This window comes from Mauremys mutica, chromosome 6, assembly GCF_020497125.1.
Source record: "Mauremys mutica isolate MM-2020 ecotype Southern chromosome 6, ASM2049712v1, whole genome shotgun sequence".
Taxonomy (NCBI): domain Eukaryota; kingdom Metazoa; phylum Chordata; order Testudines; family Geoemydidae; genus Mauremys; species Mauremys mutica.
In genome coordinates, this window is record NC_059077.1 from 94,423,298 (window position 1) to 94,481,503 (window position 58,206).

Genomic DNA, 58,206 nt, shown 5'->3' on the forward strand with positions numbered 1-58,206 from the left:
TGAAGAATTTTAAAAGGAGGGTGGTGACTTGAGCAAAGAGTACAGCCAAGCTTTGCATCTGGCCACACACAGTGCTCAAGTCTAGACTGATTGGCCCAGACATCGCTACAGCCACATGTTTTCAAATTAAATTAAACCTCCTGATCAAAGAACTAGGATCACTCAAAGCTTGCCATAACTTCTTAATTATACATCTTATTATTTGATTGGAGAAAGAAGTAAAGCAGTGATATTTAATAACTTCATCCCTGGGCTAAAAAAGAGCTACTTATGCTGGAGGAGCAATACAGAAAAGCAACATCCCAGTAAGTACACATTTTATACAAACTTCTGAACAAAAAGGTGAGTGACAGCTGAGTGTGCTGCACTAGGCAAAGAGGTAGAGGCACACACATGAGCCAGCGTCCAGTTTAAAAAACACTCTGGTGGCCCACAAAGGGGAAAAATCCATTGTTGCGTACAAATAAACACACACAGTAGTTGACCCATCATATGAAAAGTTTTGTTGTGACTCTGAGCAGTAATGTAGCCTTTCCCACCTACTGTGTTAATATCACTTGTTTCTGCTTTAATCAGGTCAGCAATGAACATTTCATTGTGAAAATATTTACAGTGTAGAAACTCGCATGTGAAGACTCCTAGACTAAGTCAGAAGGGACCATCAGGATCACCTAGTCTGACCTCCTGCACATCACATGCCACAGAACCTCACCCACCCGCTCCTGCAATAGGCCTGTAACCTCTGGCTGGGTTACTGAAGTCCGCAAATCATGATTTAAAGACTTCACGTTACAGAGAATCCACTGTTTACTCTAACCAGTCAGCAAGTGACCTGTGCCCGATGCTTGTTGAACTTGAATCCTGTTCCCTCATCAGAGTCCACTGCCTGGGAAGGCATGGTGATCATTTACTCCAGGCATTTCTGCACAATACCTATGTCCTTTCATCAATACAGGTACAGTAACAATCATTATATAATCCAATTCCCACTACAGCAAAACAGATTGTGGAACCCTGGGTCAGCAATATTATATTTCATGTAAATGAAGCTGTCCAGAGCTTGCTTTTCCCCTGTAGAGGCAGCAGAAAGTTCCCTTCTTTTAAGCCTTCTAGCTCTAGGGCTAACACAGATGGAAAGCAATAAGGAAAATTATTTCCCCATTCATCTCTGTTCTCTTTTTTGCTCTGTGCATGTATCTGCACAGGGGGTAAAGGGACATTAGACAAATTCAGATCTTTATTAACCATACAGATGTGCTTTGTAACTGTTTTACTGTTGTAGTGAAACCACAGAACTCAAAACACAATAAAAGTCAGTGCTAGCCTTTATTTAAACAATTCTCTGGGTTGCCAGAATTTGGTGACCTGTCCCTCCCCCACAAAACAATTGGAAACAAATATTCTCCTCCAACCCCAATGTCACCTCTAATTTTGTGGTCCCCTGGGCAGCTATTCACTTCATCCACTCTGCCATCCACCCTTGACAACCTCTAAAACAAGTGAACTTTTTAGTGTTTCATAAAATTACACATCAGGTCTTCATTTATGATGTGTGGCAGCTAAATTTTAAGGGATTGGCAAATTGACCGTATATGGGTTAATCATTACATTCACTCTGAGATTAAAGTCTGTTCAGCCATGTCAGAACAACATGACTTAAAAATTAAGAGCCTGTGATAGGAAACACCATTGTGACAGACAGATGGAGCTAATCACAAAACAGTAGTTTAATGAGGTGATACCACATGACCATCATGTTCAGCTTTTGTCCCAAACATTTTACCCCAGCTATGTTTATAACATAATTAAGTTCTGAGCTTTGTGTAAATGACAAACTGCACGGATATTATTTATCAGTATGCTAGCAACTAATACAGTGAGGCCTGGCTTCATAACTCTGTACATCTGGATATGCCAAAGGCCTAAAAACAGTATTGTAGCATGTACTGGGTGTACTTTTGACTTGCTTACTGAAAACCTAAACATCTTCTCGAGTTTAACCAGGATTTAGCACTGCAGAAATAAAAGCCCACTCTGAGTTGGGAAAAGACTTGGATGCAGTTTCTGGTTCTGTTGCCTCTGCAATAAAACTGGACCATTCTGCCTCAGGCATCAGAGTAGGAGTCAGGAGACTCGGGTTTTATTATCAGGTTTGCCACTGACGTGCTGGATGAATTAGAGCTGGGTGAATTTTTTTTTGCATTAATGCTTTATTTGCCAAAAAATGCAGGTTTTTGGTTTTTTTACTTTTTGATTTGCCAAACACTTTAGAAAAACATTTCCCCCCCTCGATTTTATGAAATTGCCAGAGAACCCAGTATTTACCCAGTGCTACTTGCAATGTGACCTTGCACTTATCCTCTCTGTGCTTCATTTTCTCCATCTGTATAATCAGGATGGAAGTACCCACATTTATAAAGCACCATACAGGTGCTAAATACTGTCGCCTCTCCTTCTGACACCTGTGCTCTATTTCTGACACTGCCATCACACTTCTGCTGAGCACTGGCAGATGTTTGGGGCTTTGCAGGTCAGCTTCCTAGTGGAGGAGAAATCTGTGACATTGGGCCTGGATATAGTCTATGTGCAAGTTGCTTTATTTCCACATGTACACTGGAAGAAAATCAGTCACAAACAGCATTTAGGCAATCTCCTCTTCTGGAACTCTCAGCTCACACACCAGGAAGCTACACTGTCCCAAGAATTGCTTCCAAGTATGTATAAAGCAGAGAGCAAAGTATTTGCTCAAAAGGACACCTGCATAACAAAAAATAACAATACTGTTTCTTCAAAGCCTAAAAACTTGATCACATACTAAGAAAAAAAAACCCAACTCAGTAAAGCTATGTGTAACAGCACCATCTGACGACTCCTGCCATAACAGTGCTTTGTTCATTCAGTTAAGATTTTTGGAGTGTCTTAATTATACACCTGTGACCCAATTCACCACTCGTGTAGATGTGAGCCACTCCATTTGACTTCTTTGGGAAATATTTGTATCCCATAAAGGGAGAACAGGATCCCAGAGTTTTAATATGGATATTAATATGGAAGGGAAGTTTTAAAGCACATTGAACATACTCCTACAAAGTTTATGGCTATAAGGTATTTCTTTAATTTTACGGCGTGGGTCTGGCTGAACAGGAAAATGAGACCGTCATGGAGTTCCTTTTTCCAGCTTGATTGAGAGACGTAATCAAACACATCTTTGGCATAAGAAGTCAGTGGGAATTATGACCACTTCTGCCAGAAGTGAATTTAGGCCATTGGATCTATTTTCATTTTCTTGATAAATCCCCAAAATATCCAATCTCCAAAGCCTTTCAAATAAAGACAATTCAGTGATCAGTAAAGCAAGCAATTCTCTGCAACAGGATATTTGATATAGCTCAATTCCTCCACTACCAGGGTAAAACACATCTACTAATTTACTGTAAGGTTCAGGCAGAATTGTGAAAGAAGAGCTACACCATTTGAAAAATCTGAGCTTCCTCACTGGAAGTTTTGAGCTGTCACTATTTAATGATATCACCATCTAGCAAAAGGAGGAGGTGATGCAGAGACCCTCCCTTTTTCAGCCTCAGGCAACACATTTTAAAATAAGATGATTTGAGTCTGGATATTACATTTTGGATGTTGGTCAAGTCTGCGTACTGCAACCTTTGCAGAGTATATAATCTTTACAGCCCTTGCTCAGATAATTGTCTGTTTGTGTCACTTGGAGCTCTAAGTTCAAAAACACAAGCCAATGTTCTGGTTTTGCTTTACAGCATGTTCTTCGCATCACGTCAAGTGATGTTTGTTTCCTTTCCACTGTGATCCCAATTTCTATAAAGTCATGTAATACACTGCAAAGAGGGGCAAATAAAACATTTTAAATATGCATTCCACTGTGAAGTGCAACATGTCAAGTCTTTGGAAGGCTGAAACCAGTTTTTAAATAAATAAATAAACAAACAAACAAACAAACAGGCATCGCAGTTTAGTTTGAGTGAGGTGGTTCTGTTAAATTAAGAAGTCAAGTACTCCCAAACTTAAGCCCATCTTTTACGCTGAACTGAGGTTCCAGGAATTTGCGATAAGGACTCCATCTTCCTCCCAATACAGCCCTTATATCTTCCAGTCCCACCTCTCCCCTTACTTGCTCAAAGAATATGATCCAGTAAGAAAGAGAGAGGGAGGGTGGAGGAGGGGGAAGCCCAGGTCTTACTAACCACTCTCTTACATTGGAGTTTCTTGTTTTGAGGCAGCTAGACAGACTGCTCTCCCACTATGACATTTGCTCTTAAGGGGAGAGTTTGGAGGTTTGCTTCCTTGGTCCATTCTAGTTTCATCCTGTTGGGATAACCAGGTTCCTAGCTTGTAGCCCAGAGCCAGGAAGCTTTCTGCTGGATCTCATTAATCTGAGTAGTGGTACTAGTCCCAGCGTCCAGACCAGATTTCAGTTTGGGTAACAAACTGTAGAGAGAATTTTGTCTGTGCAGAACATAGTTACATACAACACTGTTAACTCTTCTACCCGAGCAGCTAGTCAAAGTTCAGGGCTTACACGTTGTTTCTGGTAGAATGAGGAATTAATGATAGCATCGGGTCTCTTTGTACAGCTTTACAGAATTACATCAAAGTCTCATTTCCCTGAACACAGCAGGAATCAAGCTACAGGAAATAGTTGTTTTGCTCACAACTTCATGCCCCTTTCAGCCAGCATACAGCCAAAAAAGCTCTCTCTGAAGGCTGAGCTCTTGTTCAGGATGTGTCTGGAGCATCTCCCTCTCTCTCGCTTTCTTACACACACCCATGCCCCCCCCTCATACCCAGGGCCGGCTCCAGGCACCAGCGCAGCAAGCAGGTGTTGGGGCGGCCCATGGAAGGGGGTGGCCCATGGAAGAGGCGGCACATTTGGCTCTTCCGCGGCGGGTCCCTCAGTGCCTCTCAGAGGGAAGGACTTGCTGCCGAAGAATGAAGCCCCAAGCGGCTTTTTTTTTTTTCCCGCTTGGGGCAGCAAAAATGCTGGAGCCGGCCCTGCGCACACCTTTCCACCAAACAATACCCAGAGAACCCTCCCTCCCCCCACCACACAGTTCAGATTCCTGAGCAGACTCACATGTGCCTTTGTTTTGGGCAGTGACATTTGCCTTGATTTGGTTTGAGGTTCCTATTGTTTCTTACATTTTTTCCAAGTGAAGAGCAGTTTCTACACTCACCAGTTTTAATGAGGTTTAACCCAGCCTATAACAATATTCTTCTTTGCTTATTGGCCTATAGTGTAGTGTTGTTTCATGCTGTTAAATAGCTGTTGCACCTCACAACAGAGGTATTTCAGTAATGACAGAGTAGCTTGCTGTTCACAATTTATAAAGGGCTTTGGGATCTTTTCAGCCACATAATACTACATAATTGTAAGACTTAATTACATTTTAATATCAGGAATTATTTATTACAAATCAGAGCTGTGGTTAGAGAGTTAGGAGAAGCTCCTTTACTCTCCTGCAGTAATTGGGAAGAATAGATAATAGAATAATAACAAAAAACAGAAAAGAATAGAATCATAGGACTGGAAGGGACCTCCAGAGGTCATCTAGTCCAGTCCCCTGCATGCATGGCAGAACTAAGTATTACCTAGACCAGGGATTCTCAACCTTTTTCTTTCTGAGGCCCCCACAACATGCTATAAAAACTGCATGGCCCACCTGTCACAACTGTTCTACTGCATATAAAAACCAGGGCCAGCATTAGGGGGTAGCAAGCATGGCAGTTGCCTGGGGCCCTGTCCCACAGGGATCCCTGTGAAGCTACATTGCTCAGGCGTCGGCTTCAGCCCTGGGTGGCGGGGCTCAGGGCTCTGGGCTTCTGCCCCATGCAGTTGGGTTTTGGCTTTCTGCCCTGGGCCCCAGCTAGTCTAATGCTGGCCCTGCTTGGTGGTCCCCCTGAAACCTGTTCATGGCCCCGGGTCTCTGGTTGAGAACCACTCATCTAGACCAGCGGTTCTAGATATTAGTTCCTTTTTGTCGTTAGAAGGAACTAGGTGCACAACTTTAGTGAAGCACATTACAGTGGCACCGTCTTGCTTTAGAGAGATAGTATAAAGAAAAATAAGCACACAGAAGCCTGCCTCAGTTTCCCCTCTTGCAGGCAGAGTAGTTCAGCCCACTGATCTATCCGAAAACATTCCTCCCCTTTCAATGTAAAGGAGATTCCAGCAGAAGTTCCCCAGATTTCCATCTGTTGGTTTAGGGGCTCACAAGCAGTCTTTTCCAAGTAGACTTCTTTGGAGGAGAAGCACAAATAGTTGGTGTTCCTGCTGTCTCTTTCTCCCCCCAGTCCTTCCTTCAGTCTTTAGTTTTCTTATCTAAGGCCTGGTCTACACTAAAAAGGGGGTTCGAATTAGGGTACGCAAATTCAGCTACGTGAATAGCATAGCTGAATTCGAAGTACCCTAATTCGAACTACTCACCCGTCCAGACGCGGCGGGGTCGAACTCCGTGGCTCCCCCGTCGACTCCGCCACCGCCGTTTGCAGTGGTGGAGTACCGGAGTCGACCGCGGCGCTTCCGGAGTTAGAACTATCGCGTCCAGATTAGACGCGATAGTTCGAACTCCGAGAAGTCGAACTCACCGCATCGACCCGGACGGTAAGTGTAGACTAGCCCTAAAACACCACTCCTTCCTCCAGGTGCTTTCCCTAGCTGTCCTTCTAGGTCTGTTCCTGAGCTCTTTGTCTGGAGAGACCCAACAGCAATTCCTATTCCCTTCTAGTAGAGAGACTCACAACTAATTTTATCTCTTCCCTGGTTTCTATCTTACTGGGTGGAAGGGAGCTCTTATATATCACATCCTCTTTCCCTGGATGTATTACTTACTGACCAACCTATATTCTTCCTGCTCCTTAGGAGTTCAAGTGCCCAAATACCTTGGTTCTGGGTGGACTCTGAACAGGGTCAGAACTGGACTCAAAACTCCTTAAAGGGACAGAATGTTTATAACTGATATGTTATGAGACCCTATTGTTACATTGCAGTATTAGAATTTTGTTAGTGTAAGCAAACCTAGAATTGTGGTATCCTAGAATCTAGAGATGGAATGACTTATTAGCTCCTCCGATCTACGTCTCTGACAGTGCAGCATTGCTATCTACTGAATCCTCAAATGACCTGGAAGATTTTAGCACTCTGAATTAATGCTCACACTGGCTCTTTGCCAAATAATGAAACCGTTTATGGGCAAGACATTGCTTCCTCGCCATCCCCTTGGCCTCCCCGCCACCTCCCATGAACTATGTTAATCAGGTATATTCTGCTTACCAATCATTTTTAAACTGTATGATTCAAAAAACTGACAGTCTGGCCTGATCAAAACCAATGTCAGCCATAATCTAGAAAGAAGAAAGGCAACATTGATAGTGGTTGAACATGACATAACATTAATTATTATAACAAGGCATGGGGATAATGCGAGCAGGTTATTAAGTAGATTGTAATGTGATATGCGGTGCTGCATAACAAGGCAAAGATAAGTACAAATAAAAGTTACCAGAAAACTGCTTGGGTCATAGAAATAATGGGATTGGGGCATGTCAAAGCAAACCATAAAATCCACACAGCTTTAGAGAACCGAGATTTGCCATTGGTTGTGCTTTTTGAAATAGCCCCACCAGACTCAGCACTCTTAAATCAAAAGAAAGAGGGGCAGGGAGTGTTAAAATCATATTCAGACCTGGAGCAGGTGGGTGCAACTCCCATTAACAGTGTTTTCATAGAATAGAATATCAAGGTTGGAAGGGACCTCAGGAGATCATTTAGTCCAACTCCCCCTGCTCAAAGCAGGACAAATCCTCAGGTTTTTTTTGTTTTGTTTAACTCCAGTTCCCTAAGTGGCCCCCTCAAGGATTGAACTCACAACCCTGGGTTTAGCAGGCCAATGCTCAAACCACTGAGCTATCCCTCCCCCCCTGCCTGCTTAGTCCAAGGCTGAACTTGGGCCTTTATTTCCTGAGGAATTTTTTTCATATTTCTCCTTTGTGCAAGCAGAATCCTCAGTCAATGTAGCTTGAATAAGGATAGGGTAAAAATTGAGTAAAGATCTCTAGATCTAACCATTAATTATTTCTTTTCCCTGTATCTACATTCCATATAGATATCACAGCATGTTTTCTGGTGCATTAGTTACATTCCCTGAGAACTTAACATAAGAATGGACATACTTGGTCAGACCAAAGGTCCATCTAGCCCAGTATCCTGTCTTCTGATAGTGGCCAGGCCAGAGGGAATGAACAGAACAGGTAATCATCAAGTGATCCATCCCCTGTCACCCATTCCCAGCTTCTGGCAAACAGAGGCTAGGGACACCATCCCTGCCCATCTTGGCTAATAGCCATTGATGGGCCAATCCTCCATGAATTTTCGTACTATTTTTGTTCAGAATTTTCAGTGTTATTTTAATGCATGAATTTTTTACCAAAAACTGAAAAAAATTACTCAAAACAATTTTTGAAAACCAAAAAAGATTTTGTTTTTTTTTTTCATGGAAAAAGCAAAACATTCACAGGATTCCTTTTTTAAAATATTTTAAAAAAATTCTGCCAAAGAATAATTGCCATTTTCAACTGGCTCTAATAATACATGCTAGGTGAGAAGGAACACAGTGTTCAAGCAAATAGATGGTAGATAAAACAAGCACTGTTTCTTTATGGGTGAGGTGAGGAAGTAGGGAAGGAGGAGATTTAATATCCCACACAAAGAAATTATGCGTATTATCCCCATAATGCAGCATTTTGGCATCATAATAAATCTGAAATAAAACTGCGGAAAAAAGAAAAGACTCTGTTTACAGCAACATTATTATACACTGGCTGCCAGTCATGACTGAAATAACATTACTACTATGGGGAAAATCACAGAAAACCTCTCTCACACTCATATCACATCGTCTGAAAAGAAAATTCCCACCTTCTTGTCATGTCCCTCTCTCACCCCCACCCATGTGATTTTGGATTCCCCACTAGCTGAAATGTTTGTTTCCTACCACGATCTCATTCATTCCAACTTCTGTGAGCCTCATTCAAATGTGACTCAAAATCAAAACACCTCCTCAGAATTTCAAATGCTCATGATTTCCCCATCATTTATCCTATTGTGGCAATTTTAAGTCATTCTTTTCGACTCAGTGAGCTCAGAATCTGTTATGAATGGAGAATATTGGAGCATCATTAACATTTTAATACCATTTTATTAGCCTATGTACGGGTTTAGACTCAAGACTTAATGGAGTTCAGGAGTTGTGTGCAGACCTCTTCATGCAATGTACTGAAAAATCAGTCCCAGGTATGGTTTACTGAATGGCTAACAATTCTGAAGACTCCTCCAAGGAGTCATGTTTTTCTCTTCCCTAAGTGGATATTGTATATAAAAAAGCTCCTTGCCAAGTATCTTTTCTCAGCCCAATTAAGTGTGAAAAGCTAAATATATCATAGCAAAATGATTCCTTTTGGATCATAAATTCTACCAAGTGCTTATGAGCTCTTTCATTCTCAGAATATTGGTCAGTAAAACAACAAGAGCCAAGGATGCATATTAGTCACAGTGGATACACTTGATAATGTCTGGATTTGCAATTCACAAGCTAAATATAATGCATTATAGCGTGTATAGAGACTATAGATGGCATTTATGTGATTAATATGATTAAATGGAGAGGTATGTGATAAACTGCACAGGCATGTGATAATATAAATTTATCCTCACCTCTCTTAGGTCCTTATAACTATCTTAGGTACCCATTACCATAGATGCTGAGTGCTACACAATCTTTTTTAATCATAGAAATGTAGTCCTGGAAGGGACCTCAAGAAGTCATCAAGTCCAGCCTCCAGTGCTGCGGTAGGTCAAGTAAATCTAGACCATCCCTGATAATAGTTTTTCCAACCTGTTCTTAAAAACCTCCAATGATGGAGATTCCACAACCACCTTTGGAAGCCTATTCCAGAGCTTAATTGCCTTTATAGTTAAAAAGTTTTTCCTAAAATCTAACCTAGATCTCCCTTGCTGCAGATTAAGCCCAGTACTTCTTGTCCTATATTCAGTGAGACATGGAGAACAATTGATCACAGACCTTTCCACAGAAGCCCTTAACATATCTGAAGGTTATTATCAGGTCCCCCGCATTCTTTTCTCAAGAATAAAGATGACTGCTTTTTAAACCTTTCCTCATAGGTCAGGTTGTCTAAATCTTTTACCAGTTTAGTTCCTCTTCTCTGGACTCTCTCCAATTTGTACACATCTTTCCTGAAGTGTGGAGTCCAGAACTGGATGCAGCACTCCAGCTGAGGTCTCACCAGTGCCAAGCAGAGTAAGACAATTAGTTCCCATGCCTTACATACTACACTCCTCTTAGTAATATGTATATCCTCACAGAACCCTGTGAAGTAGGGTTATTCCCCCTTTTACAGATGGGGAATTGAGGCACAGATAGACTAAATGACTTGCCAAGCGTATGGCAGCACAAGGAATTGAACATAGGTATCCCAACCCCCTGACTAGGGCCTTAACCATTGGATGACCCTTCTTGTCACCTTGCCTCTCTACTAATCCATATTCCCAGGACATATGGTAGCATACCAGTACCTCATCAGCTCCAAACAGCCACTATCTGAGTCTATAAATCAACTTGCAGAGAAATTTCTTCCTGTTTTCCCCAAATATGGAATTTCCCTCAAAAACTATAATGGCCCAAAGTCCAGAACTGGTGACGAAGATGCAAACCATGGCCATTGATAGATTTTAAATCAATGACATCTTTACATATAGAAAAACTGATACCTCACAGCTCTTCAGGGGTCAAAATATGAGCTTTGATACCACTGGGACATACACCACACACTTCTAGCCCTGGAATTTAAATTAGTGACGTTCTTCTGTATTCAAAATTATTCTGGGTCATTTTCTGATGGGGTTTACATATGTGTGTTTTCATTTTTCTTTCCCTCTGAAAGCTGCATAACTGGACACATGGTAACTAAGGCACCTGGATCTATGGCCAAAGGATACAAGACAGAGGCTGAATAAATATTTTTAAACTCTCTAAAAACTCCTAAAATAGTTGTTCATGTGAATACAAAGGTTTGTATTATGCCTAATGAGAATATTTAGTAACTATTTTTTTCCATTGGTCCAATTAGTTCATCATTTTTTCATGTAACTGAGCATATTATTCACAAATGGCAAACCCACAAATAATGTATGCAGCACTTGTCTGCCCTGACTTGCATAAGTTGCATGTGTGTTTGCCATTTGTGGGTAATGCACTCTCTCAAACATTTGTGTCTGTAAATATATATTTAATGTGCAGCTTTGAGCTAATATTTTTATTTACATGTTAAAAATATAATGTCACATGGGAACATAAGATTTGCCATTTGGTCCTGTGACAAGATAAGTTCACTGTGGTCTGTTAAGGTTAACAGGTCCTGCCAGTTGCAGGCCATTCTGGCAGAGTCCAAAAGGAAGGGTCTCTTCTCCTTTGGAAATTATTGCCCAGTGTTTTTTGATTGATTTACTTATTCAAGTTCTTATTCAATTGTTCAATGCTGTGAACGGAATAAAAATATCCCTCCCTGACAACTGTGGCAAAGTCACAAAACATGAGATTTGATTACCCTCATGTAAGTGGACTAATGTGTATGTGTAATAAATGTTGGCTTGTCGACTCAGAACTCCTGTGGACTTCCGGGGGAATTCTGTGTGCACAAAAATACAGGGCTGGATCCTAAACATGTATGTATTACTTTCCAAAAGTTTTATTTTCCAGTTATGCCCCAGTTATTTCATCTCACTATTACTGTGTGCTTCCTCATCTGCATTTTGTATGCACCTCTCATCTCTCATCTGCTAGTAAGATTGCAAGAGCTTTAGGGGCCATCACTATTATGTTTGTACAGAGCCTAGCACAGTGGGGAAGAGCAAACAGATACTATTGCAGTACAAATAATTACAAATAATAATATAGAACACAATCTGTGTGAAAGATGGCAACACTTTGAATCAAAACCCTATGAATAATTTTAGCATATTGATCCTGGGATGGGTAGAACAATCTTCCTTAGAAGTACTGAGAACGTTCCAAGCACCCCTCTGGATCATGTCCATATTCTGCAATATGGGGAATGCAAATCCAAATGACATAGTTAACATACTCTATTTTGGCCAAGTTAATCTAGTGTAATTGAAATTAAATTTTTCACTCCATCTCCTGTAAATGCAGAAGAGAAGATTGCAACAAAATATTTGTAGGTTTTACCTAAATTGGCTGACTGATGAAAAAAATAGTTATTAAAGTCCTTAATTAGGTACGAGGAAAAAAACCCCAATTATTAGAAACAATTCACACAGGCATTAGTATCTATATACAAAGAAGTAGGCCAAAGGAAGAAGGGGGAAAGAAGGTTTATTTGAATGCATTTAGGGTTCCACTCTGTTACACCACTTTTATTCCACTGAAACTCTACTGAAGTCATTGGGGTTACACGTGTGTAAAACTGGAGAATGAGATTGAAAATGCCTGAAAGAGGGCTCACCACTGCAAGGGGCCATGGGCCATCTGTGCAGTTCTGAGCACCCTCAACTCCCACAGATTTCAGTGGGAGTTGTGTGCGCTCAGCATGTCACAATAGGCTCTCAGCAGCTTGCAGCATCGCGCTCAGAGACTGAAAAATGCTTTTCCTAAAGGTGTTCATTTAGGCAACTAATTTGCTAAAGAACTACACAGTTTGAGAATCTAGTGCTCAATAATCACTCATAGAAAAAAGAAGAGTTAGTAAAAAGTGGTCCTGTTAGTCCAAAATAAGAGCACCCACCCACTGACTTGCACTGAAATAACTGAAGGCAGGAGTTACAACTCCTCATTTAGCTGCTGTGGCTCCAGTTACTGTGTTTACAAGCTCTGAACTACTCGGTTTCCCCTACAAGCCGTCTGCCTACACCAGGGTTGAGGCACTTGAATGATACATTGTGGGGAAGCTTGAATTGCTGCTGCTCATCTATACTAAGCAGAATTAGAGGATGTTGGTCTCCAGTGCTGTGAGTCCAGCAGTTTATCAAACCATTAGAACTTGCTTTTTAAAGGAAAAAGGATAAGGACCTCTGAATCAGTTAGATAAAATACTAGGGCCAGCGACTTGGGTCTGGCTGAGCTGTTCTCAGTGCGGGGCCTGTGAGAAGATTGGGGTAAACCATCTTTTGTACTCTCCTTATCCTGGGGATACAGGAGGTCACTTTGGCCTTCAGGGCTATTAGTTGCACCAGCACTAACAGTTCCCCAGAAGCCATTCTGCTTGTTGGGAAATCTCCAGGGCTCAAGGCACTCTAGACTTGCTGCTTCTGACATGCCCCTTATGCTGAAAGATGGGAGGAGTAGGTTGCATAGAGCTGCCCATATTGGCTTTATTACACCCAGGGCTGCCAGGTGTATCCTCACTGCAGTGCAAAGCAGTCACGAAGGCAGGGGAGGCTGTAAAAGGCCCTGAATATACTTAAATAAACCTTCTCTTCTCCCCATCTTATTTTTTTCCTCTCTCATTCTTCTTTTGCCCTACTTCTTTGCATACAAATACCAATACCTGTGTGAAGTGGTTTTGTCTGTTGTTGACTTCAGAGGAGTTGCATCTGCTTATGCCAGGGCTGAACTTTCATGCTTTATGTATACATTAGTGAAGATTAGTTATATAAAACAGAACTGGACCCAACAGGTAATTAATATTATCAGTCCCACCAGAAGGAATAGGATGAGGATGTTTTTTAAAACAGAAAAGTGGCACTTGGGATTCACTATTGAAATACAAAGGGGAGGTCATCATACTGGCAAGTAGAGGAAGTTAGTGGGGTGTTCTACTTTGGGACTGTCTGGCTGGCTGCTTTTCAGTGCAAGTACCATGCCAGGCATGTGGGGCTAAGTGCCGAACATCTGTGAGAAATGCCAGCCAGAAAAATAAGAGACTTCTGGCTGTGGTTGCCTTCCACAACATTTCAGCAACTTGGAAACAGAAGACAAAACTTGCTGCTTAGGCTCTGTAGCTCTTTCATAAGTAATCAAAATCTTAATACTTCAAAAAAAAAAAACAAGGAGATATAGAGAGAGAAATGACAAAGAGTCCTGTGGCGCCTTATAGACTAACAGACTATTGGAGCATAAGCTTTCATGGGTGAATACTCACTTCGTCAGATGCATGTACTTTTGATTTCAATACATGCATCTGACAAAGTGGATATTCACCCACGAAAGCTTATGCTCCAATATGTCTGTTAGTCTATAAGGTGCCACAGGACTCTTTGCTACTTTTTACAGATACAGACTAACATGGCTACCCCTCTAATACAGAGAGAAAGAAGTAATTAAATAGGTGGTCCCAGCACAGAGCTGCTTTAAATGCTGTCTTACTTCATCTGTGAATACTGGCATGACCATATTAATTTCCCTTTTTTCACTGTTTGCACATAAGAGCTTTGACACTGAGACAAAAAAAATAATATTCTAACATCTGCTGCTGTGAGAAACCAATACTACCAGTGAAAACCTCAGGAAACAAGGGGCTGATCTTGCAAGGTGCTGAACATCTCATTTATTTCAGTGGGAGCTTAGGGTTCTCAGCACCTAACAGGGTCCGGCCCAAAGGGTCTGATCCTGCTACCATTGAAATCAGAGTCTCCTTGATTTCAGTGGTGCGGATCAGGTTCCAAGTACATGATAGCCATACAAAGCACCCTTCCGTGAAGAAGCCTATTTTAAACAGAAGACAGTTTCTTTGCAAGATTTCATATTATAGGACCTTGAAATGAAGACAGACTGGACAGTGATTAGAATGCAGCACTATCTTGGAGATTAGGATCTTCCTTGTAATAAAACTGCTTTGGGCCTAGGTATTATCTGTTTTCTCTTTCCTCTTTATACAATATACTTTTGATTTCCTGTATGAATGGCCACGTAGAGAACTATCCTCATACCCTTATAGCTGGGTCAAAGGCACTCTCTACATAAAAGTACTGTATGTTTTTGGACCAACTTCTGTCTCTCTTACCAACAGAAGTTAGTCCAATAAAATATATTACCTCACCCAAAATATTCTGAGACCAGCACAGCTACAACTCATGCATACATATACTATTATGTCCATTCTGAGTCATAACACCTTCTGTTAGGTCACCAAGTAATGATAGAATATAATTACTGTATTGTCAGTAGCACTTTTGTCTCTGGACCAGAAGGCCTTGGGTTCAAATGCTGTACTTGGATTTAGGGTCTTATCCAATGCTGACACTGCAGAGCACTACAGCGGGCTAGAACCCAGGCCTCAGAGACAGGTCTTGGGTTCTATTCTGGACTCTGCCATGGCAAAGTGATGCCCCTGCTTTGTAAAATGCATTGAGAAGGATAGAAGAAAGGTGCTAGAAGATCTAAGTATTATTTTCAAGGCCCCTGGGAATGGTAAAGGAGTTCACAGCCATATTGCCTGGAACTGTTCAATTCAGAGTGCTTAACTTCTTAAATTTACTTAGGAGGGGATTCACAAAGGGGACTTAAGCCCCTAAAGTAGCAGGTAGGTGCCTAAGTCCAAAATGTAGCTTCCCAAAACCCCTGCTCAGCTGCTGCTTAACGCAACAGGCACCTAAATTGCTGCTGGTGGAGTGTGCACGGCTGCTTTAGTCCTGACACCACCAAGCAGCTCAGTGGCTGACGCAGTGGGATTTACAAATTAGGCACTCCCTCTAGCTTGCCTGTGGGACCTTGGAGCACATCTACCGGACTGGCCCTGCACAGAATATGACTGGAGTAGATTTCCTCCCTTCCACTCCCCCACAGTTAGGCACTGGATGTGGGAGACCCAGGTTTAAATCCCGTCTTTTCCTGAATGTAAATCCAAGTCTCCCTCCTCCCAAGTGAGTGCCCTAACTGCTACTCTAAGTTATACCCAGCTCCAACAGCTCCTATGGGCCATGCCAAATTGCATTCAGCTTCAACTCTGCTAAGTGGCCATTCCAGAGTACAGAAGCTTTTTGCTTAAGACGCCTTTCCTGCAACTACCATCCCTCCCACAAATGCTGGGCATGGAGAAAGGGCAGGTACAGGGCTGGCTGTATAACACCCTATGGCGGGACTCCCTGTGTAGCTGATTCAGCTGGCCTGAAGGCTGTTTTGTGTTGCTAGAGCAGTGCAAAATATTGCTATCTGGTTTGAGGATGAGGCCTTCTGTCTCATTTTACCAGTTCCACTAACGTGGCTGTGAAGCTTAGTGTTTGGACAGTGGTTTGAGATCCTTGGAAGAAAATACTTTGCATTGCCTTAGTTCCTATTTATTGCAACAGAGAGTCCTGTGGCACCTTATAGACTAACAGACGTATTGGAGCATAAGCTTCGTCAGATGAAGTGGGTATTCACCCACAAAAGCTTATGCTCCAATACGTCTGTTAGTCTATAAGGTGCCACAGGATTCTTTGCTGCTTTTTACAGATCCAGACTAACATGGCTACCCCTCTGATACTTGGTTCCTATTTATTATTATTTTTAATCATACAGCTCTAAGTAACTCAAACTGGGCTTGAATAAGGAAATACACTTTCAAACTCTCAGTCGTCACTGCCCTAGGCACAAAGCCCTTTAGCAAAATGCCATGTCACTCTGATGAAAGACACAAACATCCGTGGGTAGAAGGCCACACAATGCCTGCAAAGCACCAGAACGATAGTGATTGTGGTGCATGGGGAGTGAGCAGTTACAGAACGGGGGAACAAGTGCAGAGAGAGGGATGGTGCAGTCTGGGGTGACTAGGTCTAGGATTATGCCTATCCAATGGTCTCAAACACTCAGCTAGCAAATGTACAGGGGTCATAGCTGCTATTCCCACCAGAGTCTGCCAGAAATACCCTGACTCTAGGCACAATGGAACTTTCTACAATAAAGGGTAAATCTTGTCTGCACAGGAGACAGGGCTTTCTTGGGAGCTAGCCCAAGACTGTGGAATGAATTCCTAACAGGAGCCAAGGACTATCACAACCTCACTACAAGAGCGAGGCACATTTCTTTGATCTTACCTTCTCTAATGTAAGAGTGTAGCAAAATGTATGTGTGGACTAATGGATAGTATGCTAGACTGGGACAGGAGACCTAGATTCTAGTCCCTGACCTACTCTGTGACCTTAGCGACTATACCTCAGTTTAGCCATATGATAATGACCTCCTTTATAAAGCACTTTGCGATCTATGGATGAAAAGTTCTGTCTAAGAGTTAGGTATTATTTATTTAAATATTTCAGATCAAAACATTCCGCTGCACATACTTCTCTTCTCCTCTCCCCAGGGGGAGAATAAACACGACAGATGTTAGTCACATTAGTTAATTCAGTACTGCAAGTCACTCAGATAATTTCATGATGCTGGTATAAGAACCTATATAGAATAGACAGGGGGTGGTGAGTGGATTCTAATTCACAACCCTGGTTAGTTCCTCATACAATGCTCCTTTAATTATCTCTTCCCTATTTTCTCTGTAACCCATCTACTAAACAAAGTTAACTCTCTCTAGAGTGCTGTGCAAAACAAGCGTACTACAGCATAATCGCTAAACCTGGCAATTAGGCTTTCATCCTTTTGTTTAGTATATTTCAGTAGTTATCTGAGCTAAGGCAGCTGAGTATTATGAAAGCAAGACATGTGGTGGTGAAGTATGAAGAGCAGCATGTCATCTGCAGCGTATCATCTGTCTCCTGAGGAGTGATCAGCATTTTTACCTACTATTGAAGTGAATGGGAGTTGAGTACTCAGTACATGCTTAGCAGAATGAACCTCTTGCAAGGCTGGTCACTTGAACTGCTGTGGTGTGAAGTGTCAATAAGTTCTCAAGAGTGATTTTGGGGAACACATTTAAAGCTTGCCTGGAACCCAAAATCTTTGCTCCAATCCATATCTAAAATTGCATTAGGAGGTGTTTAACAGTCTGAGGCAGTATCGAGTACTCTGTCCAATTTTGCATTAATATAAATCAGGCTTGCATATTAATATGATCCTGGCAGGAATATTGTACCTATTTCAGTATGGTACATTGTTAATAATGTCACTTTCTTTAGCTTTCAGTTTTGCCTTTCTTGCTTTGTCTGTGATTTTTTTATACTATTATGTGAGTACATAACCTTCAGTTAACAGAACAAAAGAGAACCTGTGAGGGTATGTTATAAAAGATCTCCTGGCACTTTTCAAACAGTAGAGGAGACTCTTCATGCCAGTGTCCCAGCCAACAATCCCTGTCTCACTAAAAGCAGATTCTTATTTGGCAAAAGGTTGTGTGTGAGCTTGTCACGAAGTGGGGTTTTATTCATCTTGTTATGTTGCATGTGAATCTTACTGTCTTATTTCCCTATGTACTGTACCAATATTTCAGTGGTGGGAATTGGGAAATCTTTGCTGAGGCCCTTGGGGCAGGTGAGGCTGCCCAGCTGTCTGCACATATGTAACCTGAGACCCAGAAAGGGGGTGAGACCAAGTGACACCTTTTGCCGGGGAAGTGGGATAAAGAGGAGGAGCAATGGGGGTGTCAGAGGTTGGGGTCACTGAAAGCTGGGCAGTCTGCTTGGGGTACTTGAAGAGGGGGAGTCCAGGACATCTGGCCCAGGACTCCCTAAGATGGACTTGGCTGAAAGTCACTGATTTCTGCGATAGCAAGCTCTGTTCTACGCTGTGTTCCTGTCAGCTAATAGACCATTCTGTTCTACATGCTGGCTGAGAGTCACTGCTGACTGCAGGAGTTGTGGTGCAGGGCCCTCTGGCTTCTCCAGGAGACCGGCCTGGGCAGACTCACTGCGGGAAGCACATGGGGAGGAAGGGGATGCTGAATACTCCAAGGTTAGATCCAGGAAGGTCAAAGCTGGGTAAGCTTCTTGCCCTGGTGACAATATGCTCCAAGAGAGGAGGCATGCTACAACCAGAATCCTGGCTGGCTTTGTACGTAGTAGTTCCAAAGCATCGCCCAGTGACTCCATGACAGAGCTATAGCCAAAATCAGAATGGATTTAGCTCTATTTGCCTACAGTCCCTGCATACCCACACCAATATCTAATTATTATGCGGAACAATATAGGATATCGTCAGTGTAAAGGCATTGTATAAAAACACATTCTATTCCAGTAACAAAACAGTTCTCAACCTAAGGAGATCTCATTTGTATTGCACTTGCTAATATGTGTTTTATTAGCTGATCTATATTGAATACGAATAACCTTGTATTTGCCTTTCTCCTCCCATCTCTCTTTAATCTGTACCAAACAGCTGTAAAGGCAAGTACAGTGCTGTGGACCTCTGTCTTCCTCCATAACTCCAATACGAAGCATGGCTCTCATTTTTTAAATGCTAGATCTACCCCAGTTTATAGATACTGTTTAAAGTAAATGTGAAAGGTACTGTCTATTTAGCTGTTTTCAGCATTAATGAGGCACTTCCTAAGTTTTGGAACCACCAAGAAAAACATGTAGGAATGAGACTTTAAATTACTACAGACAACTGTATCTCAGAGGTGCAGCCTAAAAGGGATCTAGTAATAATAATCTGCTGTTTTTCACTCCCTACATTTTCGTTAAATGTTTAACATTTATTATTGTTGAAATATTGGAAAATACTCTCGATGCCTCACCAAATACACAAGACCCTCCATTGTGCTAGTAGCTGTGGAAACACACAAGAGCCAGTCCCTGCCTTGAAATGCTTACAGTCTAAACAGACAAGACAGGCAAAGGGTGGCAGGGTAAATCACAAGCAGAGAGAAGTAAGTTACCCAAGGTCACATAGCAAACCAGTGGCTGAGTCTGGAATAGAAGCCTGGGCTCCCAACTCTTAGGCCAGTTCCCAATCCACTTCCTCCAACCTGAACGGGTGCTATCTACATTCAATACTACACAAGCGAGGGTCAAACAGGCCACATTAAAATGGGAAGGAGGAAGAGGACAGACAAACATGTGGTTGCTCCGTGCAGTCTCAAGTCTTACAAACACTTCTGCATGGGCTTTATTTTAAAAAGCAAGCAGTCCTAGTGAAACCAACGGCATTACTCATGTGCTTAAATCTAGGCACGTTCATAAGTGTCTGCAGTACTGAGGCCATTGTTATATACATCTCTTGATCTTTCTATTAAATATTTCCCCTCCCCCTAACTTCTTGTAGGGAAGCGACAGAAGCGAGTTATTAGGTTGGATTCTAATACAAGAAGAGGGAGCTGGCTTAGAAAAAGGCTCTGGTCAGGGCATTCCATGCACTGGGGGTAAGACCTAGAAGGCGACCCCCAGACATGAGAGTGGGAGAAGAGAACAAAAGGAGCATCAAGATGGGCACCATTGGTGGAATGGCATGGGTAGGGGGAGGGACACTGAAGGACACTAGGTCAAGGGTATAGTTTGGGGCATTGATCCCTTTTAGTTAGGAATAAAATCGATACATGATTAAGTAATAGTAGATTACTTGATTATAGTATTTGTTGCCCCAGAGCACAAAGCTGGAAAAGGACTAAAATGCTTTCTGTGGGATTTGTAAAGATTTTTTTTTTTAAATGTAGACCCATAGGATTTACCATGCTGGTTCAGCTCGCTGATCCACTTAATCTGGTATTTTACCTTTGGCAGTAGCCACTGCACAATGCCTCAGAAAGTCAAATTCCCACTGTAGAATGTACCTCGTTGGTTTTGCAATGCTGTAGGAAGGGAGGGAAATTCCATTCTTGCTCTGCCAGGTGTTCAGCTTACATCCTGAAAAGAAAATAATTACCTGTTATAGTTGGTCTCTGAAGGGAGGAGTCAAAAAGCCTTTGTCTTCCTCAGTCTCCCTGGGGCGGGACAGGGACACACAAACACAGCCTCAGAGGAGCCTTTCAGCTCAGCTGTGTCCAGAAAAGACTCCTGAGAGTTTTCCTCTCACCAGTCCCTTTGATCCCAAATAGACTCACTGCATCAGTGTGGGAGGCAGCTGTGCTGATACAGGTGTTGAAACTGTACATTGAGATTACTGATGGCATTGACCATATTGGCAGGTTGGACACCTGCTGAAGAGCATAAAGAAATTAGGCTGAAGAAATGAGCTTCAATGCAGTGAATTTAGTGCAAACCTGAGCTTTGAGGAAACTCAAGCTTTGGTTGGCAGTATTGGCAAATGCCTCATCAATACAGGTCAAGGTAGAACAAAAACAGGAAAGCTGCAGCAAGGGTTTTGCTGTGTCCTGCTCAAAATCCCACAAGTGACCAAATCTGTGTCTGTCTAGGTTAATACTGGTGCTCATCACTCTAGTAAGGACTGTAAAGATATTGCTGTCTTCCTTCCCTGCTGGCATGAGGCAGGCTTAGTGGCATTCTTTTTTTTTTTTTTAAAGAGCATATATTTAAAATGTGATAGTTTTGCAGTGCTAGGAGAAGAGGCCGATGTTGCATTTCTCTCCAAGTGTAGCAGGATTGCCAGTCACTCATTATTTTGTGTGGCATGCAATTGTTTAAAGAGTTGTGAATGGAATTATCTATGTATCTGTAAGGCATCCATCATGACTGCATGTTGGAATCAGAAGCAGAGGCAGTAAAAGGAACAGTGAGAGATATTCTCAAGAGACAAGGAGGATGTTGAAAAGAATCTGCACTGACCCAGCAACAGCTGGACTGCAGCAAGGAGCTGCTCTACTGTCATCCGGCAAGTAAAAAACTGATGGTTGGAGGATTTAGAGGTCACTATGGTTCAAGAGCAGGGCCACCGTGCTACACTGCTTGTTGGGGCCCAACTTTGGGATCTGAGTGAGGAGCCTTATCTGTCTATATAAGTACATATCTGGCCTTCATTTCCACAGTATCTGAGTGAATAAGGGGCTGATTGGGCCCTCAGTTACACTGCTGTGAGTTTTAAGTAATTCCACTGAAATTAAGAGTTGTACTGGTGTAAAACCTGCATAAGCGAGGCTAGAATCAGGCCATAAGAGTGGCAATCTATTGTGACTGCTTTTGGAAGAGCATGAGATTTGACCATCCTTATCATATTACCTTGCATCATGTTTGACTCAATGACCTCCATGGTCCATTAGTTTAATTACTAATGGACAGTAGATTCCCTGGGTATTTGTCCTATATAAAGATGGCCATTGGGATTAAATACCATCAGTTTGTCAAGTCTGGTACATAACTCTATTGGCTAGTATTTAAAATGTTTCACCAGGCGAACCACACCTGAAGGCATGGAGGATTTTCAATAATTCTTTCTGTTCTGTTCTCTTTTATTTCATCCTCCCTCCCTTTGTTTCTTGCTTTCTTTCTCCTACCGCTCCCCTTCTCTCTCTGTAACCCCCCCCCCAACCTGTAGCAGATGGTTATTATATTATACACTGTCATACTCTAAACTCTACTACAAACAAAAAAAACAATGTAAAAAAGATATTAATGTTGCAAAGTCAAGTGCTCAAAAGTTAGGAAATGCCAGAATTTAGGTTATCCAAGCAATCTCCGTTTGGCTCCCTTATGTGCATTATTATTTTTATGATATTGTGACAAAACAGCCAATGTCAGTATGGTGGGTGTGTATGATGGGTGTACCCCATGAGGCTTTATGGAAATATGCTTATGAACGTATATATGACATAACTGGAATATGTTTTATGCTACATATGCCATGTAACATCTCTGTAAAGGTTATGATCTACTGAATACACTCCTCCTATTTGTATGCATGTATCATTTTTGTATTTGAAGTTATGAATATTGGCTATATATTTGCTTGATTTCTAAGTAGCCTTAGTAGAGCATTTGGTTAACTTCTTGAGAAAGTAATGTGCAAATTAAGTGCCCAGTCAAGAAACACCTGAAGGACAATGAATCTCAGAAGGCTCCAATCCACATAAGTCTACCTGAGGATGTTCAAGGTAGCATAGAATCATAGAATATCAGGGTTGGAAGCGACCTCAGGAGATCATCTAATCCAACCCCCATGTAAGCAATGGCTGCTGCCTATAAAAACTGAGTCATGCATGGACATGTGACTTGCCCATGTGACTCCAAAACTCCATCTTGAAGCTGGACTTTGCATAGGAGAGAGGAGGGGGTCTCCACCCACAAGAGAAAGTCTATTTAAGTCCATGGGAGACCTCTCCATTTTGTCTTCAGCTGGCTAAAGAGACAGCCTCTCCACCCACAAGGATACCAGAAAGAAATGAGAACAAAGGACAGTAACTACAGGGGGTGTGAGTAATTGCTGCACCCAGACTAAAAGGAGACTAGTCTGTAAAAGGAAGCTTACTGGAATTCCTCTGAGGGTGAAATTTTTTATCTGCATTCAGTTTTCTTACTGTATTAGACATAGACTTGCATGTTCTATTTTATTTTGCTTGGTAATTCACTTTGTTCTGTCTGCTATTACTTGGAACCACTTAAATCCTACTTTCTGTACTTAATAAAATCACTTTGTATTCATTAACCCAGAGTATGTATTAATACCTGGGGGAGAAGAGAACAGCTGTGCATATCTCTATCAGTGTTATAGAGGGTGAACCATTTATGAGTTTACCCTGTATAAGCTTTCTACAGGGTAAAACTGATTTATTTGGGGTTTGGACCCCATTTGGAGTTGTGCATCTGAGGGTTAAAGCAGGAACACTTCTTAAGCTGCTTTCAGTTTAAGCCTACAGCTGTTAGGGTATGTGGTTCACACCTGTCTGGGTTTGCAGCAGGCTAGCAGTTCTGGCTCAAACCAGGCAGGGCACTGAAGTCCCAAGCTGCAAGGGCAAGAAAGTAGGGGCAGAAGTAGTCTTGGCACATCAGTTGACAGTCACAAGGGGGTTTCTGTGATCCTCCCTATCAGAGTGGATCCAATGCTTTTCTTGGCAGGGGGCTAAGACATCACCCCTTGCCCCTGCTCTTGGAGCACCAAGGGTCCCAGCTAGTGCCCAGGAAGGTGGTAGAGAAGGGAAGCAGAGAAGAGGACTCGGTTTGTTCCTCACTCTGAGCCTCAGCCTCTCTCAGCCACCTGGGGTTTCTTATCCTCTTCTCCTTGGGTAGGGTTACCTTCAGTCCTTGACACTGGGGCAGGGTCTCCCTTCCTTCAGCTCTCTGGTCTTTTAAGTCCTAGCAACACACCTCCAAACTCCAGTCCTCTCTCCTTCCTCACACACTCTGAGGGGGTTCATTAGGTTCCTAACAGGGCCTTAATTGACTTAATTAACCTGTAGCAACCCTCCCTAGTCTACAAGGAACCACACCTTAATTAGCCTAGGGCTTATATATCTCCCCTCTCCCACTGCTCCCTGGTCCTCCTGTATCACAATATATATTACCATAGTGCCTAGAAGCCCTAGTCATGGGTCAGGCTCCCATTGTGCTAGGCACTGAACAAACCCAGAAGAAAAAACAATCTCTGCCCTATGGAGAGTGTATATTATGATACACTTCTGAATTACATGACCATATATTTTTTCCACAGGACCCTGCCTCATTCAGTGTACTGGATAACCATGATTCATCCCCCAAAGATGGTCTATGTAGGGAATGATGCTGTTTGTAGGATCATGCTTCATTCACTGCAGAAAATGGAAGGCGTGTAGTGAATGAGGCAGGGGATTGCAGGAAGAGAAGAGAGGGGCTCTTGGCTAAGACAGTTGAACGCTGCCCTGGATAATTGGATTTTATCCTTGCCTCTGCCACAGAGCTCTTGTGTGATTCTGAGCAAATCACATAAATCAGACTTTTCAGAGGTGGTCATGAGAAACACCGTTAATTTTCTGGGTGCCCAGCTTGAGACCTGTGGCCTGATTTGCAGAAGTGCTGAATGCTCACCGCTGCAACTGAAGTCAATGGGAGCTGAGCTTTGAACAAATAAAGTGCTATCCAATGCACGTAATCTGAAAAATCAGGTCCTAGGCATCTCAGATTGGGCATTCCAAACTAGTGGATACTTTTGACCTTATCTCTCTCTGTCTCAGTTCCCCATCTGTAAAATGGGGATAATCCTCTCTCATTTTAATGGGGCATTGGGAAAATTAATTCATTAATGCTTGTAAAGCACTCAGTTATGATACTGATGAGTGCCACAGAAAAGCCCTTTAGGAAAGTAATAATTCAGTCTTCAAAGCAGGGTTTGAATAATGTGCAGCAATTAAGGTCTGGGGTCACACACTGAGCAATGAAGAGACAACAAACTACTGAACAGCTGCTCATTTAGTGAGCACTGTCATTCTGTGTACTGAATGAAGCAGGGAGTCGTAAGGAAAAAATAGTATGTGACTATGTAATTAAAGACCGTATCATAATGCATACACAAAAGGGGGCCACATTAAAGTTGCACAGGCAACCTTAATTTTGGTATTTCCTAACTTTTGAGTTCTTGACTTGCAACCTTAACAATGTTCTTTTAATGTAGGTTTTGTGTAATTTCCTGGTTTTAAAAAAAAACTGAAAAAACAAATTCCATCATGTGTCCTCATATTGACACCATCATGGGACAGTAGCAGGACTGGAACTTTTGGATCCACCACGGAGTCAGTTGCCACTTGAACTAATGGAACAATTGGTAGCAGTAGTGGGTTGTCATCCTGTATATGAACCAGCACTAGAGGGGATAGGACACTTTGACAATGGGTTTCCCAGATACTTGCTGACATATGCAGTGGGATTTTCAGTGGTAGCAAGAAGCACATCCCTGATACAACTATGCCAAAGCATTGAGGTGCCAAAGCTTTTCAAAGAAAGGTCACTAGAATATTTTAACAAAGGCAAAACAACATTTTTCTCTATACTTGACCTCAGAAACAGCTGAACTGTTGTAACTGAAATATTAAAACTACTACTAATAAAAATCAGCCTGTGGCAGACACCTGACATGGAAAATATTAGTATGAATGGTTAAAGTTTGGCAAAGTTATAAGCAACTGAAAACAAGGTCTTCTAATGAGAACTGTTGAGTAACTTTAATGATAGGTGATGCTACCAGCCCTACCTGTAATAACTCAGGAAACATACTGGTTTGAAAATCACTTTCTAAAATAATCATGTCATGAATAATGTTTACTGTCATTTTGTGTCACTGCTGGCTTGTTTGATGTTCAGATATAATTGGTTTTTTTTAAACTGTTCTCTTCCTTTCGTTAAACAGCAAATTATTTCCTGGATTATGTAATAGGCAGTTACAAGATGGTAAACATTACATGCTTTTGTCGTCACTATATGCTTGTCTTTCACAAATATAGATTGTAGGTTCTGAGACCATTCCCCTGTGTGTTTACTGAATAAGCATGTTGTGCTGCTTTTATCATATCTAATAGCTATTCCACATAACCGTACTATTGGAGGTTGTATTTTTGTGCAGAGCCATCTTTGAATTTATTTATAGTGTACTTATGTACTATGCAGGATGGTACTGGGATAAAATAAGTGGTACACAAATAAATGATTATATATTATGAGTAATCATTAGGCTATAAAATCTTCTGGCAGCAAACACAGTTAAAGATGCTCATAAATAAATAAAAAAGTCAATTGGAATAGTTGGAAATGAATGTGTTTTCTGCAAGTAAGCAAGGGGACTGATTCTACTCCTACAGAGGATAATGACAAATGGCCCTTTGACTTCAGTGGGAGCATAATGGGTCTGTGATTCATATTTCTAGAACTGAATCCTCATGAGTATAAAATGCCTCTGATGTCAATGAGAGTATGGTCGGAGTAAGGCCTGAGCAAGTACTGCAGGGTTGAGCTTGTATGAGCAAATCTTTGCTATAAGAAGAGGTGTAGTATCATGATTTTACCTGAGTCCCATATCACACAACTCTACCCTGGGAAAGGTATATTGTACATTTAGAGCCTAACTCAACACCCATTGAAAGTATGGGAAAACATCCAGTGGATCAAGTCCTTAAAAATAACACTATAATTGTACTATGGAACTTTGTAGAGCTCGGTTTTAAAGCACCCGAAGTTTAAATGTTCAGAAGAAGCAGGTATTTCCTTAATGCCAGTAGTTCAGGAGCATGACTACTTTTAGGGAAACATGTAAGATTGTCCACAACCCTGTGTCAAAAAACCTTTCCTTGTGGACCTTATGGGCCAAATTCTACCTTGGGATACACCTGTGTGACTCCAGTTGGAGTGGGTTGCACATTCACATCCAAAAGGCAGAGTTTGGCCTTTCCTGTAGCTATTTAACTGACATTAAGAGCCAAATTCTCAAAAACAGGGGCTTGAGGGTTCTCACAGCGAGTTTAAAAGTTACTGTGCATGCAGAAAGAAGACAGAAAAGATCTCACCAGCTTTCACTCCAAGGTGCATTTTTTTGACTTCGCCTTCTCCAAAATAAACATATAGAATATCAGGTTTGGAAGGGACCTCAGGAGGTCATCTAGTCCAACCCCTTGCTCAAAGCAGGACCAATCCCCAGACAGATTTTTGTGCTAGATCCCTAAATGGCCCCCTCAAGGATTGAGTTCACAACCCTGGGTTTAGCAGGCCAGTGCTCAAACCACTGAGTTATCCCTTCCCCCATTGCAATACATAGCAATATGTGTACTATGAAAACCCCTAAACCCAACCTAAACAAGACCCTCCACTGCACAAGCTTTTCCCCCAGGAAGAGAATGAGAGCAAACACATGACAGATGTGTAGTCACAATGCTTAATGTACTACTGGAAGGCACTTGGATACTATGAAGATGAGCATAGTATAAGAATCCATCTAGAATAGAAAAAACCTGCTGTTCTGTCTCAAATTGTGGTAATTCTTGAATTACTCAATTGAAATACACTATTGAAGTACTGAAGGGTGATCTAGTCGAGTAAACACTGGACTGGGTCTCAGGAAACAGATTCTATTCCTGGCTTGGCCACTGACCTGCTGTGTGATCTTGGGCAAGTCTCTTCACTTCCCTGTAACATCATGGATGAAATCCTGACCCTGCTGAAGTCAGTTGTAGCTTTGCCATCGACTTCAATGGGCCTGGGATTTTACCTGTTTCTCTAAGGCCTAGAACCATGGGACCCTGATGGTGCTACTATAATACTCCTGAAGACAAGTCCTGTTCCTGAATATGACAAGTCTTGTGTAAACTCTGTGGTGGATACTTTTAGGGTTGTGTCTCTTGGTCATGAGCACAGATGAAATCTTCCCTGGACATTGCATCTGCCATGTATTTAATTCAAGGTGAAGAACAGGAAATAAAAATCAAGCACTGCAAAACTATTCATGTCAATGAAAAAATGGAAGTCAAAACACTGGTGGTACCACCACAATTTATTTCTCAGTCAAAATAGTGAATATACATTTGCAGCTTCAAAGTGTCTGATGAACTTTTTTGTTTTAACTTTTTTTGTCCAGCTATGTTACTTACTGTACAGTGGTATTTTTATAATATACTTTATCAAAAACCTTTACTGTAGTTTGAAAAATACTACTGTACATTCTGAACGATGATATTTCTCTAAACTATATTTGTCACTAAATCACCTAATTGCACTGTGATCACTCATACAGTATTATGAGTTATTTAAGTGGCAATTTTAAAAGTCTGTTAAGAACAACAAATATTTTGATTTTTTCCCCTTTAAAGACAAAGTCATTGCCAGCATCACTGGGCAGCCATACAGCAACATCTGACCTTTATATGTGTGACAGAAGGGGAAAACTTCAACAAGGAATAAGGTTTCATTTACATGATCCCAAGGCGATATTAAGATAAAGAAAATGTGAGATACAAAGCTTTTCAAAATGATGAAAAAAATACCTTGACAGTGGCAGTGCCCTTTTAACATCTTACTTTTAATGAATAGCTGCCAGGAAGCATTTTTTTGACCTGCATTAAGCTAGTCTTCGAAGTCAAACAAGGGGGGGGTAGGTTCATCCCTCCCTCCCCCCCATGCACAATATGAAGGCAATCTTGGAATGATCTGGAAAGTTTTATGAGACGAAAATAAAAACCCCACAGCTGAACTGATTACTTTCAGAAGAACGAGATCTAAGAAGAGCCTGAAGTTAGTTTTTCTCCTTGTTAAATTCCTGCAAGGGAAGAATTGCAGCTTTTTTCCCAGCCAAGTGTAAACCACAGGGAGGGAAAGTGTGAAGAAAAGTCCCAATATGGAATCCATTAATAAAATCCTTTCATCTTGTTCCTGAGGAAACTGGAACTGAGAATTTTATTATTTTTGTTGTATTTATTTGTCTGGGTTGAACTGAAGAGGAACGGACATTGAAATGGCAGATGAGTTTCAGAAAGGAACAGAGTTGCCAAAACTTTCATTCAACCTGTGAGGGGTGCAAGTTATTTTAAAAGGGCCTTTCATGAAATTGCTATTTCCCCATTTTCTGGATATCGCAGAACTAACTTTTGGTCTTGTATATTGTCTACAAACTTTGATAGTCCAGTGACAACAGTATGACATCATGCAATCTTATTGCATTAGCTAAATAAATGATTCTGGTAAAATGATATCAATTCCAGAAATATATTATTTCTTTTACTATATGGGAAAGATGTCATAGAAAATAGGAAACCCTCTCATTTGAAGGGTTTTCCCCATGGGACATTATTCTCCAGTATAAACAGATCTCACTCTTAAGATGATTTTTCCTAAATTTTTTAGTATAAAATTTTCTTTTCTTAATTTGGTATTATAGCTCATATTTATAGCATGGGGCTCACACAGTGGGAAACAGTTAGGGAAGGATGCATGGAAAGAGATTCAGCAGCCATGAAGGGAGAAAAGATGGAGGGGTTACTAGGGGGAGCAAATGACAAGCAAGGCATGAGTTTAATTCCACCGTTTTTTCCACCAGTTCTAAACCTTTACCTACCTTCCCCTGATATAATGTACTGCACTACAGCTCCTTAAACTACTGAAGTCTGCTATAAACTATGCATAGGGCTTGTCTTCACTAGGAAATGTAAGTGTGCTTGAACACAATTTTGAGCAAATAGGTGACAAGCTGCTCACTATGGTCAGACAAAGAGAAATTGCAAAGTAGGGTTTGCTGACACCTGACATGATGTGTAACATGACTTAACCTATCTACACTGACCAGTCAGCATCAAGTAACTCAACTGTTAAAAACAGAGATTAAACATGATCACATTTCCTAGAGAAGATGAGGCCTTACAGGATGCACCTTTAAGGCATATGTAGATTCCTTGGTTATGGAAAAAACAAAACAAAAGGGGAGAGAGCGAGAGCGAGACAGAGAGACAGACCTTGCTAATTCTGAACTTTCATCTTACTGTACATAGTATGCTATGAAATTACAAAACTACTCTGTTGTACTTCCAAAGGCATTTATATGAGGTGATAGAACATTCCCATTCATTTTAAATGAGCTGTATAAGATTAGAATACCCTGGGGCTTTAAACTAGCAAACACAATAAATGGGGAAAAAAACACCTTGATCCAATAATGCATGAAGACAACAAGAAGAATTGAAATACATCATCGTGATTACTTTGAAAGACCAACAGGTTAATCAGAAAGTGAATAGGAAAATCAAATGGTTTATCATACTGACTTCACTGATTGTCTTTTATTAAATTGCAAATTGGAGGCTTTCCTGTTAACAGAGGCCCCAGCCTTTCTCTCAGATCTCAGGTGAATAGATGATGGACTTCCTGAGCAGAAGAGGACTGCTTTTGTTTTCATAGATTCATAGATTCCAAGGCCAGAAGGGACCACTGTGATCATCTAATCTGACCTCCTGTATAATAGGTGATATAGAACTTCCCCAAAATAATTCCTAGAGTATAGCTTTTAGAAAAACATCCAGTCTTGATTTAAAAATTATCAGTGATGGAGACTCCACTACAGCTCTTGGTGAATTGTTCCAATGGCTAATTACTTTCACTATTAAAAATTTACATGTTATTTCCAGTCTGAATTTGTCTAGCTTCAGCTCCCAGGCATTAGACTGTGTTATACCTCCTCAGCTAAACTGAAGAGCCCATTATTAAATATTTGTTCCCCATGCAGCTATTTATAGACTGTGGTCAAGTCATCCCTTAACCGTCTCTTTGTTAAGTTAAATAGATGGAGCTCTTTAAGTCTATCACTGTAAGGCATGTTTTCTAATCCTTTAATCATTCTCATGGCTCTGCTCTGAACCCTCTACAATTGAACAACATCCTTCTTGAATTGTGGGAATCAGACCTGGACACAGTATTCCAGCAGCCATCACACAAGTGACAATTACAGAGGTAAAATAACCTCTCTACTCCAGATTCCCCTATTTATGTATCCTGGGATCACACTAGCTTTTTTAGCCACAGGATCAGACTGGGAACTCATGTTAGCTGATTAACCACAACGACCCCCACATCTTTTTCAGAGTCACTGCTTCCAAAGACAGAGCCCCCCATCCTTTAAGTATGGCCTATGTTCTTTGTTCCTAGATGTACCTATTTATATTTAGCAGTGTTAAAGCTTATATAGTTGGCTTGCACCCAGTTTACCAGGTGTTCCAGCTTGCTATGAATCAGTGACCTGTCCTTTTCATTATTTACCAGTTCCCCAGTTTGTGTGTCATCTGCAAACTTTATCAGTAATGTTTTTATGTCTTCTTGATAGTGATGAGTTTTCCTCTTCTCTCATCCTCTAGTTGAATGGCATATTTCTCTGCTGCTTCAGGTGCTGTTCTCATGACTATAGCATTGTTCTTTGTTATGACTAAACTTAAATATATTTTCTACCACCATCTATTCACTCTTCACAATTTTTACCATGCTTTCTGTCTGAATTACAGTAAGGTTGCAGACAACTCCATTTTCAGTTAGTGTGCAACACAGGTCATCAAAAAGTAGAGAAATGAATAAACATCTGGAACACTAGGCCATGACTACTGACATAACAGGAAAAGAATACATACTAGTCCAAATGTTAGATGAAAGATGCTTATGAATGGGCATCAAAAAGTATTCTAAAAAACCTGCTGCTTGTGGAAAAAAAAAACAGAGTGTGAATGGTGCAGCTCTTATCAACTGACAGGACCTGCAGGAATCTTTCACAGAGAGAGGGGGACTCAGTCATTGCTATTAAACTTTCAATATCCAGGCACATGTAAGCCCAAAATATTACATTAGTGGTTTTTCACTTGTGGATATTTATATCCCTTCTCCCAACTTCAAACATGCATAAGTCTGAAATGTTATTTCTGATGATGTTCACAAGAGCCTCTACTTTTGCAGGAAATATTCCATACTGATGTAACCCTTCTGCCCCTCTGAGTTGGCAGCAACAAGGGCCGGGTTCAGTATCCAGGGGTTCCGTTTCAATAACACAATGCAAAACCGGCTCGAGCCCCCACCCAGTGACCTGGGACAATTACCTACCACCCCCCCGGGCGCCTCTAGGAGGCAATACTTCCCCACTCGCAAGCACAGAGTCCAAGTGTAGCAAAATCCTTTTAATAAAGGAGGGAAACAATGCGGCATCACGTTGGAGAGACACCACAAACAGGAGTATACACAAACCATAAGCAAAAAAAACCCACTTCCAAGTACATTTGGCACTGTCCTTTCCCCCTTAGGGTCTTAAGTCCAATCACCCCAAAGTCCAACAACCCAAGAGTCTCTGTCTCTGGTCAGTGCCACCCCAGAGTTCAAAAGTTTATCTGCAGAGTTTTACCCCCCAGCCTGGGTGGAAAGGGGGGGGGCACACACAGGGTGTTAAAGGACACCTTACGTGGGCCAGGGCCGACTGCCCCGCTTCTCCGTGGAGTTCTGCTGCAGCCTTCACCACGACTGGCTCCACTCCATCAGCTGTGCCGCTCCTCCAGCCAACCTGTGAACCGCATCAGCCGTCCCCGTGAACCACTCCACACTGCTCACTGTTCCACAGGCTGCGCCAACGTGCTGCAGACTGCTCCGCTCTGCCAGCTGCTTAGCAATCAATCTTCAGGCTCCCCCCCACTCAGTGATCTCAGCTCAGTAAGCTTAGCGCTTTTAGTGATTTCAGCTCTTAGTGGTTTCAACTTGAGCCCCAGTGCCACCTTGGCCCAACATGAATTCAGGTCAGCAGCCTCCAGATGGACTCCTAAAGATTCAAAATTAGCTCTGCTCTTTAACGGTGGAGGGAGGAGGATGTGCAATTGGTGTTCCAGGCCCTCAAAAGGGGCCCATACCATCAGGTACACACACCAGTCCCCAGCCTCTCTCCCTTCACTGGGTTTTGGAACCCATGTCCCTTGTCTAGCAAGTACTATTTAATGTAGGTTGAGTCATTTCTGTCATAAAGCAGTCTCATAGTTCCTCATTCACATAATTAAGGTAACAGCACTTTTTTCTCCTTCCTGCCCCAATAACAAAGAAATTGGGGATTCCACAGTGTGAAAATAACCATCCCATGCTGCTGTGTGTTATGCTAAGTGGAGTGGGTTTACCAATGCAAATGCACATTCCTAAAATTCCTTTGCCCACTCCTCATAATGTATCACCAGATGTCAGGGTAGATCTCATCCTGACTCTGCTTACACTGATAATGAACTTAGCTGTTGGTGCCTTAGGTGAATTTCAGCAATAGTCTTTGACTATCTCCTCAATAACATTGCAGATAATAAACAAGTGCACCAATTTATGTAGACTGGCCAGCACAGGAACAACGATGATGTTACGATCTTTGCTTAATCAAAATTGGACTTCAGTCCAGCCTTTGTATGGGATTTGAGTTCCATTGGCAGCTTTCAGATCAAGGCCATCTTCTATTTCCAGTAACTTGACAAGCTTTCTAAAGCATGTTCTTGGGAGATTGCCTTTTACCTATTGACCTGACTTTGCGCACATATATTCCAGTAAGATTTTACTTTACTGACAAAAGAACACATCAGATGCCTCTTTCCAACTAAGCTAGCTACTCTGACTTGCAGCTTTGGGGTTAGACATAAATATGGGCCACTCCTGTTAAATTAGATGCAGTGCTCTCAGCTCCGTCTGTGCTTACTTGTGATTTTCCTGCATGATATTGAGATTGACTTTGGAACTCTGAAGTTCTACCAGTTACTCCTGGTCCCATAGGGGGTCATCCTCTGCCTTTCCCCTTCTGGCCAGTTTCCTGAGTGATCTTCTTTACATGGCATCCTGATTGGTAATGTTCTTTGCTCCCACATCTGAAATAGTGGTCACAATTACTGCCATTGCCAGACTTTCCGAAGCTAACACACCCATTTCTCTGGGGCTGCATGTCTCCACTCATCACAACTGGGCTAAGCCTACATGACACTACTTCTGGCAGCGTGGGGGGTATGTATGGCTACATACTGCAGTGAAAATCAGGCTGTACCCACCCTACGGCCGGTAGCTACACATCTCAGTGAAAGGCTCTAGTAGCTGGGAGGCAGCCGGGAAAGGCTTCAGCAGCTCCCTGCTGACAGGACCATTCCATGCAGCAAGGAAAGGCTCTGGAAGGAGGAAAGCAGCATGGAAAACTTGCTGCCTCCCCCTGCCACAGCCTTTCCCTCTAGCCCTAGTCTTTATCTGTGGCGAGGAAGGGCTTTTCTCCACCATCTCACCACTGCCAGAGCCATTACCTGTAATCTTTCCCTGAGGTGGGGAAAGCGTCTAGCAGCAGAGAGTTGGCAGAGTCTTTCACTGCTTCGACAGCATTTCCCCACTGCCAGAGTCTTGTCCTGTGGTGGGGAAAAGCTCCAGAAGCTGGGAGGCAGTGGGACACAACACAGTTAAAAAAGCAGTGTAGACTGGAAGGCCTGGTTTGGACGAGTAGAGAGCTGCATTGGATATATACTCAGGCGTGTCTATAATCCACTTGCCTAAGCCATGCTGCATGCTCTACACTGCTACTTACATCTGTGCTAGAGGGGCTACCCAAGTATGTATTCTACACACAGCCGAAAAAAGCAGGCAGCATAGATGTAGCCTTAGTGCTTTCGTCACGCGTCTAGACAACTTGTTTACTGAACCATCCTTCTCTTCTCATTAACTCTCCATTCAGCTACACGATGAGCAACTACAAAGAAAACAGGTGATTATTTTTCTGTTTGAAACCTGCCGGTAGGTTACCTAGCATCTGTGCTACTTGTGTTCTGTTTATACCTACTACTAGTGTATTTACTTAGCAAAGGCTCCGCAGAAACATGTAATTACTAATTAGTTCTCTCTGTGCTTACTTGCCACAAACAGTACCAACTGATATTTTGTAGTATACTTTTGTGGCTTGTAACTTAAAGCATCAAGAGTATCCTGACTGTCTAGGAATAATTCTACAGCTTCTGATACTATAACAGAGATGTGGTATTGTCTCTGAGGAACAGAATATTCTAGAACAGTGGTTCTCAAACTTTAGCAACTCGAGGACCCCCATTTTTATTTAAAATTTTTGGGGACACCAAGCTCTTGTGCTCAGCCCTTGCCCCACCCCCTTCCCTGAGCCCACGCTCCTACCCTGCCCCCCCACTCATTCCATCCACCCTCCCTCCGTTGCTCACTCTCCCCCACCCTCACTCAGTTTCACCAGGCTGGGGCAGAGGGTTGGGGTGCAGGAGAGGGTGCCAGCTCTGGGAAGGAGTTTGGGTGTGGGAGGGGGTGTGGGCTCCAGCTGGGCAGTGCTTACCTTGGGCAGCTCCTGAAAGTGACCAGCACATCTCTCTGGCAGCAGCTCCTAGGCAGGGAGGCCCACAGGCACCGCCCCCGCAGCTCCCATTGGCTGCAGCTCCCACCAATAGGAGCTGTGGAGTTGGCACTTGGGGCAGAGCAGTGCGCGGAGACCCCCTGCCCCTTCCTTGGGCCTCAGGGGTGTGCCAGCCACTTCCAGGAGCGGTGCAGAGCTGGGGCAGGTAGAAAGCCTACCTTCGCCCCACTGCACCGCCGGACTTTAAGCGTGCAGAAAGCGCTGGGAGGGAGGGGGAGAAGTTGATCAGTGGGGCCTGCAGACACCCGGGGGTACTCTCAAGGACCCCCAGGGGTCCACAGACCCCAGTTTGAGAAACGCTGTTCTAGAAGGATACAGGAGACCAAGAGGCAGGGAGGAAAGCTCAAGAAAGGTTCAGACTGTGTAAATATTTCTTGCTCATTCACTAAAATAAATAACTGTTTTTGTTCTAGTTTAAATGTGTTCTTCCTCCCTACACAACATTACCAGTTCCTCCTCTTTGCTACAAAGCCTCTGGGAACAAACACACAGAACTTCTGAGGCCAGAATGTGGAGCCCTTGGGAGTAAAGCATATGGTGTCTCAATGTCAGGTTGCTGGCTGAGCAATGAGGAATTTGCTTGTTTTGTAATGGTAAAGCCTAGCTATAAAACAGTGCGGTGAGGACTTGTCATTAGAACACCTGTTATGTTTAACATTCAATTTCTTCAAACACAGTTCTGGGAAAGTCACATTGTTCAACATTTTTCGGAACCTGTCAGACTTACATGCCGCACAAGACTGTCAGTTACACTTCTCTACAGAGATTTACAAGGAGTAACTGATAAAAAAAAAATTGTACTGGGAAGGATGTGCCTTCATGTAAGAGAGGGAGGGAGAAACAGGAAACAGAAGTTCAAAACTATGGCCTGGTCCACATTAGAAAATTAGGTCAGTTTAACTATGTCAGCCAGGTGTGTGAAAAATCCACACCCCTGAACTGTTAAGCGGACCTAAGTTCCTGTGTAGACAGCGCTAGGTTGAGGGAACAATTCTTCTGTCTCTTCATCCACCTTTCATCCCTAAAATTTCCCTCCAGTACTAATGCTGATTGAGGATCAAAGATAAGAGTGCTAGTTCATACAAGGTTACAGGTAGCCTGTGTTTTAAGCATTCTCTCACTTGACCCCGTTTATAGAGTTGCAAATATCTGAACATGGTAGGTGTGATGATGAATTTCCACCTACTTTGCTGCTACATTCTACTGAGGAGCTTCTCACTGAAGATTATAATTTGTGCTTTGGAAAAAAAATTGAGTTTTGAAGAGGGATTTGCATGAGATGGTGGTCATTTGGCACACAAGAGAAAGTGCTGTTCCAGGCATAAAAGGGCTCCATGTAAGGTGTGAAGATGGGAGTGGGAGGAGATAAGGGGCTTGGTTCAACCCCGTTACATCAATTGGAGCCTCTACATTGCCCAAAGGGAGCAGACTAGGTTGGAGCACAATGAGCGAGACAGGGAATAGGAAGAAATGAGCCCAGGGATGATGAGCAGTGTGTTGATTAGTAAATGAAAGAAACTCCCCCCAAAAGTATGGAACTTAGGCCAAAGGGTACACTAGTGTTTTTTTTCCCCCATAAGAAATGTATGGTTCTGAGTCATTCTGTACTCTTAGATATGGGGATCTATGCAGTTGTTTTAAGATGTCCTGTTACTTTGGGGAGGCACTGAAGTTTCATAGCAACACTTGGTCTGCAAATCTATACATAGAGGGGAGATAAATATTTAGCTCAGAGAAAAGTAAAACATAAAAAGTTTAAGACCATGGAGTCTAGTGAGCCAGTTGTTTCATTGTAACTGTAACTTTGGCTTTTATTTTTAGATATTTTGATTTCTTTTTAAAACATTTGTCATTGGCTCACATGATGATTATGTAATCTATAGTAAATATTTAAAATAGTGCTAATAACTTATAAGGATACCAGCAACCTAAACTAATCCTATCTCGAAATGGCCACACTGTAAGGTGTTGGCGTATTGCCAGCCCACAAAGGATTTGCTCTAACACCCAGAATCTCTTTTCCAGGCAGTTCTATTTCTCAGACATAGACAAACCCCACTCAAAACACAATTCCTCAGTTCATTCTGGGCTACAACTCCCAAGGGATTTTCCCCTTTGCCCCTCTCTATTCCTTCTGCAGGATTCTCCCATGCTCTGTTAACTGAGCACCGTCTCCCAGGGCACTCTCCCTGGAGCCCCTTTCCCCCAGTAGGTTCCTACTGCCTCCCTGCCCAGCGGACTGTGGCAGCCACTCCCACATAAGTCCCTGCTGCTGTTCCTGCTCCCACTACCCAGGCCTCCTGGCTTCTGGCAGGCAGCAAGAGCTCCATGTCTGCTTTCTCTACCCCTTTCCTGACTGACTAAGGTCTGACTTATTCAGGCACTCCCTGAGGCCTTCTCTTATAGACCAATCACAGGTGCACTGGCCTCTTCTCTGTTAAAGGACCTATGCCACCCTGTGACATAATCCTAGAACTGATGGACTGAATCCAATTTAGTGGCGGGAGCCAATTCACTCCCCAAATACTTTCCCTATATCCATGACTTACAGTGAGAAGTCAGGCCTTAAAGTATTCCTTCAAGAAAGCAGTACCTGTAGGAATGACTTGACCAGAGCTGGAACCAGTGTACTAAAAAAAACAGGGAAGCTTGCTATCCACATAGCTCTTATGTTATGTGTTAGCACGTTACACATGGGGTCCCACAGGTGTCTGTCCTGGACATGGTACAATTCAATATTTTCATTAATGACATGGATAATGGAGTGGAGTGTGAACTTATAAAATTTGCAGATGACTCCAAGCTCGGAGGGGTTTGAAGCTCTTTGAAGAACAGGTTTAGAATTCAAAATGGCCTTGACAAAATTGGAGGATTGGGCTGAAATCAACAAGATGAAATTCAATAAAGACAAATGCACTACTCTTGTCTCTTAGAAAGGAAAAATCAAATGCACAGCTACAAAATGGGAATAACTGGCTAGGCAATGGTACTACAGAAAAGGATGTGAGGGTTGCAGTGAATCACTAATTGAATACAAGTTAACAATGTGAAGCAGTTGCAAAAAAGGCTAATATCACATAGGGGTGTATTAACAAAAGTATAGTATGAGAGGCATGGGAGGGAATTGTCCCTCTCTACTTGGCACTGGTGGAATACTGTGTCCAGTTCTGGGTGCCACATTTAGGAAAGATGTGGACAAATTGGAGAGAGCCCAGAGGAGAGCAACAAAAATGATAAAAGATTTAGACAACCTGACTTATGAGGAAAGGTTTATAAAAACAGGCATGGTTAGTCTTGAGAAAAAAAAGACTGTGTGGGAGCCTGATAGTCTTCTTATATGTTAAGAGCTATTATAAAGAGGATGGTGATCAATTGTTTTCCAGGTCCACCAAGATATGACAAGAAGTAATTGGCTTAATCTGCAACAAGAGAGATTTAGGTTAGATATTAGGAAAAGCTTTCTAACTATATGGGTAGTTAAGCCCTGGAATAGGCTTCCAAGGGAGGTTGTGGAATACCCATCACTGGAAGTTTTAAAGAACAGGTTAGACAAACGCCTGTCAGGGATTGTCTAGGTATAACTGGTCCTGCCTCAGTGCAGGGGTCTGGACTAGATAACCTCTCATAGTCTCTTCTAGGCTTTCATTTCTATGATACTTTGATACTATGTGATAAATTTATGAGTTCTTCTCATATGGTTCATCCTTATAAATTAACAGCTAATTTACAAATAATTGTAATTTTGTTTAGTTTATAGTGCCCACGTGGAGTCAGAGATATTTTGAGACATTGAGATCATGGGTCAAATCAGAGAGTTTACTGCAAATCTAGGGGAAAGTACCTTTTGATTGACGTATGTCACAATCTTCAATTCTTAATAGTCTAGGAAGAATTTAAGGCTGAAAGTTCATACATTTAGAACGACTAGTTGTGTACACGATATATGATTGCAGGGATACTGTTCAATGAGTTCACATTAAAATCAATATTTCAAAAACAGAGACCTGGATTTCCAGTTATATTTTATGGAACTCCAACTGTACTGATAAATCATCACCATGGCTTCTGTCAGAATAAATAATGGATTTCAAATGTCCTATGTGATGCAGAAAGGCTCAGTGCAATCGAGCCATTCCTGCACCTGGCTTTACTCAGTACCTAGGCAATTCATTGCCTAACACAAAGCACGTTTACATATTGCCTGTCTGAGACAAAATAAATGCACTGCATGGATTCTGAAGTGGCTTAGTTCTAAAGTTGGCTTCTCACAGTACATCTGTCTGGCAAAAGAACAATAACTTGGATCAAAGAAAGAAGAGGCCTTTAGGCAGCTTATAAGTCTATTGTGTGATATTGTGTGTGCTTATCCAGTGAACACGTGCTTTAAATTAAAAGCTATGGAAGCAGGATAAGTATGTGTACTGTGTACAATTCACTTTCTCTTCACTCCCATCAAACAGCTTTGCCTTAAACCTCCATGGCTAGATATTATATCAGCATCTTCATAAATGAATGCTTTTGTTACCAATACATCAAGAATAAAATCTGCTCTTGTTGCGTCAGCAATAAGAATGGAATGTCATGCTGGTAAGATACAATAGGAAGCATACAATGGGGAAAGCATTAACAATAAGATGAGCCAAGGTATATGTTACTAACATATATACTAACAGATATACTAACAGACGGACACAGCTCAGGGTCACTAGGCTGGTCCTTACTTTTAAAGACCAGGAACCTATGCAGAGTTATAATAATAATATATAGTAATAAACCACTGAAATACATTACAATGATTATAAATTTGGCAACACACACACACACACACTGATCCTTTTAAAAAATAAGTCTCAATGCATCTTTCCACTTTAAAAACTGCAGTAATTGAAGCTTTTAAATTTGATCTTTTAATTTTTTTTTTAATTCTCTTTAAAAGTTAGCAGTCCCATTTATTGATTTGGTGCTAAAGGAGTTAAGATATTTGGGGACCTACAAGTAGCTCATCTACCAGTGCACTCTCCCATTGCCCTAAGGAACATTTTTCCTTAAAAAAAAAAAAAGTTAGTGTTGGATTGAAACCACAGGAGATTGGACTCATCTATTTATCCAGTGAACAGGTAGCAGACAGAAGCATCAATGCATGCTTGGTCACAGCGTTCTACAAAATGTATCTTTGCCTGTTTCTGAGGGACTCTCTCTAGGAAGGAGAGTGTAGTTCACCCACATAGGCCTTGTGCTTTATGCAGAGCAAGCCAATAAGGATGTCAACTCTTGCCGTTTTTGGTATAACCATCCTTTTTGCGATGGAATTACCTAACATCTAGCACCTGATTGAGCTAAACCATAGGCAACTGAATACTCAATATACAGTAATGTTTATTGGTCACAATCAGCTCGAGTCATTTTCCATTCTTGTGATGAAAGACTGTATTCTTTCATCTAAAGCCCCAGTCATTCAATACCCTGGGAGAAGAAATTCAAAATGTGGCAGCAAATGACAATTGTAACTTAGAGGGGTGAGCGTTGCTCATAAAGAGCAACTGGAATGAGATGTCACTAGAATTGAACAGCATTAAAAATTAACTAGTGTTTTCATACAACATGTGTTTTCTGAATTAATTTACATAGCAATCAGTTAGACAGTGGTATAGCGACTGCCTAGACAAACAGTCAACATGTGTTTAGTAATTGCTCATATACCACTTGGACATTAGAACTTGTTTTATTGAGAAAAGAAGCACTGACCAGGAGAATTAGGGGTAGACCTTCTTCTTGCTACAAAGCGCCATATGGGTCAGTTTTAATTTCACTAGAGACAATCATGTTTGACTCTTATGCTTATTTACCAGACTGAGTGAGTTATTCTGATGCCCTGTGCCATCCACTTTTCCTCTGTTGTAAGGACAATGAAGGGAGCTGATTAATTCTAATATTACTATAAAGTCAAGAAAGAGCTGCTACACCTCTACCTCGATATAACGCTGTCCTTGGGAGCCAAAAAATCTCACCGCGTTATAGGTGAAACCGTGTTATATTGAACTTGCTTTGATCCACCGGAGTGCGCAGTCCCCCCAGAGCGCTGCTTTACTGCGTTATATCTGAATTCGTGTTATATCGGGTGGTGTTATATCGAGGTAGCGGTGTATATGAGACATCTGATGCAATGGGAAACACAAAGAAACCATAGAAGTTGAGGGCACTTAGCACCTCACTAAATGAGTCTCTGTTGACATAACCTGCACTTTTAATTACTTTTAAGAAATATACCATGTTGGGGCTTGATCCTGCAAGCTACTGAGCACCACCAACTCTCATTACCTCACTAAGGCTATGGCTACACTTGCACTTCAAAGCGCTGCCGCGGCAGCGCTTTGAAGCGCTAAGTGTAGTCAAAGCGCCAGCGCTGGGCGAGAGCTCTCCCAGCGCTGTCCGTACTCCACCTCCCTGTGGGGAATAACGTACAGCGCTGGGAGCCGCGCTAATATAGCTAAAGCTAATATAGTCCATAAATGCATTTACACTGTAGCCTTTACTCTCCACTGAGGGATTAATGGAAATGCTCCCCCTGGCTCTGGAGTCCATCATCTGTGTTCTCTTTTCTTTGCTGTTGAAAACAAAAACACAACACCCTGCTGTGAAGAGAATCCTCTGGCCATTCAGAGACAAATGGGACCACATCAGCTGCCCCAGGATGCAATTCATTTACAGCAATTTTAGGCTCTGCCCATTTCAGTGTGTCACACAGACACACTTGAGGAACTCAAGAATGTGCATTTTGTATGTGCTGAAACCCCATTAAAATGCAGCCCCGCTCATTGTGGGTATTTTTTAAAAACATAATTCTGAAGAACTAAAGAAAACTGATCTGTGACATTTCTGAGAGTCAGAAACTAGTAACTAATTTAAGGGAACTGTAGTGTATTTTGAAAACAATGCAGCAGTGAAAAATAAATGGAGAGGCAGAAGGTTTGCATATATTTGCCAGCTGTTAGGACCTACTGACTCATATTTACTATTGTTATCCAGATGGTCTTTTCAGAGCCTTAGAGGTTGCTAATTCACTATACCTAATGCTTTGGAAAATAAATCTGAAACCAAAACATGAGTGATAATAAAGAAAAGAAGAAAATACAGAAAGAAATGTAAACAGCCTAAAGTAAATGGGTTCCATTTTCCCCCTTAAATGCAGTAAGAGAAGGAAAAACAGCTTGTCCAAAGCTTCCAACAGACTCCAGCTGTGTCTCTTTAGTAGTTTCTTTCATTTTCAGACACAGCAAACCATCTAGTTTTCTAGAGTAGTTTCATCAGTTTGGACAATGTGACCTTAAAGCTCAAATAAAGTTGAACTGATTACTAGAATGTTTTGTATGTGTTGCACCATTACATATTATTGAGCTGGTCAACAGTATAATTTATACTGTTATACCTCTTACCAGTCTGCTATAAAAATCAGGGACACCATTTAAAAAAATATATATTCAGGGACAAAGAATCAAATTCAGGAATGGTCTTTGTAAAAAGAATGATTAATGACTCCAAAACCTATTAATTCAAACAACATCAAAATAGAAAAGATTGTTTGAAAAGGAACAAAACCTTGACAGTTTTTTTTTTAAATTACACTTTTTCTGGTTCTCTAATAAAATAGCTAGGAAGAGAGACAGTCTATAGAAGGGCTATTATTATGTTTGCTAAAACATCATTAATGAAAATAAGGAAGACATGAGAGGTATGTTAATCAGTAAAGTTAAGTGAATAATTCACGATGAATTATTGTATAGATTTAACCTATATTTCTGTTCACAGATATTCCCACAGATCACAATTACCTTGGATTAATTCATTTTTGTAATATATTTTAATAACTCAATGTATTGATCACTAACAGTCATTTTCTGCTACCCTTCCTCATATTGAATAATACTATATGCCTTAAGTAGTATCACTTGAGGACTATTTTAGGAGTGAGGATGTGTGTGAGGGTAGCAGACCCTGGCCCTAACATTTCTTTGTAAGTATTTTATAGCCAATATTTGCTATTTGAGTTGAGCTGGTTAGTTGTGATTAGTCAAGTAAACCACATGGTATTGTTTTGATAAGTATATTGACACTCCCCTATAGAAGAGATATGCAGAGAACAATAAACAACTCATCTATATGAAAAGATACATGCCTATGGACTCAATAATGATGTCAAATCTCATGTTTCTTGAGTAATTTGATTGGGGAAACCTGAAGACACTGATTCAAATCACACTTATTCAAAATGGTGGAGTTGTACAACATGAGCAATTCTACCATGGATATGAAACATTTTTTTCCTTTTCTCCTCATAGCTCAACGTCCCTTGGCTTTTTGATGGCTACTGGACTGTGGGAAACTGGAGATATAGCAACAGATGTCATCATATCATCATGGTTCAAATTCCATTTGAATTGTCAGATTCCATTGCTAGTTTTGCCGTGGGTCAAGATTAATATTCTATTAACTGGCGAGTTAAAATAGGCCAAAATGAACAGCAGTGCGTGGAGAAAATAAAATCCTATAAATTAGACACCAGCACCTCACAAACAGAACTGCTAATTGGAGATCCTTCACGTTGGTGGTGGTGTGTTTCTATTAGAATGCCTGTCTATTATGAAGTGTTGTGCCACTGTTTCATAGTTAAGATTTATTTCTGACACTCCAGTAAGATACTAAGAAAAACTTGGGACATTCCAGTACATTATCCTTCTTTCCCTAACAAACATACTATTTTCTCTTTGGCCACAACTCCTATTCATACATTTGAAAGGAACCATTTGTGTGATCTGTGTAAACAATACTGATCAGCAATTGCTGTTCAGGAAGATCAAACTGGACACACTGGTGTGCCTCCCCTCCTCTTTTCAGCTGAATCCCGTCACAAATAAGACAGCTAACAAAATATTAGGTGATTTCCATAAAAGGGTTTTCTTGTAGTTCGCCCAGGTCACAAAACCTAAATTATCTCCCAGACCAAAAGAACGACTCAAGGTTCTTCTGGCATCCCAAAGTGTACAGTTGTGTGGCAGTTTTGTGTGAGAAGTACCATCTTAAATCCCAATGTGCTAAGGTTTGCTTTTGTTTTTTTACCGTTTTGCTAAAGTTCTTATAAGGAATACATTGGTGAAACTTAACTCTGTGCTTCATGATTTATCATTGTTTTAGCCTGGGCATTTAAACTCAGATTCAGGAAGGAATCAACTAACTAACTAACTTTAGCTCCACCGTTTTCTGTCTGATGAATATCTTCTGTGATTGGTGTCTCATTATCTGATATTGTCACTTCCCTGGGGGGAAAAAATGTGTTTGCTGCTTAATTTTTGCTCTCCTATCCAACTAAATGGATAGCTTTAAAGGCAGATAAGATTGAAAAATCTGTGGGAGAAACTCTGAAAATAAGCAAACCAAGAAGTAAAAGAACATAAAACTAGATACTGACACCCCCAGAGATAAAACACAATGAGATACTTAATGAACCAACCAATTTCAATAGGAAATTGTTGAAAAATTTGTTTTCCAGTAAACACCTAAGGGATTTTTATAGCCAGTAAATATAGTACTGGGAAGGCTGCAGGCCACACGTGTACTATCTTAGCAAAGTAGAATGAGGAAGAAAAGGGTTGTGAAAAATGGGGCTGTCAGAGTCTCTAAATCTCACACCTTAGAGTGAAACTGGATCAATGCCCCTTGGGTCCCATGTACTTATATCCGATAATAATCTCACAGGTAATTAAATAACCTGTGTTAAAACTTCTCTCTTGCACCAATACAGAAGTGAGAAGGTTAGGTCCAGGAAAATATACCACTGGCTCCAGAGAGGCAATCATAGTCACCATAGAAACAGAAATCTCATAAGAGACTGGGAAAAATTCCCCTACCTGGCAGCCCTTCCTCACTGGAGACATGCTACGTTATGGGTAGGGTCCAGGAACAAGCAAACACTGAAAAATAATTTCCATGATAATTCATTTGTATTTTGACAACAATTGGTTTCAGCTGTATTTGCATTCTGTTGTGTTTGCTTCCTGCTAACACTCTGAGTTTCCTGGGAAGGACTGTTCGTGGAAATAGAAAATTTCAAATGGATTTTTAATTCACAAATGAAAGTTTTCAAACTGGAAATCTGATCCCAAGTCTATTGTCTACATTGGACTTTTCCCCCCTAAAAGTTCCTATGGTTGCTGTCACTGGTGCAATTCCTCCCATGGTAACAACAGAAAGAGCTCTAGTGTACACAAGGCTTGGTGGCTAGCAGCATTTAACCACTGTGGGTATGTCTGCACTGCAATCAGAGGTCTGACTGCTGCACAAGCCCACCCAAGACCTTGGATAGCTACTTAGCAGCCAACCCATACGGACACCAGGACTGCCGTGGTTTCTGTGCTATTGTTATTTGAACTAGCTAGATCAAAGTAAGCCTGGGTATGTCTACATGTGCTACAGTCACAGTCTGATTGTCGTGTAGACAGACACTAGGCATCTAACCCGTTTAGCAAGGTTAGATCACGTGGTGGTTAAAAAAGTCTCTGTAGACAAAATGTAAGAGTTATAACATGTCCAATCAAGGAACTGAAACATAGTATGGGCCTGATTCTCCACTGCCTTGCCCCTTTTGTGGCCATCTACATCTATGCAAAGTGAATCTAAAAGTTACCACTCCAATTTGGTTGGCTGAAATTCTGTCTTGGAGCCGCAGGGCAGGCCAAGTTTTACTCCGTGCAGGATCCAAAGCTGGGAGAGAAGAGGTGCTGTATGCCACCTCCCTGGTCCCAAAACACTGGGTCTGCCATGGGCCAAATCAGTCCCAGTGCAAGTTAGCACAGCCTCAGGATGTTCCAAATGTATAGCCATCTACAGTGCTGGCAGCTGTAAGGAGGCACCAGCTCTATGCCATGTGAATCTCCAGCCAACCACCTAGATGAGCTTTCAGACTGTTTTGCACAACCAGAGCGGTTCAGAGCACCTTGCTGGAGATGAGGCTGTCTGACTTCAATAAAGTTATTCCAGGCTTACACTGTAACTGAAAGCAGAATTTGGCCCATAATGATTTACAGCCACTTTACATGTATATAAATGACTACATGCCATTCCTGCAAGTGGAGAGCCAGGCCTTAATTCTCAGCTGCTCCATGTAACTGCTGGGCACACTGGAAGGGGTGGAATTATTTGTGGTTCCCTGGTCCTGGGACTAGTTTGGCCACTGGCTGACTACAGACCCAAAGGCCATATAAAAGTGCTGCCCTTTTGCAAGCAGCCACTCCTCTCACTCAGTCAGTAAATCATCAGCATTCCCAGCTCTGCCTGCCACATATGGCACCCGTGTCCCAAGAAAGGGAGCGATCATGGGAAAAGCAGAGCAAGTAAAGTTCCCTTGATTGGTGCTTCTTTCCCAGGTGTTTAAGAAATACGTAAAGGAGAGGAATATACCAGAGAAGATGGCCTGAGCAGGCAAAAAGTAAAAGTCTTGGAGGGCCTGTTCACTAAAGAACAGAGTGACAAGGAGCTCTTGGTCTCCCCAGTAAGGACCCAGGAGGGAGGAGCAATTTATTCATTGATTCATGGAGTTTAAGACCAGAAGAGCCTATTACATCATCTAGTCTGACCTCATTTGTATCACTGGCCATTACATTTCACCCAGCTGCACCTGTATTGAGCCCAATCATTTTTGTTCGATTAAAGCTTATCTTCCAGAAAAGCAGACAATCTTGATCTGAAGATATCAGGAGACAGAGAATCCAATACTTCCCTTTGCAGTTTTCTCCAGTGGTTAATCACCCTCACTGTTACAAATGTGTGTCCAATTTGAATTTGTTTAGCTTCAGCTTCCAGTCATTGGTTCTTGTTATGCTGTTCGCTGCTAGATTAAAGAGCTCTTTATTACCTGTTATTTTCTTCCTGTGAAGTCCTTATACAGCATAATCAAGTCACCTCTCAAGCTTCTTTCTGATAAACTAAACAGACTGAGCTCTTTAAATCTCTCACTCTAAGGCATTTTCTCTACCCCCTCAGATAATTTTTGTGGCTCTTTTCTTCATTCTCTCCAATTTTTCATCATCCTTTTTAAACAATGGACACCAGAACTAGACACAGTATTCCAATAATGGTTTCACCAATGCCCTATACAGAGCTAAAAACACCTTCTGCTCACTGCTCCCCTATTTATACAGCCAAGGATCACATTAGCCCTTTTTACTACAGCATCTCACTGGGAACTCATGCAGAGATGCTTGTCCACTATGACCCCTAAATTCTTTTCAGAGAGTCATATTTTCCAGCATACAGTCACCCATTCTGTAGGTCTGACCTGCATTTCTTGTTCCTAAATGTATAACTTTGCTTTTAATACAGTCAAATAGCATTTTGTTTGAACGGGGCCAGTTTATGAAGCGATGCAGATTGCTCTGTATGACTCGTTCTGCCCGTCTTTGTCTTATCAGTAAATTTTATGAGAAGCCTTTTATATTTACTTCCACATCATTGATGAACGTGAATAGCATCGACCCTGGAACTGATTCCTGTGGAATCCCACTAGAGACACCTCCATTCTATAATGATTCCACATTGACAATTACTTTTTGAGATTGGTCAGTTAAAGTATGAAATTCAATCTATGCTTTATTCATATTGTGTAGTGCTAATTTTTTAATCAGAATATTGTGCAGTACTAAGTCAAAACACCTTACAAAAGTCTAAGTGTATTACATCTACAGAGTTATCTTCATCAATCAATTGTATAATCTGATTGATTAATTAAATCAGGTTTGTTCGACAAGACCTATTTTCCATAAAACCATGTTGACTGGCATTAATTATATTTCTAGCTTTTAATTCTTTATTAATTGCATCCTATATCCACTTTTCATTAATTTTCTTGAAGATTTATGTCAGACTAACCAGCCTTTAGTTACCTGAATAATCTTGCTTGCCCTTTTTGAATACTGGCACAAAATTTGCACTCTTCCAGGCTTCTGAAATTACCACAGTATTCCAAGATTTATTAAAAGCTAACATCAGCAGGCCAGAGATCTTTTAGGACTCTTGGGTGCAAGTTATCCCAGCCTGCTGATTTGAAAATGTTTTACCCTCTAGATGTTGTTTAGCATCCTCCTTAGTTAGTTCTTGACTGGAAAGTATTTCATCATCCTTGTATGATACTAGGTACATCATCCTACTTTTTTCTGAATACAGAGAAAATATTTATTGTACACTTCTGCCTTTTCAGCATCAGTAATAATTTTAACATCTCTGTCTCATAATGGGCCTATACAATTACTAGGATTTACTTGGTAACTCATATTTTAAATCTTCCTCCCCATTTTCTTTAGTCCTGCCAGGCATGGATTTTCCCCGATGTCTTTAGCTTCCCTTAGCTACTTTCTATACTTCATAACACCTAATTTAAAATTATTGCTCATCATTTCCATTTGTTATATATTGCTTTTACATTTCTAATTGCTGCCTTTACTTTGCCATGGAATCAGGGCAGGCTTTTAGCCAAAGTTATCCTCTTTCTTGATTGTGGCTTTTTGGTCACCTAATAAACTCTTCTTAAAGAACTCCCAATTTTCAGTCACATTTTTCTATCTATATTTTTTCTCCCAATCAATTTCACTCATAATTTTCTTCAGCTTTGGGAAACTAGCCCTTTTGAACCACCAAGTACTTATATTACTGGTTGGAACTGTCCTCTGTTTGTCTGTAATGAATGCAGTTGTTAGGGGAATCCCTGAAAGGGCAGAGGACCCTGGAACTAGTGGAGGAAGATATCCTAGGCAAGGAGGCATAGAGAGCTTAGAACAGGCTAAAAAAATTGCCCACTCCTGGAGGCCACATCTGGGAATAGAAATTATATGGCAGGCTATGAATGCTCACAACATTGGGGTTGAGGTGAAGAAGGGGGTGAGGGTTCTGGTTGGGGGTGCGGACTCCAGGGTGGGGCCAGAAATGAGTTCAGGGTGCAGGAAGGGGCTCTGGGCTTGAGTGCGGGGGTGGGGGGCTCCAGCCGGGGGGTGCTGCGGTGGGGCTGGGGATGAGGAGTTTGAGGTGTAGGAGGGTGCTCTGGGCTGGGACCAAAGGGTTCAGAACGGGATCAGGGTTGGGGCATGAGGTTGGGGCACAGGGAGAGGCTCAGGGGTGCAGGCTCCAGGTGGTGCTTACCTCAAGCAGCTCCCAGAAGCAGCGGCATGTCATTCTCTGGCTCATATGTGGAGCAGCAGCCGGGCGGCTCTGCACACTGCCCCATCCGCAGGCACTACCCCTGCAGCTCCCATTGGCTGTGGTTCCCGGCCAATGGGAGCTGCACTGGCAGTGCTTGGGGTGGTGCTTGGTAGAGGCAGCGTGCAGAGCAGAGCCCTCCGGCTGCCCCTACATGTAGGAGCTGGAGGAGGCCATGCCGCTGCTTCCGGGAGCTGCGTGGAGCGGCCCCCCACCCTGCTCCCTGGCTGGAGCACCAGAGCAGGGCAAGCCCCAGACCCCACTCACCAGTGGGAGCTGGAGGGCCGGATTAAAACAACTGGTGGGCCATACCCGACCCATGGGATGTAGTTTGCCCACTCCTAGCTTAGAAAGTGAGCATGTAATTGCCTCTGTCTTCTTTTCAGGGCTTAACATTGCAGCTGCTGGCTGACGGTTGGAGGAGCTCCCCTGCGATCTTCTCTTTGAAAAGAGAGAAAGAGGAACTGTCCTACCCCAAAGAAAAGAGGAAACTGATAGATCTTTGGATAAGGCTGTGCCCCAGTGAAGGACACTGAATGAAGGTTTTGAATTTTCATGACCTTGGATGAGGTGAAGTTTTATTTTATCTAGAGGGCTAATGTATCCAAACAGTGAGAAGAAAAGTGAGGGAGGGCTGCATTGCCACATGAAACCGTGTGTGTCACTGCTACAATAACACAGATTTGTCAGTAGCATTTCCACTGATGGCTGTCTAATCGCTATCTGAAACATGGTGTTCTCAATCCAGTTCTTAATGGTTTGGGACCAAACCTCAAACAAACCTCTCTGATATTCAGTTCTAGTTGACCCCTCTTGCCGGCAGCGTCTGTAGAGGCCAAGAACTGAATGTGCATGTAGACTGGACTACTCTCTCCCCCTCAGACCTAACGCCTCTGGTTTAACATTAAAGCAAAGTGGTGAAAGGAAGTTTGTGTTGCTGCCACCCATGCTGTATACGCTGTCAATCTGACTCCTCTCACAAGCACTGAATTAAACTTAACCTAAAAATGAAAATGAATGTGTCAAGTGGAAGAAACAGTTAAAGGGTTCTGTGTATTCTTCCTCCCCCACAGGCAATCCCAAAGACCTAGCCGTGCCCTGCTAATCGGCTCTAAAATTTATGTATCTCACCCAGCAGTGGGACTACAGAACAGCCACACAATTGGATTTGACAAAAGCAATTGTTAAAAACTGCACAATTTTTAGAGAAGCGTTTGGCCTCCACCCCTTCTTCAATGATTTTGTAAATCTCCTGGGTTAGCTTAGTGATGCATCCACAGGCTCCCATTGCTTTCATTAACTCAGACAAAGAGATGGCAATTCCTTACAGAGATAAGACAGTATTAAAATACAGGCAAACCACAGTATCTACTGAAACAGAAAAGAGAGTGTTGTTATTACAGAGATGGAAATTAACTTCCTCAGGGTTTTATTATCCTAGTGTTTGTTGCTGTTATTTTGACCTGCACTGGTGGATGGACAGAGCTTACACTGACCTCTTCCAAGTTTAAAAACAAGCAAAATTCCCTCAGAAAGAGCACAACCCTTATGCTTTCATTTTCTTTTTAAAAATAATTTCAAATTTTTTCAGCCAACTTTTGCTCTGTTAAATCAGCCCAAGCAAATGGGTGTCCTGCTTCTCTCTCGCTCCCCGTCCAACCTTTAAATAAGCAACTATTTCAAGACCAAATACGCTCTCATATTTTCTTCTGTTAATTTGCAGTCTGTCCAGCATAGAATCCAAAGCTATTGAGAATGGGAGTTGTGCAACTATGTGCTGTTGACTGGTCAATCTGAGAATCTCTAGCAGTTCTATCATAATCCTCCCGTAGTTTCCTGGTTTTCATTGTAAATCAGCTTTTCTTTTAAATCCATAAAAATCCTATTTACAGATAGTTGGTTTTCTTTTCTTTCATTATCTGTGTTGGAGAAATCACCATTTTGTAGGAGTAGAATGAATATATAAGATTTATCTATTGGGTTTGCTTTTAAATAGCAGCCCATGGCAAGAATTTGCATTGAAGATAAAGTGATATGAGGCTGCTCTTCGACTTACAGATAGAAATGAAAATATCATATATCTCACTAAAATGGATTGAATGGTTCAGTGCACAGAGTGTTCTTTTCATCAGTAAACAGTTTGAAAAATCCAGCATGTGAAAAATGAAACACTGATTTAGTCTAAAACTGAAACCTCTCATACAAATTTAATACTTGCTGCAACCACATCCAAGACACTCATGCTTGGAAATATATAGCCTTGGGCTAAAGTCAAAGGCATTAGCCGTTTTCCCCCCTAGAAATACAGTATATCATCATTAACATTAAGACCACATGTCCAACAACAATGACCAAAACCAAAACCACACAAACAAAACAAAAACAAATAACCAAAAATACATAAGAAAACTCAGGAAACCTACTAGTAAATAAACACAAAACACCACCCAGTCCTTCTAGACTTGTGGCACTCAAATTTTGCTCAGCTGGGGCCTGTGGTTGCAATTTACTGGGAACCAAAAGGCTACACATAAAATGAAATAAACTGTGGCTATCCTTCATCTTTAAATTTGGAGATGTAACCTACAGAGGCTACATGTTCCAGAATGCCGGAGTCCATCTTTGTCCTAGCAGCAGCCATTCACAACAAGATTGAGCCTTACCTCCTGCTTCCTGTACTCTTTGTGGGTAGATGCAAGTATCATGAGCCGAGGGCAGCTGTTGAGCCCATGGTAGAACTGCAAGTCCTTACATTGTTTTTTCCCTTTTAAAATGTTTTCTGCTTTTCCTATATATGTCTATGAAGAAGGAAATGCAATGAAAAACTTACGTGAGACTGATCTTACTCTCATTAAAGGCCCTGGCAAAGTTCTCATTGACCTCAATAGGAACAAGATCAATCTCTTTGTTAATAAAATGTTAAAGTTGCAACAGATACACATTCTAGTCAAGAAAATCAGAAAGAAAGCTTTAATGACAACTTAAACCCATCCTATTTTTAAAACGCATTGTAACCCTTCTGCCAGGTGGCTAATAGCAGCAAAAAGAGCTGGGTTCTTCTATATATCTAGTGTCCCTCATGAAAAATAAATTAAACCAACTTGAGTCCCCAGCCAGAAACCCGGGAAAACTAAATGCACCTTCCTTGGAAGCCTTTAATAAGCAAGCACTGTGAGACTGTGGAAAAACAAGGCAAACTTTATTAGGGAACGTAGAAACTTGAAAAAGCACAGCAATAAAATATATATATACACATTCAAATAAACAGCCCTTTCTGTTAACTATGACAGTCTAAGTCCCTACCCACCCTCTGTGGGGACAGTCCCACAGATAATAGTCCTTTGGCCACATCACCTCACCCCTCCACTAAATCCCACTCACAGCTGAGATCAGCTAGTAGCAGTACTCCAAGCATCTATGTGCAGGTCTGCCTCCAGTTCCAAGGGAGCTGCTTGCCTAGGCCTGTTTGGAGGAACCACCACGTAAGTGACTCAGTTTTATTAAGGTGCTGGGTGGACACGAGACTACTCAGCAATTCTGCTGTCCTCTACAAAAGTCCCCATGGGAGGGGAGCTAAGCGCTCTTAGGAACCTTGAGCTGATTCTGGCTTCTTGTAAAAGAGCTCTGTCCCGTCTTGAGCTTCCTTGGGCACCCACTGCTCTCCAAAATTCAAGCTCACACACAGCTACAACGACTCCCCCAAGTTTCATTAGAGAAATTGTGCATAGATAGCCAGCACAATTGTAACTATGGCAGCACTTTCCCCTTGCCACAGATAGAGGGAGTAGAGAGCTCTTTCTGTGTGTGTGTGTGTGTGTGTGTGTGTGTGTGTGTGTGTGTGTGTGTGTGTGAGTGAGAGAGAGAGAGAGAGAGAGAGAGAGAGAGAGAGCACGCGCTTTATCTACTCATCCATCAACTAATTGTGTGGGGCCAGCTTCTCAACTGTAATTTACACCAGAGGAAAATCTGTGTAGAAAGCTCTGGACATGCATATACTGCTACACAAAATGCAAGGTAGTGGAGAATCATGCCTATCATCTTTCTCTATGTGGAAGTATCATTTGGATCATAGCACTTTACAAAAGTCTGTTTGGACTTATTGTCAGGACTACTATTATCCTAAAAAAAAAAAAAAGTGTTGCTTCACAAGACTGCAAAACCTTTTGTTAGAAAATACATTTCTAATTTTTATAGTATGTTACTTATGTATTTGGCACAGATACAACAACAGAAAAAGAAATGCAGCACATAGAACCTACAATATCCATAAAGATGCATCTAGTGAAACAGGACTATTTGTATTCCTTTTCCAAATGAAAAGTGTGTGCGGGGCAGAGAAACAACAAATAGTATTACAGTTATCAAAGTTAAATAAAGAGTTATAAACTTATAGTGAACTGACTTGTATCTTATGTTCTCTGTTCAGGAAATAATTTGATTTTCTAATCATTGACTCTGTCATTTCTTATAGCATTATTCATGCCATCGAACAAAGGCAGTCACAGTTTCCCAAAAATCACCACGCACTGTTTAATAGCCTATATGCTGGCTTTTCTCTCTGGAGATTTATCGAGTTTATCCATTCCATTTTTAAGAGGAGATCCTTGTCTTTCCTATGTTGAGAAATTATACATTTAAAAGCAATCATTAATAGTATTTTGCCATTGTTTGCCATTATTTGCTTTTCTACCCAATAAAGAGCAATTACTTAACTAACAAAATGCAAGATGGCTGGTCTCCCCAAAGAGATGCTGAAAGCAACAGCTGTCCAGAAAGAAAGTGACATAATGGTTAATAGTTTAGGACAGGGGCTGCATCTTATTGTATGCTTGAAAAGCACCTAGCACATTGGGGGCACTGTCAACAATCTAAAATCAAATCAAAATCAATCAATCAATAATACTGCCTGCAAAATCCTTGGGCAGATCTTCTGATGTGAGCAGGAGAACAGAAACGGATCCAGATCCTGCTCTGCCTACAGCTTAAATCTCAAAGCGCAGTTCTGCTTGAAGGCAGAAGTACAAGTTTTACACTTCAGAAATATATGGCCATTGTTCCACCAATCAATTTTATATTATGGTTAATCCTGGTATTACTTTAAGGGGTCTTGCTCCAGCTCCCAAACAGAATAAATTATGTATTTAGTCTCTAAACTGAGTGTCATCCTAAATGGGACAAATATGTGAAGTTTATTGATGTCTGTGCTCAGGGATTGGAGTGTGCAGGTGTTGCTAATGTAATATAGAACCTCTCATGGCTAGAATTCACTGCTGTTAATCCAGCTCAGGCTGGTAATTATCATCAAGGGCTGTTCAAAGAATACTTTTTGCGGATACAGACTAACACGGCTGCTACTCTGAAGGGCTGTTCAGTGGTCTCTGTGTGAATCAGTGATCTCAATCCAGTTCTTTATTTTATTGTGTATAGGTTCTTATCCCACACTCACAGAGAAGCTTAGGCCATGCCATACTGGATCTATGGTCTAGGACAGTGGTTCTCAATCGGGGGCCGCAAGTAGGTTTCAGGGGGCCCACCAAGAAGGGCCAGTGTTAGACTCACAGAGGCGCAGGGAAGAAAGCCAAAGCCCCACCATATGGAGCTGAACTCCAGGGCCCTGAGTCGCATCACTCAGGGCTGAAGCCGAACTTAGCTTTGCGGGGGCCCTTGTGGCATGGGGGCCCAGGAAATTGCCCTGCTTGCTACCCCCTAACAGGCCTGGCTTTTATATGCAGGAAACTAGTTGTCGTGGCACAGGTGGGCCGTAGAGCTTTTATAGCATGTTGGGGGGCCTCAGAAAGAAAAAGGTTGAAAACCCCTGGTCTAGGACATCGGATTCCTGGGTTGCCAGTCTGGCACCTCTCTCAAGCAGTACAGCCCCGCAAAATAGAGAGATTTCTACTGAAAGACCGAGGTCACAGAGAATCTGAACAATTCTTCCTCAATAGATTATCCCAGGCAATGATTTCCAAAAAAGTGTCACATCTCTCAAAATGAACCAAGAACATATAGTGTGCTGCCAGACCTCTATCAAGACAAAACTTCCTGTCTGTTGTTTAGACTCCAAAAACAATAGGGGATGCAACATTCTGTGGCATGTTTCATGCAGGATTCTATTTCTAGTGACTGGGTAAGTGCTATGTCTGTGAAGTGATTTTCATCTCTATCATGTCACTGAAGGCAAGAGAGTAGTAGTTGTCTGGTGTTTAACACACTTGACTGGGACTTGGCCAAAATTTTCAGAAATCTCTCTTGGGTGCATCAATTTTGGATACCCAGATGGAGATGTCTTAACACAACCTGCTTTTGAGACTTTACTGAATACCCACCCTCTGAAAATTAGACCTGCTTGCAACATGCCACATATTGCTGCAAGCCCCTCTCACATATCAAATTGACAGTTTCCAGTTCTGTTTTGTTCTGACATCAAGGCTATCACAAAACAACAAAAATAAAACTGTACAGTTGTTGTTAAGCAATTATTGTGGGCCCATAAACAGTGACAGTAACAGCAAGTATCCAAAATATTAACGTGTCATGGAAACAGTACTTCAGAAAAGGAATAGCAAGATCACATACAATGATACTAAGGGCCTGATTTGCCACTTTGTGAAATCACTTCCACTCATGCACAGTGGGTGCAAAGCACTATCGGCTTGATCTGGTAGCATTTTCCACCTTCTTTGCGCTCATTCGCACAGGTGTAAATGACTACACAAGAGGCAAGGCAATTGAGAATCAGGCCCAAGATACTAAGTAGTAGTGGTGGGCTAATTTCAAGTATCTGAGCCTTGTGCTTTGAGATTGTCCCAATCATATAACAAAGCTCCATTTGGGTAGCACTGCTTGATGTGTGTACAGGTGCAGTATCTGTGCACTTGGCTCTGCCCTTCCCTGGGCAGCACTTGAGCTTGCAGTCCCAGAACTTCCTTTTCTGTTTCCAACTACTAGGGCTCCATTACTTTTTCTTCCACTCTGATTTCCCTGGTGATTATCCACTAGGGTTAGCACACTTCTGAACCCTCTGAGTTTGAGAGATTGGCTCTAGAGTTTCAGGAGTATAGTGCTTTCCAGAGCATAGTGGGGATGAGTAGGGGAAAGAAAATAGATTCCCAGCACAGGGCAACTAGGAGTACCTCTTCTCATAGTCCTGTTGGCACCATTGCTTAACTATTTACAGAGAAGAGGCTTTGCTAGAAGGCGAGAGAAGGGGAAGTGTTGGGCCATCATCACATCACATCCACTACCAAGAGAAGATGCCAGAAGGGGGAGAAGGCTGAAGAGACTTTGTCCACAAGTGACAGATTTTCAAAGAAAGGGAGGGAGGAGAATTGGGTGGAGAGTCTATGGGTACATCCACCCTGCAAAAAAAGACCTACAGCAGTCAATCTCAGAGCTCAGGTCAGCTGACTCGGGACCACAGGGCTCATGTCATAGGGCTAAAAACAACAGTGTAGACATTCGTGCTTTGGCTGGAACTGGAGTCAGAGACCCTTCCTCCGGGCTCCAGCCTGTGCAGGAACATCTATATAGTACTGCTATTTTTAGCCCCATAAAATAAAACCAAATGAGTTGACCCAGGCTCTGAGACTTGCTGCTAAGGTTTTTTGTTTGTTTTCCAGCATAGACATCCCCTATGTGGCCAGAGAGAGAACTGAGGCCTGGAACTGGAATGTAATTCAAAAGATTTGGATACACTGGAAAAACATCAAAATGTCTGGATGTCTAGCAGAACCAAACTTCACTCCCCTCACAAAAATGTGAGCTACTCCCTACAGCTCTCTCATAACAACTTAGGCCACTACACAGACACTGGGAATTCACAACCTACTCTCCAGGTACTCAGACTGTGGGGACTTGTGAGCATACATGTATGGGGAACGTACTTTTTTTGTTGGACTGGTCTACATTTAGCCTTGATCCATCCTTGCTGCAAGCTTGGGAGATATAATGCTATTTAGTAGGGATTTCCCCCCTCTCTCATACTTCAGAGAGGCTTACTAATCTCTCACTATATATGCATCTATACATCTGATTATCAAATAAAACAAGATGAAAATATCTTGTATAAAGAGCTCGGTTGTCAACTGTTGAGAAAATAAACAAATAGGGTACTTAACCCTTCCACTTTTGCTATCTGTTTTGAGGATAACTATGCCCATTATCAATAGTTCTAAGAGTATTGCCATTTATTTTAAATGGGGAGGTTAATTTGTATTAAAAAGTTTTTTCTGTGTTATGTGAGAGGGAGAAAGACGGAGGAAATACCTGAATGCAGCAGATTGAATCTGAAACATTTTTAAGATGAGCTACATGATTTGGTTCAGCC

General features: G+C 41.8%; 1 long non-coding RNA gene across 1 annotated transcript; it reads left to right on the forward strand.

The window, feature by feature from the left end:
- Nucleotides 1–893: 893 nt before the first annotated feature.
- Nucleotides 894–54,228, forward strand: LOC123372448. Its single transcript, XR_006580293.1, has 3 exons — nucleotides 894–955; nucleotides 50,267–50,450; nucleotides 54,100–54,228. It is a non-coding gene; the product is annotated as an uncharacterized LOC123372448 (long non-coding RNA).
- Nucleotides 54,229–58,206: the final 3,978 nt, after the last annotated feature.